Source organism: Blennius ocellaris, assembly GCF_963422515.1.
Source record: "Blennius ocellaris genome assembly, chromosome: 6".
In the NCBI taxonomy this organism is placed as follows: domain Eukaryota; kingdom Metazoa; phylum Chordata; class Actinopteri; order Blenniiformes; family Blenniidae; genus Blennius; species Blennius ocellaris.
In genome coordinates, this window is record NC_137655.1 from 10,295,977 (window position 1) to 10,368,065 (window position 72,089).

The window sequence follows — 72,089 nt, forward strand, 5'->3', positions numbered from 1 at the left end:
ACCTAGTACATTATATTTTATGTAGTCAATTGTGCTTATTTGCTTTCTTTCTATCTGTGAATGCGTGCCTTGTTCATAGGAGCTGACAGTTGTTAATGGGTTGGAAAAGCCATGTGTGTCTCTGGAAGGTGGCACCACCTTATACTTCCAGCCAACTGCTGTGGGCTCACAAAGCCAGTGCACCCATTTCATCAGGAACCTTGACCGCCTGCCCGTCAGGTTGGCTGGCTCTGATTTGTTATGTTGCTGTTGTTATTCTGGTCCCTGTTTCTGACATTTTTTCTTTGTATTCTTTGTTGTTTGGACCTATCTTAACATCAGGAATCTTGACTTTTCTGTAACTGTTTCTTTATGATAGATTCCAGTGGAGCATTCCAGAGCCAGACCAGAGAATTTTCATTGTTGAACCACATGCTGGTGAACTGCATGCCAATGAGAGCTCAGTAAGAAAACACAGGAAGCCCATGTATTCCAAAAACTGTTCAGACATCCACTTGGTAAATTAGAAAACAATATGTACTGTGTTGACTTATTTTTCTTCTTGTTTTGATACAGGTCCAGATGTGGTCTTTCAGCCCACCAGAAAAGAAATCATATACACTCAAACCTGTTCTCTATTGCTGGCCACTCCAGAGTGATGGCTCAAACAAGTCACAGCTTTCACTGACAGTGGTTGGGACGGGCTCCAAGGGATTCATAGAGGTGGTGCAGAAATATATCACTACTTTATTCAAACAAAGCTTTTCTGGGATTTTAGAACACTATCAACTGTAAATTGAATCAAATCAAAAAAATGTGTGTATGTTTCCAGGCAGAAAAAGCAGTCCTCGATGCGGGAGAGATTCTGGTTGGAAGCCATCGGTTAATCGATGTTCCTCTGGTGAACAATAGCCCCTGTTCCGTCTCCTTCTGTCTCTCCGTCGAGCAGATACTTCTCAGTGATGAACTAATTCACAATCCTGAAGCTGAACCAAGTGGTAATTTCTTCTGTACTTGTATCATATTCTCCATGACAACAGGCTGTATACTTTTTTTTATAATTTTGTTGTGAAATATAGACTGAATGTAATATTTTCTGCCTTGTGCTTTTAGCTTTCTATCTCGACCATGATAGGGGAACCATTGCCTCACAGTCCACAATGCAACTCCGATCCACTGTCAGACCACACAGACGAACCGAGTACCTCTGGAGAATCAGCTACCAAACAATCAGTGCCAATGGTGAGCAGAGCACACACACCAAACTAATTTCTATTCCACTGTTTATCTTCCAGTTCTCACCTATGCTTTTTTTTTTCTTGTTTTACTTTGCATCTGTCTCCAGGTTCTGTCTTGTCTCTCCCTCAGACGCTGTGTGAAGTGCAAGCAAAAGGAGTGTTTCCTACCTTACAGGTGACTGATGGTTGGAGCAGTGGCTCTTTGGGCACACTCAGCAAGCTGCGCCTGTGGAAACTCTTCTCATTGGACAGCTTCAATGGACACTTGCTGTCCAACCCCTCTTCTGCAGAACTCATTTTCAAAACCCCAACGAGGCACAGGTGAGAAGCCAATTCAATATTTAATTTACTTCAAATGTCCGTGTTGATTTGAAGGATTAATTCCATCTGAAATGTATCCTGTCATGTCATTTCATTTTTCAGTCTGAGCAACTGTCCTTCCATCTTCACCGAAACAACGTTGGATTTCAACTTTAGCTCTGCTCCAGTACATTCAGAACCTGCAAGTGTCGTGTTGATGCTTCACAACACTGGTTCTATCCCTGTGGACTGGTATGTGACTTGAGAAAACACATTGAACCACAACAATACATGATTCATGATTCAGATTCTACGCCCATGAATGAATGTTCAAAACTACTAATCATCTGATTTATACAACATTTGTCTTCTTCTTTTATGTTCAATAATAGGGCATTATTGTTTCCAAAGGACCAACAGATAGAGCTGGAGTATTGGGCAGTGACAGGGAAGTTCAGCAGCACAGAGCTGTACCAAATGAAGGTCAGAATCTTCCTAATATTTTCAAGATTTTGTGGATGGATTTTGTATTTCTGATTAATGTGTGGGCTGTTGTAATTGTTTTAGTAATGCATTCATTTTCAGAAGAGATGGAAACCAATAATCACATTTTTCTTTTGACAGGTGCAGGATAATCAGCTTTTCAGTGTTTATCCTCGTTCTGGTACTCTGCTCCCTGGCCAGAAGAGGGCAGTCCACTTCAGTTACAGGTCACACTACATTCAGCACAGGAGTGTATATTTGCCCCCCAAAAAAGTTTCCTGAAACAACATTTTCATGGAATTTGTTGACTATTTCCATGCATATATATTTTAAAAGCAACTCTGATATGTATCACAATACACTAAAAATGTAAATCTTGTCCTCCACAGTCATGACTTTGCTGGGACAGATCGGTTTCCTATTGTGTTCAAACTTTCCTATGGCAGAGAGATCTTGGTGAGGAATATATTAAACTTCTTTACACAAAATGACTGTTCTGTTTAGATAGAAATATATTAACCTTGTGTACATGCTATGTGTATTTGTGTATAGCTGAACTTCCAAGGGGTGACAGTTGAGAGAGATCAGCCTTATCTCCACTTTGCCTCCATTCAACATTCATTCACCTCTGTTCATATCGGGGACTGTAGTCCTCCGAGGCAGGTGAGTTCTTCATCATTAGTCATCAAGCAAATGCAATCTCTGACGAGAACATTATATTGCACTTGACATATTGAAAAATCACATCTGTTAACATTACAGCTGAGACTTCTGTAAAGTTCCAGTTTAACTTTATCTGCTTTAAATGGTTTTCAGGTTTATGAAATACACAATGGTGGTGCAGTGCCAGTCCATTATGAGGTGGACTCAGCTGCATTGTCTCAACTTCAGAATGACAACTTTAATCATCCGGTGCTTTGTTGCTTCAATCCAGAGGGAGTTGTCCCTCCCGGGAGGACAGCCATGCTGGAATTTATCTTTTCTCCGCTAGAAGCAAAATTTTACCAAGTATGTACTGAAACATGTTTAAAAACCTTGTATTGTTTAGAACTGTGCTCCTCTTTCATTTAGTTATCAATTACTTTTTAAGAATCACGAGGGATTAGATAGTTGAATAGTGAACTGATTGCATTATTTTAATACAATTTCACAGATTCATTCAATTAAAATATCTTTGTAGAAAATGGTAATTTGCACAATCTGTTCAATGTCAGTTTGTAATTTATTTCCTTCCCTTTTGCATTACCAGATGAATGTTCCTATACACATTCAAGGTGGAGATACCACACTTGTGAAGTTTGAAGGATGTGGGCTTGGTACTTCGACATCAGTGTCCTCAAAACAAGCATCCGTAAAACAAAGTGATAGCAAGTCCTTGATCTCCTCCCACAGGGTTCCTTTTCCAGGACAGGTCAGTGTATTTATGAATAGGGTCCCACATATTGAGTGTAAAATAAAGTCAGTTCCTGCTGCCGAACAGAACTCTTGTCTTCTGGCAGGTATCAGCAGAATTTGTTTATCAGCATTTCAGACAGTCGTATTTTTATAAAGCCATTTTTAAACCATGTGCATATTTGAACTTAGTATTTCATGTCATTCACCTTAGAATATGTGTGTACATGTGTGGGTAGGCATTATTCCTGTCTGAGGACAGCATCCAACTTGGTGACATCCCTGTGAAATCAAGAGCTTCGAGGATCATTTTCCTTACCAATGTGTCCTACACAGACTCTGTCCACTTTCAGTGGGACCTGCGGCAGCAGACTGACCAACAGGTACAGTAACTAAAGGAGGAAAGTAGTCTTCCTCTCTGTCAGCGGTGGGCATTTCTGATTGGCTGGTTGTTATGCTTCCCGCAGAGCTTCACAACGATGCATTTACTGTGTTTTCTATCTATTTATTGTCTTTTTTCTGTTGTGTTTGTCAGATCAGACACGTTAAAACGTGGTAAAAGATGTATTAAAAGTGATACATTTTTGTCTTTGTGCTCCCTCAGGTGGTGCAAATCCATCCTGACCGAGGTCGTCTCTGTCCAAAGGAGTGTGCCCTGTGTATCCTGACCTTTACTTCCTCCGACTACCCCACTGTTTACCAGCTTGACCTCATCTGTCAGGTACCATCTCTCTCGCTCTCTCTCTCTCTCTCTCTCTCTATATATATATATATATATATATATATATATATATATATAAACTTTCATAACTCAAAATTACAGCTGAAGTTTTGTAGGCTACTTAACCAACACTTGTGTCCCTTTCATTCGCAGGTTTATCTAGAAGACGCTCTCATACAGTATCATGATTATTTACAGTGCTGGGAGGAAGAACGAGAGAGACAGCAGAATGAATTATTGATCACAGACAAAAACACCACAGAAAGCCAAAAAATCTTACTTGATGAGGTTTGACTTCAGCGATGAGTTGTTGAGTTTTTGCTTGAAGTAATTCAAATGATTAGTTTTCACTTTATTCTCTCTTTGCTTGGAAACAGGAACTTCTGGCAGCTCCTTCAAGAAAAGGGCCGCCCCTCAAAAAATACAAGGTTTTCTGTACACCTGTATGGTTAACATTATAAACAAAAAGTCATTGACATTGATAATTGACTGCATTATATGTGTATTTTCCCCTTTAGACTCTCCCTCCTATCTGTGCCAGCAGCAGCTGTGAAACACTGGGCAATCTTTATCCCAAGCTGACGGAAGCCGATCGACGGCTTCGGCGGGAAAAAGCAAAAGTACGGAGGCGCCCTGAACCTCCCCGAGCCATGCTGCTGCATCTGGAGGTGTCAGCACACTCCCACGGGAGTCAGCAATACAGAACACGCTTCCCTGACCAGTTGGATAAACATTACAGGTGATCCTTAACTCATTGAGTCAATGCAAAATCTGACAGTTTCCTTAAAAAAAAATCTGATTTCACAAGGGACTTGTTTTATGTCTTTTTCTTTTTTGTTTGCTGCCTTTCCTACTGTAGGTGCTGCCAGTTTAAGACCCCTGCTGGGCCACTTACACCACCATGTGTCCCTGAGAAAGACCTTGTTGCACAGTTACTCACCTCTCTGCTAAGGTAACACCCAGATATGTTTACAGCTGTGGCTTCCACAGCAGGATTCAGTCACATTCAGTCTAGTTGTTTGGTATTGTGTTATTGTAGTTACAGTTGTATTTACAGAGCTGGAACAAAATTAGAATTTTTCCTTTTGTGTTGTGCGTCTTGCCTCCCACTTCCTCATTTTTAGGGACATACTTGATGATTCAGCCTTCGTCGAACACATCTTTACTTTGCCCTCCATACCAGACATCCACCAGGTGTCCTCTCACCGTTCCCCATTTCCGTCCTCCCCTTATCCTGCTGCGTGTCCCACCTCTTCTTCTCCACCTCCATCCCAGCCACAGCTTCCATTCGATGGGAAAGCCGACAGGGAAGGCACAACGAGACGCGCAGGACACAGTGGTCCAACAAAAAAGATCCAATGTGCTCCTGCTGACATTTGTGAAGATATTTTGATGAACACCATCCAGAACCTGATGATGGAAGCTGTCAGAGGAGAGCTTGTCTTCACAACAGACCGGCGCAACATTAACTAGCCACCTATTTCTATCAGGTGAAGACAGACGCATCCCACACACACACCGACATGTTACTGCTTTTATATGATTTGTGGTATCTTTCGACCAATAAATAACAAATTCTGTGCCCCATTACAAGCAGAAAGGAGTTGTTGGGAGGAGATGATGTTTCAAAGGACATAAAAGAAGCATCAGACACTTGACTCCTCATCCTACCAACAATCGTGATATGAGGTCCATCGGCTGTTTTCATAAAAACTAATTTCATGCAACTTGACAGGTCTTGTATTTTCCACAAGCGTAATCCATTTTCACTGCTCCAATTCACTATTTGCAGCCTTTTTCCTGAGAAACATTTCTTTTAATTCCCATTAGAGTTGACTTCATGCTATAAGATCTTAATTGTGTTTTTTTGTTGTTGTTGAACGAATTGATGACTGTTAATGATGACTTTGTGTCTACTTAACATTTTTATGTTGCAATTTTTCACAGTACTTTGAGTCAGTAGCATAGGAAAGACTCAACCTCAAGTCAGGTTTTGTGAGGCGCCTTTTGGCTTTTTGTTTTTCAATGAATAAAAACATTCTGCATGACATTTACATCTCATGTACGTCTTGCCTCTCTTAAGATTTGACATTTAGTTCAGTCAGTGATGTAATATTGACCTTTCTGCCCAAAATAAAGTCCAAGTCTGAACAGCAGTACAAACAGCACAGAAGTTCAAAGTTGACATAATTTTTGAATATATGTACATATAGAAACTTTCATCTCCTTTGAACAACATTTTATGGCAGGATGCAAAATGTACAAAATAGTAAAATCTTAGAAGGCACCTGAATAGTTTGGAATGGGTGATGTATGGATACTGTGACATCAGATTTGATAATAACATACACTGGGTAAAAATGTTGATTTCATTCAGATCATAGCATCTCTAAATTGAAGATTGATTTTTCAAGTAGAGGTACTGTTGGTCATTTAGTAAACCAGACTGAATCATTTGAAAACACAAACAATTGAGCAGGTTCTTCTTATTCACATACAGTAGTTCCAATTTGAAATGTGATTTCTGCTCCATCAATTAAATACACCGATATGTTGATTGATTTGACTTTTTTTTTTTTATATAACATTGTAGACCATATCAATCAGCCCTAAATCAAACTATCCTCATGTTATCAAAATAGTTTTGCTATAAAACAGTTTTCAACATGATTTCCTTGGTACCTTGCTTTTTTGCAACATTTTCATCCAGCTTGCTTCATATAATTGTGATCACTTCAGCAACAAAAGCACAAAAAGGCAAAATCAACATTTAAAAAGGCAAGATCTCAATCTCAGAACAGATATACAACAATGTGATCATCACAACTTGTGTCCCTTCCATGGAACACTTCATTTGTGCCACTGAGGATCTTTCTCCTCCACTTTTGTTTATGAACCTCGTTTTCACTTTCGTGAAATGACCGAGATCAGCAGCTGAACTTGGAGATGGTTGGAAAGAGTTTGTTGAGAAGATATTGGACTTTTTCCTTGCGAGTTGTTAGCCCCTCGAATTCAAAATAAGGAATCTGAAGGAGAGATGGAGAAGATATTTTAGCGAAAGACAAATATTTTTGTAATTAGAATGCGTTGAAGATCATGAACCAGGGAAAAGACTAAATTATTGATGAAAGTAGCTGAGCTTATTGGAATTTAACCCCAGGGCATGTGAACATGAAATAAATAAATGGAAAAAAAATTAATCATTGTGTAGCATGGGGCCTTTAGAATCTACTGCATCGAATATTAGAGCAAGGTTGGCTCCTTTGCGCTAACCTTGCTTTAGGAAGCTTTTAATTATCACAATATAGAATAAGTAAACATCATTGTTCCTCAGTACAAATAAAAAACATCTAACATAGCTGAGAAAAGATAATGAGCATTACGGAATGTTTAATATAAAAGGTCAAAGAAGAATATAACAACAAGGCATTGTCACATCATGAAGACGGGCTACACAGTGAGGTTTGTGCTCCACTTTTAACCCGTCCCTTCAGGAATGGAACGCCATTATTTCAAACCAGCGACGTTCCAGTTACATGAGTGTTTACCAACAGGAAGCAGCAGCAACTTTACAAGCAAGAATCAATGCTTGAGTCTTTGTCATGCATACCTGCACCACTTCATAGCCCATCTTGTGCAGGTGTCTCCTCTTTGTGGCTTCCTTCCCCAGCAAATGCCGAGTGTTGCTGCAGAAGCGACTGTGACCATCCAAACATAGTGCAATCCTACAAGGGTACGAAGCAAAAAGACTGGTGTTACGATCGATTAAGAGGAGGTACACATATGAATCCATGCCTACACTTGCTCACCCTTTGATACCGCATGAAAGCAGTTCTTACCTTTTGTGAGTGTGATCCCACTGAGGTAGAGGCAGAACTAATCCATTCTCATCCAGGCAGATTTCCACATCTGGACAGGAGGAGCAGAAAAGTGCAGCAAAGCTACTGTGACTGGTACTTTTGTACCAACATGCCAACAAATTAATCATGTGTAAATTATCGGGGGCACATGTTGTGGCTTACCTATGGTGTACCCTCTATGAGTGAACACCCTGGTGGAGTAAAACCTCCCCCCCAGCAGCTGTTCAAGTGGCCCTTTGACCTGTTTGTACATCAGCGTTTCCATTGGTGTCTCAAAGGCCTGGTCCACAGAGGAAAACCTCTTCACATGGAGGAAGTAAGGCAGCTTGGGTCCCTAATGAAGCAAGCATTAACAGCGATCCATAAATAAAGCACAAACCTAGTTTTTAGGTCAAGTTTTCTCAAAGCATGCGTGTTCAATTTATTCTGAAATTTTCTCACACTGGGGAAGGAGTCCTTTAATGAAATAAAGCTTGGACACATCATTTTACATGATGCTCACCCAGTAGTACGAGCACTCCAATGAGGATGATAGATGAAGCTGTGTCAGTTGTCCCAATGTGTTCTTGCTGATGGGCTCTCCTTGTCCTGCAGGACAGAAAATATTACGGTACATAAACTATAGTATAGCAGCGTATGATTTTCTTTGACAAACACAAATGAAGAATAGTGATTCATTGCCAGATGGTTTCAATAAGCATTTTGCATACTTTGCAGTCTCTGCAGAAAATATGCGCTGAAGATTTTGGACATATAGTTGAGTGGGAAGCGTTCCAGGTGGATGCAGGAGTGTAACATGTCTATCAGCAAGCAAGGTGGGAACTGGCTAAACCTTGTTGACAAGATGCTCTCCAACTTTTCAAACATTTTACTGGAACACTGAGGAGACACAGAGAAATCACAGAAAATCGCAGATTATAGTATTTTGTCAATCAAAGATAATGAATACATGCATGTACAAGTGAACTCAAGTACAACTATGTATTTTTTTTTTTCTGTAGCGCAATAATCTGTTTTAACAGAGATACATGCATCCCCTTACTTTATGTGCTCATCCTATATGGCATTATAAAATATATTTAACACTCACCTGTGGCAGGTAGTTGACTCTCCCCATGGCGACAACCTGTTTGGCTATCTGAGGAGTGGTGTGGCTCTCAGCACTGCACACAAAGTTCTCAGCCACAGCCTCAAAGAGTGGCTCAGAGCGGCACTTCATTTGCATGCAGTACTCCATGACAGTGCTGGTCAACTCTGGATCACATTTTCCGAGCCTCTCTGATGCAAACGTACACCCAAAAAAAAAAAAAAAAAAAGATATAATTGTATTTATGAAGCAGGCCAACACACATAAAATAAACAGAGCCAGGTAAATGACAACTCAGTTAAAGAACACTTGATACCTGGCAGGTGTTTCTCCATAGCAGCCAGGAGCTCATCATGGTGCTGTCCAAGGATCATCAGTGCAGACAGCACCTTAATTATTTCATCATCTCTGAACACTTTAAAGACCCGTGATGCCCTGTGACTCAGTCTCAGGACAAGAGAAATAGCCTGTGAAATAGAATATTGGCATCAGTGTCATATCGCCTCATGATGCCTGACAAAAGTGAATCAATTCAACACTTCTATCCAGACAAACTGTAATGAAGAACAGAATGACAAGGTCTGAGGTTATATTTGGTTTGGATGCTTTATGTAGCAGTGCGTAACTGAAAGCTGACGGCTCCAACTGCCCCTACCTGTCTCTGTTGTAACTTCTGCAGGAACTGCAGAATATCACCGACTTGACTTGCTTTCAGCCGGTGAACCAGCCTCTGTGTGTGTCTGTGCAGAGCGGACAGAATCAGCGCCTGCTTCTGGCTACCAGGTTCATGAAGCAGAGTCAGCAGGGAGTAGATGGCAGAGGCCTCGCTGGGAGAGACGATGTCCTCTTCTAAAGCAGTGTCAATAGAGTCTAGGACCCCTGACACCATGGCTGACTGGTGGCCTTCCAGGGCACATGCCACCTCGCCCAGGTGACAAAGCTGCTGCATCCTGATGCTGCCCTTGGAGAGGAGCTCCAGACACTCATTCATCAGTCTGACAACCGGAGGGCTGTGGGCCTCCAACCCAAATTCAACACAAGCTCCCAGTAACGTGGTCAGTCCTTCTGCACGCTCGCTGCTGGGTAAGTCTGACAGTCTGGAGCACAGCTCGTGTATAACATCCTCTTCAAACAGAGACTGGAGGTGGACCAGCGCAGCAGCATCTCCCCGTGGGGTGGTGTAGGGAGCGTATGGAGAGAGGTGAGGGAGGGGCATTGCTGTCACTTTAGGGGCAACTCGTCTGACAGCCTGGTACACTACGAGTTCAGCATCTCTTCTTCCCGGTACCGGCACCGGGGGGCTGAGAGGAGCGGGGATCGCAGACTGCATGGATGCTCTGCGCGTTTTTTGGAAACAGCGCACGTCGGTGACGCGCGGCTGTTGCGCAATGGCAGAATTACAAGCGAAATTCACGTTGGTGCCCACTGAACTACAGACGACCAGGCCCCGGCTGAGGGGGAAACAGGAGGATGCATGCTGACAAGCAGCCCTGACAGATGTTGAGATGCACACGATGGACTTCATTGCTGATTGTCGCCTCACAGGCAGTTCTGTCTATGAAAATGGAAAGAACAGTCTATAAGTGGATTTTCTGTAGTTTAATATACATTCAAACACATTTTGAACTGAAAGACAAGCCATACCCGCACTGTTTCTTTATGACCTTTTGTAAAAGGAAATCACACCACAAAAGAAAACGGTGCAAACTGACAGGACGCCAACTCAACAATGACAAGAAAGGGAATGTTACGCGCACGCGGACACATCTAATCCCACATAAACAATACAACACTTCAATAGATTTCATGCACGTGAACACATTAGGCGCAAAGTTTAGACGACTAACCTTCAGTGAGACAGCAGGGCAATGTTAAAGCTGTGAGGCATGTTACAGAACTCGTCTTCAGCGTTTGGTAATCATGTTGTGTAATGTTACATGTGCGTACACGTGCTGCCACCATGTGTCCATGACGAATATTGCAAGCTGGCTGCAGATTATGTACCAACGGGCCGGGGACGCACGCATAAGCAACCACTGTTGGTTGGAGTTCGTGCAGGGGGCGTGTTGTGTGGTAATTGTTATGAACTCAGTGTTGTATGAAGGGGGTTCTCTGGATGTGCTGCTGCACAAATACCACAAAAAGCTCAAGATGTTATCAAAGCATTGTGTGTCAGTCAAGTTTAAAATGGATTTTTACTTTACATTTCTTTACTTTCAAAAGTACAAATTTATATAAGCGAAGTTCAAGCAGTACTTTTACTAAAGTATTTTGTACTCAAGTATCTTCTTAATTAAAGAGTAATTTTGTGAGCTTTTATTATTTTTAAAGAAAAAATAAGACATCCACAATGACAATTGCTAACACACCATGCATGTACAAGCATTTTAAACTTGGATGGATGGATAGATGGATGGACAAAAAAATAAAATCTGAAATTGTTGCCTCATTTCAATGGGGACGTTTATCAGGATTGTCTCTTCTTTTTAAAGAAATGAGGGCCATAACTCTCGAATTGCAATGCGAATGGAACTTTCAGTGTGATTTGTGTGTGTGTGTGTAGGATTGACAATAGTGTACAGAAAGTAGGTGAGAAAATCATTTGTATCATATATTGTGTTAAAAAAAATAAAAAAAATAACAAAATAACAAAAACAAAATATAACCAGCTTGAAGCGCTTTACGTCAACTATTCAATGCAGAACTGGAGCAAAGAAATATTATGGCAGTGAAGAGATAGATGAATATGTTTAAGACAGGCAAAAATAAAAAATTTAATTAAATAATCATGTGTCCACCAGATGGTGCCATGTGCAAGGAAAATAACTTGTCTCACAGGTCATAGTGTCTCAAGTTTGAGGTACAAAAAACAAAAAGAACATATAGTGATTTGGAGCGCTCGTTTCAAGATGCTGCAGTAGTTATGATGTGTATGTTTCTGTATGACAATGCATCTTATTGGCACAGCTGGAAAGACAGTTTCTCCCCATTTCTTTCTTTCTTTTTTTATAAGTTTAAGTCGAGTTACCATTCATACATGCTGTTTCTTTAATTTTCAAACTTTCAGAATGCATGTTTGGTCTTTAGAATCACGAAATATGTTTGTATTAAAGAGAACTCACTTGTTTTAATACTTTTTGTGAAATTCCTTTTTTGTTTCACATATAAGAATATGATTCTTCCTGTGTGTGAGTGACTGACAGGGTATAAAAGGGCACAATTGACTATCCTAAAATCATCTGCATGCATGCGTGTGTGTTGGTTCAGCATCCTGCTTTTCACCACATCCCTGTGAACTCAAGATTTTCTTGAATCATTTTTCTTATCAACATATTCTACAGAGATGCACATGTGTTTGTGTGTGTGCGCACTCGCTTGCATGTGTTACACATCTGGCCAGTCCCCTCTACAACACCACAGACCCTGTGGATGTAAGCTGGAAAAAGAAAAGAGAACTTAAAAGGACCCAGAGTTTGTCAATGGTGAGCAGGGCATGTGAGATAAGATCTGTTATAGTTCGTCTTATGCCAGTAATGCTGATGAATCACACTGAATTTTCACTCTGGCCGTGCATCTCTCTCTCTCTCTCTCTCTCTCTCTCTCTCTCTCTCTCTCTCTCTCTCTCTCTCTCTCTCTCTCTCTCTCTCTCTCTCTCTCTCTCTCTCTCTCTCTCTCTCTCCGTGTGTGGGTTGTGGTTTTATGAGAGAAGTGGAAGAATGAAAAGCTTCAAGTTTTTATTTCTCAAGAGAGAAAAAAAAAAAAAAACATCTCAAAATCAGGAGCTGCTCATGTCCAATAAGAACTTTCAAGTTGAATCAACTCATTTCATCCCTAGAAATCAGAATCACACTGATTGTGTGTTATGGTATTTGAAACAAACAAACAAAAAAGCACATTTCTGAGATAGCATAAACCTCCCTATGTGAGAAATTGTAGTTATTGTGCACCCACAAACACACACAGCATATGGGAATAGCATCACACCATGTGCTGGCCAGATCGAATCTAATAATCGAAATCTCAGTGGTGATGTTTTCATTACACACAAATGGACGTGACGCAGTTGGAGAACATGTCGACTGTGTCCCGGTCTTTCCCTGCATTATTACTGCGATTGAATTAAAAATAACACAGGCCAAATGGTTAACCTCAAAGGGAAATTAGGAAAGTCTGGTGGTTCATTTCACAAACAGTCAGCTGTTTTCAAACTTGACAAAAGATCTTAAAAAGCACCCTGTGGAACAACAATTATGGGAATTAAAGGAAAATATTTTGATGGAAATTAGAAAAAGATCAAAAACATCACATTGATTTATGCACAAGTAATTAAGTTTTAATATACAGTAGTCAGTCTCGTTATGTTACAGGGAGCTTTGCTTCTGTTTTAAAAGGCTGCAGTGAGAATATTCCTGGTTGTATTTCGAACTCTGGACTTTCTATGTGGAGTTTGCATGTTCTGTCTGTATATGCAAGAGTTTTATGTATTGCAGAGTCCTCCTACCGTCCAGAAATCATGCAATCTACACTCCATGTGTGATTATATTTGTGAATGTGTGCATGGCTGTCTCTTTGTGTGTTTCCCCCATGATGGACTGGCCACCTGTTCGGAGTGAGACATTCCAGCGTGAACTGCAGTCAGATCCAAACAGCCTCACAACTTTAAGATGAGTATTGAAACTGCATTGTTTTTACTCATGACAAGTTGTAATTTACCAGTTTCAGCTGATTCCACTGATGCATTATTTTGCTCCCATCAACCTCCCCCAGGTCAATGCAAAAAGTTTAAACCCATTAGGTTATGGTTCACAAGTTTAACATGCAATCTAATTGTTTGCCAACATTGTGATTGTTAATTAAATGTAGAGGAGTTGAGGGCACGACATTGACTGAAACAAGACAATAATGGATGCACACAAGTATTGTCATCACACTGTCAGCATATTGTGTTCACAAAGCTGAAAAAACCCAAAATGAGTTTGGAATTAAAGATGATAGAATATTTTTTTATGTTCTTTTGTTTTGGTCTGACATTGGCTTTAAGGTATTCGTATAAAGTAGTAATTCCTAACCTGATTTTTCATCGATTGTCTTTAAGAATGTTTGCAGACCCCCACTGGATCTACGATTTGCTATAATGTAACAATGAAACCAAACACTATGGGCACAACCACTGTTACAGCAAAGGCAGGAGCTTTTATGACAAATTCAATGGTGTATCATTGTTAACGGTCCTCTCCAGATTTTTGAAAATCAATTTGTTTATTTTTTCTTGAATATGCAAATATAATCTGAACAATATTAGAGCAGGAAAAGCCAGACCTCAGGTCAGGAGCCACTCATTTTTTTTTTTTTTTTTGGGGGGGGACCCCCCAAGAACTAAAGAAGTCAGGTAGAAAGAATTATACACACAAATTGCAACATGCAAGGAGAACTGTGAAACTACATGAGAAGATATACTTGCTGAAATCATAGAAGTAAAATAATTGTATTGTCCTCTCTGCTGCTGCAAAAATGGTTCCACAGGAGTAGATCCTGAAGTGGTCAAGAAATAATATTTACTGTTCAATAGATGAGTTACAATTCAGAGAAAAATGATTGTTTCTTATCATCACTTCCCAACAGAATTTCCCCCCACATAATGTGGCAGTTGGTCAATTTCAAGTCTGCAACTGTATGGGAGAGGCAGAGAAGGATATTTCTCTATAACATTGAATTGACAGATTGTAGCTGGGATTCACTTTCATTGCTTGCTGTAACAAGACCATTATTTTGCATAACTTAAGTTCCTTCTTCCTCTTTGAAAACACACTTTCGACTTGTGGACATGTAAAATCATGTGGCAACAGCAGGTATTAATATTTTATACAAGAACCTCTCACACTTTCAGTTTGGGTGTGTGTGTGTGTGTGTGTGTGTGTGTGTGTGTGTGTGTGTGTGTGTGTGTGTGTGTGTGTGTGTGTGTGTGTGTGTGTGCGTGTGTGTGTGTGTGTGTGCGTACGTGCGTGCGTGTGTGCGTGCGCATGTGCGTGCATTCATGCATTCGTGTGCTGGTTATGAAGGAATTTCATGAACATGCCTTCCTCTTGGGGATTCCATGGATGACTGTGGTTTGTTTTAAAAAGGTTAGGGCCATCATGTGTTTCTGATTTAGATCTAATTCAAGTTGTCAAATAAAATATTAGCCCCAATGGGATTTCTAATCATTTTTGATGATAATCGCCTGGGAATGTGTTTTGTAGACTTGGAGTGTGGATACGGCTTTTTTTTTTTCTTCTTTCTATTGGAACCAAAATGGCACACATGTGTGGCAAGAGAGAAGAGAGAGAGAAAGAGGACAAAAAGAGGGTGAAAGAGAATCACAACCAGAGATAGGTGGTGCATTCTGGCAGACAGTAGGAATCCATTTCACGCCCAGATGAAAGCAGTGTCAGAGGGGGAATGTGTGTGTGTGTGTGTGTGTGTGCGTGTGTGTGTGTGTGTCTGTGTGTAGCGTGTGTGTGATAGGTGTGGCGGGACAGGGGTTAGGCCTGTTAGCTTTTCCTAGGTGGAGGAGGAGGGTGGGAGGGAACACTTCATAATCCAGACCAATGCTCTTTCAGTGCAATTAATGACAGGCCAAAGGGGAAACCACAAGTCATTGCAGCCCGTGGCTCATTTTTTCTTTTGTCTGCACAGAAAAGCTTTCTCATACATGATTCTCGAGTGACGTATGTCACAGCAAATACCCTGCGGTGGCACCACACTTTGCTCAGTTAAGTAGATGTAGAGAAGCTATATGGCAAGGTAAAAGTGAGGTATTAACGGGTGAAAAATAGAAAGCAGAAGACATTTGATAGAAGATGATTACAGGCTCTGTCCTGTATACAAAGTTTATCAGGAAAATGTAGAAACATGAAGGACATGATAACGTGGCATGTCTATTTTTGTTTATACTCCAGGATTGATAACACCTTTAGAAATGATTTCAATTGAAACAGTTTTGTACAAGGAAATTGAATAGAATATTCAAAGTTTCTAGATTATTAGTAAAAAAAAGAACAACAATGAAAAGATGAAGTGAAAGAATGTGAAAACCATTCAACTGAGCATGATTCTCCCTGTTTAAAAGTGGGATCCACTGTTCTCTATACCCAGTTTATTCACCTTATAAGTACACGACTGGCTGGGGCAAATCCAGCGTTGGTACACCCTGGCAAGGTTCAGTCTATGCCTAACATTAGCCTATCAGTGATGTGTTTGGACCGAATTACCTAGTGAATACTCACACAGACACAGGGAGAGAGTGCAAATGCCACAAAAAAGGGCCCCCAAGCTCCAAATTGATTCAAGGTCCTGTCATTGTGAGGCACGTGTTACATCCACGACACCGCCCTGCAGCCTAAATTAACCGAACATGGACATTTTAATGTATAAAAGGGGCAGATTGTTTCCAGCTTCTATGTTGTTGCTGTGCATACAAGAGAGATGTGTGTGACTTTCAAAAATGTATCCCTCCTGTATCTATTATAACAATAGTTGCTCACTTTTTATTTTTGGAGTCAATGTGAAGACAGTCGTTGGCGGACACACCCACTGTCATCAACATACAAAGGCAGGAACCTTTAAAATGAAGGGAAAGGGCAGTTTTCTCTGTCTACTCTTGATTGTAAGTCATTTTCACATCTCCGGATGAAGAACCACTGGAATTTACCCTCATATACTCTTGTTATTAAAACACACATTAGCAGAAGTGTTGATATTTCGATTATGGTTCAAAATGTTGAGCATGTGTTAGTACATGTACGAGTCCCACAATTTCAAAATGTTTCTAGTTTTATGTTGAATGTTGACTTTAAACAAACCCAGACACAGAGACAATATGTCTGTTTGATTTGCCCGGTGAAACTGGGTGAAATTCTATCGGTCTGCACCAGCATGAAATTAAAGTAATGTGTTTGACTGAACATGCCCATATACAAAGTGTTGGAGTTTAGTGATGCCAAAGGAAACATGAGGAGTGCTTAGGAGAAGGTCTGACACATGCTGCATGGGCGATACGGCGAGCCCCAACTTTCGTCACGTCATGAGTAAATCTTTTGTTTTACCCCTGCCATTCTGTCCTCCCTCAGCAACAAAACATCTCAAGAAACAATTGCATGTTATAAGTTTAATGTAATGACTAAAAAATGCGCTGCTGGCAGAGCTTAGTGAAGCTCCCGTATCTATCAGGGCGTTCTCCTCCGCAGCACTGACCTAAGTCCCCACAGATGTATTTTACATGCTGGAAAGACATGTCACATATCTCGTCTCTGAGCTATGCGATTAAGATGAAACAGCCGGAGAGTAAACAGCTGAAGAGAATACAGCCTGGGGAAAGAGAGAAAGCAGAATTGAATACACTTAAGCTGGAGAACTGTGATTATGGCTTCCGTGCTGGCCACTTTCCAGTCTGCTGAAGTGTCTTCGAGCAGGACATTGGGAAAGATTTTTTGCGGCAAAGCCCACAGCCAGAGAGAGGTGAGAGGAACACGGATGGCCCATTAACCTTAAACCCATCCCTGCAAAAAGCTTACCATATGTTCTTGGATTGAGCTAGTGCTGTGAAGACTTTCACCTGGTCTCCACTCAAAACCGCTTGGTCAAGCTGAGATTACTGCTATTTACTGCTGGAAATGGAATAAATATCTCAATCTTAATGTAAAATCTTCATGCCAATCGTTTGTCCAACTATTAAAAATCTGATGCTAAGTGTCACTCTGAGGACGTTGGTGCAGTTTAGAAAGTCTGGTACAAGAATGTGGTGGTGAAGAATGGAGCTGACAAGAATTCCAACAATACACATCATGTACAATATGAATCTACTGTATGTGGGCTGATGGCCATCTGGTTAGGGGCTGTGCAGTGTCTCCTCCCAGCAGGCAACTAAAGCTGAGCCAAGACCCCAGGCCCAACACCCTGCCGGACTTTGAAATCAGATCTTTATTGTCCATAAAACCTCAGCCAAGTATGAAGAATCAGCCCTCCCTAACAAAACACACTCATCCAGCAGAGAGAGGGACAAGATGAGAGAGAAGACTGGGGGAGAAAGAGTGGGTAAGGTGGCTGAGAGAGAGAGAGAGAGAGAGAGAGAGAGAGAGAGAGAGAGAGAGAGAGAGAGAGAGAGAGAGAGAGAGAGAGAGAGAGAGAGAGAGAGAGAGAGAGAGAGAGAACTTAAAGTGTGGTGTGATTGTCACGCTAATGTCGCAAACTATGCTGTCGTTATTTATGGGTCACTGAGAGATTACTCAATTTTCATAACTTTCTAATTTTGTTTCGCTTGGTCACAGGCCACATATCAGTACGGCGCTCACCGTGGACTTCCTTTCGTCTGATGAAACATCACAACATGTTCTGTTAGAGCCACTGAAATAAAAAAATTTTTCCCAAGGCGTTATGTCCAGTGAGATGTGCTATGGATAGAAATGTAGCACAATGCAAGGAAAGGAGAAGGAATTGCACAAGGGCTCAGCATAATGATGTAGATCTGAACGACAGCTCAAGCACTGATCTTTTATCCGTGCATAGATGAAAGACTTCTCAAGCAGATGGAAAATGCCTTCTCTCATTTTCTCTAATAAAAAAAAAGTGGTAAACAACCTTGAACATGCCTCCATCAATTTTTGAAGCAGTGGATTAATTAACAATGGTTTGATTTCAGAATGATCTAAAAATAAGACAAAACTATTTTTTGATAGTTTAACTAGTTACTAGTTTTGAAACTCATTTCGTACAAGCCCACTCAGACAAACTAAATTAAATGGACCCCTGTTGAGCATCATGAAGCAGATGTTAAACGTGCCTAAAATTTGTAGTAGTTGGCTGTGCTTGGTAGATGTGAATCCGTTTGCCATCACTGGGCAAATCCAGAAGGGGATTCAAATCACTGATTTCATTTTGCACAATGGTAAACATGGTATTCCTATATCTGTATCAATGGCAAACCTCTGTGACAACATCATATCTCACTGTATTAATAGGCGCAGTATACCCTTGTTCCAAGCACTTTCCAATCCAAGCTAACTCAATGCATGTGTTTGAAAGTTCTTATTGAACGCATGCAATCTTAAAATCAGTAAAAACCCACTATGGCACAGATTTCACAAATCAGTGTACTGCAATAGAAATTTCCCGGGATAGTGTTGGACGTATATGTACTGTTACAGATGTTTGATGCCAAGAGTTTGGCCTTTTCAACATGTTATGATGATATGTTTGGTGTGGTTTATTAATTCTGTTGTGTAATCCACATTTTTTCCTTGAAAGAGACATGGGTGTGGGGCTTTATGGTTTTACTCATCTCCTTCTGCATGCAATTATGCAGTACAGTAAGTTGGATAGCTGTTGGAAAGACTTGGAAAAAAAAAGTTAGATGGTAGAATCAAAGATTGGATTTGATACATTATATTGGGAAATAACTTATTACAGACACCAATACAGTAATCCACCACACTAAACCGATTACTATTATGATGATATTATTGTTACTTAATTCAAATTGTTAGTGTTTATCTGAGCTTGTTATTTTTATTATAGGTTATCTTAACATATAACACATAAATGTATCATGTTATATTGTTAGTTTATTTAGAGCAGTTGTGTTGCCACTTCTCCTTATGATCAGTTTAAAAAACACTAATGTCCCAGATAACTCCTCCAACTACCTACCTGTAATTTCAACAGATTAATTAGAGTTAATCAAACAATGCTGGCAGCTCATCTAATGTGGCACAACACACTGATAATAGTCTTATGAGCACATGTTTATTGAGAGACAATTAAATGCAAGAATTGTTTCCCTTTCTATCAGTAATCTTTTGTTTGCTATTCGCAGTTGTATATTCTTCCCAGTGTAAATAAATATGTATGGAGGTCAATCATATTTGATGACTGTGGGTTATCCTATGGACACAGTTTAGTAATAAGTAATAATAGCTTCTAATGAAGCACCATGCCACAAACAAAATACACAACCTCAAAATCATTTCACGACAATCATATAAGTGTCAGCATATAAGTGAAACAATGCAATTTCTCTGACTATCTAATCATTACAATTGTCATCGCAAGTTTAAAATGTATATTTCTTGGTCAAAAATAACATATCTCTGAACAAGCAAAAGTTGGAGCAGTTAGACTAAATAGTCTGGCATGCTATGCCATGTCGCTCAGGCCAGCTTTACACAGGTTGTATTGATCATTTACATGATTTATTTTTTACCTCAGCATGGCCAACTCTGCTTAGAAAATAGGAGCACAATAACCAACTTCATATCAACACTTGGCAGTCATCCGCAGAACATGTTCCCCATCACTAAATTGCACCTGACAAGCATATTCGAAGGTTACTCCACTACTGAACACAGTCACAGGAATAAGTGAACGTGAACCTGTAATGCATGTGAGTGGGACCATGTGCAAATGCACGTACAAGTTTTTTTTGATACACAAACTTCCTGAGGATGTCTGTGAACAGTACCCCATAGATTGTAATGGGCTGCCAGTTTCATGAAAATGTTAGTCAATTTCTGTATGCGTCATCACAGCAACATGTCCCTTCACAGCACATTGAAGACAGTCTTAAGTAGCACTAGCTTGAATTTCACCTCCTACCCTACTTATTCACTGGATTTGGCAGCCTGTGACTTCTTCCTCGTTCCCAAGTTGAAGTTCAAAGAGCGATTCCAGTGCGGAGGTGGAGACCCAGCGTGAGCTGAACATGGTGCTGACATGCTGACAGAACAAGATGAGGAGGAAACCAAATACAGCGGGACCACTGAGAGCTGCAGGTTACTTCAAAAGTGAATGGAGAGAAAAACCAAAACAAGTACCTTTTTTTCTTTTTATTAGTGAATATACCAAATGTGGTTAAAAAGTGGTGGCAGATGTGTTTACTCCATTTAGTTGCTAATAAACTCTATAATTTTGATTACAATAAAGAAAGAAACTTTGAGTAGCAAATAATACTACGTTACATGCCTTGTATTTCAGTTATACAAGATCTGCATCTTATAATATTTCAGTGCATCACTAAATAGACTTTCTATAAGATGGAAAACTGAGCCACTGCAACCACAGAATTTACTGACAAAGCTCTCACTTTGTTATTTTGTTAGGCTTCTTATTTGGTATTATTTGATCTGAATTTTGATCTTTCATTGCCAAACACATACGGGTTTAACATCATAAATGGCACCTGGTAACACAAGACACAGGTCATATCATATCTTGTACATTTAAACATGTGGTTATGGAAATCCAAATGAAACACATTGCAATTCACTGTTGTGTTATTAGCTAATCCAAAATTATCTCAGAGGGACTTGAACTTTTCCGATTGTTGACATTTTAACATCATTGCAAAGCAGGTGTAACTGATTTTAGAGCAGATAGTTGTGTTTTCATCTCAAATCTTACATCCATTCACATTTCAGCATTGTTCACATACAATTACGCAACACTCTGGTCAGAAAGGCATGGTTGCAAATGAACCAGTATGGAAAAGGTTCAAACTTCTTTTTTTTTTCATAAACAAGTGAAGACCATATCAGACTGAGAGCTGAGGAAAATGGATAATAAATTCTAAAAAGGTGCGGTTTGGTAGGCTGCACCTAAAAGTAAACGTGCTTTAAATGGACCAAATTAAGCAAACACCTAGAGTGTTTTCAGTGGATTGGTTTCAAGCTGATTCAACCTTTACACATGGCATTGACACTCAGAAATACTGAAATGGCTGAAAAGTCTGGATAAATAAATGAGCTTGGTCCCTTTGGGAACCCATATTTTGCAGACCATGGACATAAATGAAGACTGCAGATGTTCCACACTGAGTAAACTTTGTTCTCTACATCACCGTCATATGTTCTGTGTCAATGGTGTCACAGGATTTTGTGCTGAACCATGAGAAGGGGTTACAATCAGAAGGGTTCATGCCAATCAGAGTTGGCATGAATAAAGACAATGGAAAGCATTGAAGCCACGGGCACGGTGTAAGCATTGTCTAATAGAACAGAGACCTTCATGAAAGAAAGTTTTCTGGCAGAGTTTGGATGCCTTGCTCTTGTGATCAAATGCATCACTGCCGTGGAAGAAGTCAAGTGTCAGGACTTTTATAGGCGGCTACAGTACAATGGTGTCAAATTTCAATGCACATGCCCTTGGCTAGATAGGTGATAATACTACCCAGTCTGTCTCTATCATAGCACTCACACACACACACACACACACACACACACACACACACACACACACACACACACACACACACACACACACACACACACACACACACACACACACACACACACACACACACACACACACACACACAAGGAGGCATGTATGTTTACACACACACACATAACTACTATTACTGTAACTACTACTTGCCAAATCCTAACGAAAGCCAACTGCTTCTCAAAGTGGAGGGCAGCCCCAGAGACTTTGTGCACAAAAAGTTTGCTTTGTCTTTATGATGTTTTCAATCGTGAAGTGGAAAGTAAAGTTTATAGTGTCGGAATGACATAGGATGACTCCCTCCCAGATGGCTCACAATGTGTTGGCACATATCGGAGAGGTGCCATCACACCTGTAGACCCGCTGACGTCACTCCATATGGTAAACATGCGCTGTATGGCAGCTTTTCTCTCTCCGTGCGTGCGTCATGCGCGCACGTGGTGTGTGTGTGTGTGTGTGTGTGTGTGTGTGTGTGTGTGTGTGTGTGTGTGTGTGTGTGTGTATGTGTGTGTGTGTGCGTTTGCGTGCGTGTGTGTGTTTACCCCGTCTCTACTCTCAGCCGGGTGCTCCTAAAACTAATTGCAGTTTCTTTCTCTCTCCCTCCCTGAGTGACAGCGAGGATTTCGCTTCGCCCGGAGCGACGTCACACTAAGGTGGAAAAAGACGGGCGCATTTTTTCTCCCTTTATCATCCAAAGAAAACACATTGACAGACCGTGTGTAGTAGAGAGAGAGACGCCTCTACCTGCAGCCGGTGGGCACCGACAATTACTTCGCCCTCCTCACCCGCGCGTCACCACGGAGCGCGCGTCAAAACAACAAACCGCACCAAACGGGTTATTTTTATCTGCTGCTAATGCACAAACGTTGGTCTTTTTTGTTTTGTTTAGTTTTTATTGCAAGCATTTTTCCCCTGATTTAACTATACAAATGGGTGCTGAGACTCCACGTATCCTCTCAACCGGACCTTTTCCGTGCGTTATTTAGCAGACCGTCAGCTTGTGGTTGCGTTCACTTGGCGCACTCTCATTCCTCCTCAGACTGCTTTGAAAGCATGTAATGTGCCGCGACAGATAGAGCCGGACGACAATGAAGAGGTTAACCACACCTTTGAAAGCGGACATCACTTCAGTAGCCTCTTGACCAACTTTGTTGCGCATTAAGATGCGCCCGACTGAAGAGGAGTTGGATTTTTGCGCTCTCGTTGACAGACAGTTTCCACTGAACTTTTGGTGATTTGGTGCCGTCAGAAAACAAGGACCTCCTATGTATTTAAGAAGTAATCAAACCCAGTGTTGGCTGATCTCGTCACTTTAAACTTTGCTGGGGAATCTCCTTGAGGATTTGCAGCTTTCAACATGACTGTTCGTCTGTCGCGGATCCAGCTGGCCCTGTTCTTCATCTTGCTCTGTCCGGTCAATATCATCGGACTCTGGTGGTACGTATTTACCACGTGTTTTTATGCTACATTATGATTATTATTATTTGCAAATATCTATTTCTGTGCGCAATTTGGCGTGATCCTGCAGTGTAACAGCAACGTTTGTGTATCGGCTTTTCACCTAAATATCCTCACTGAGAGTGAGAGTGGAGTTCACTTATAAGTCATCATCTTAATCAATCGTGCTCCACAATGAAACCAAAGCAGATTGCAAGAAAATAATGGAGACAATTGAATCATACACTTCATAATATTTGAGCATTAAAAAAATAATCAACATCAAACAAAACTTTAAAAGTTTTAAAAATGTATCTTAGTTTTGTATATAAATATCGAGGAATCAAAATATGACATTTAGAGCCTGCTTGAAATAAGTGCACGTTCTGCAAAGTAATTATACTGAAGTATCTTTCAAAATAAACTAAATACGCTTGCCTCAAGTGATTATACTGGAGTAACTTTCAAAATAAACTCATAAGTTTGCCTCAAGTAAAGTAATGCGTTTTTTCTTCCCCTTTCCCCCAAGTTGAAATGGGTGGATGAAGCCTACATCTTTCTTAATGGTGCGCTTTGCAGACATTCACAGGCGCAAGAGAGAAACAGGAGAAACTGAGAGGTGAAAGGTGTGTGTTGGTCATTGCCTGCAGAAATATACTGAGGGGAGAGGACAGGGAGAGTGATAGAGGTGGTGTTGATTGTGTGTGTGTGTGTGTGTGTGTGTGTGTGTGTGTGTGTGTGTGTGTGTGTGTGTGTGTGTGTGTGTGTGTGTGTGTGTGTGTGTGTGTGTGTGTGTGTGTGTGTGTGTGTGTGTGTGTGTGTGGAGAGAGAATTTGGAGTGAGGAATGTCAGGTGGCCCTCTAGGCGCAGTGGATATGTCATCATAAAACAATCCATATAGGCTCAGCTCCACAAGGTGTGTGACAGTCAAACAGATAGACACACAGGCAGGTCCTGCAGATCTGCTGATAACATATTTTCTGCCCATGTGGGTCTCTGTTTGGCCGCCTTTGTAATGCTCTTGTTGTCTTCTGTTGAGTGTTTCATCAGAAAACATGCAACACCTCTTTCTCCATCTGGCTCTGTCCATCACACGCACGCACACACACACACGCGCACACACACACACACACACACACACACACACACACACACACACACACACACACCTTTGAAGGATTTGAATGTGAAGCTTTGTGATATTGTCCCCCCCCCTGTTGAATCCTCCCACTGTTCATTCACAGCCTTGTCAAGGTCATTGTGGGATGCAGTGTCATAGAGGCTAAAACTATGTCCTTGCCTGACTGGTGAATGAATCTTCTCAACATTAAACATTTTTGACCAGTTAATGTACATTTGTGATCAATACAGGTGACCTTGAAGGGAAATTATAATCTGGAAATGACCATTGTTAGTTCCTGTTTGTCCTTATCAATTAAGTTTATTGCATATGGACTGGATTTAGTTGGAAGGACCTCTCCTGGTATAACTACAGTTTGGCCTGGTTGGTCAGAATAATGTCTGTTGCTACATGAAGGGGACATCATGGACATTGGTACATGTACTGATATGTTACTGGAGAACAAGCCAGAGTGGACAGAGTCCATTCTAAAATAACTATGTTAAAGAATGTATATAACAAAACTGGCATGACTATTATATCAGCCTATAAGAGACAGCATAAATTCTGTTTATTAATGCGAAATAACTGGGTTTAAATATTGGTGCTGTTCAACACAGCACTCTAACAGGAGTCTTCATAAAGTCAAATTTAATTACATTTATTTTAATATACTTATTTTAGGGTTTTTTTCTATTCAGGCACTCAGTTTAAGTATTAAGCAGTTACATGATCCCATCTTAACAATGTTTCCAATAAATGTGAAAAACAATAGTTCCATTGCTGCAGAGTTGATGAATTGTTAAATCACGTATTAAAGCATTGTTATGCACTCCAAGTCGGTGTGCTTCATGACAGGCTTCTAATGTTCACAATGCAAAATCAAAAATGTGTCAAGAGGGGCAAGACACGGTGTGGGCATAACTTGATAATGTTGTACAAAGTTTCCCAAACCCAACTTAACAGGAGCAAAGTTGTATGTGGCTGTTTTCTGAAGAAGAAGGTCTTGTGGTGATACAAAGAGAAAACCTTTTCCTTTTTTGATTGAGGCAGCTAAGTCACTGTTAACTGAAATATATATACGAGAAGAAAGAGGGAAAATAACTCTTCCCATGTCAGAGTCAATTATTTTTTCAGGTCTAAATCTGTAAAAAAAAAAAAAAAAATCTATCTTGTACTACACTATAGTGCTGGGAATTTCAAAAGAGACATAAAACTGGCAATACTACCACCACTTGTCAATTTCCACTGCCCATTGAACCAGACATAGGCTATTTATTTTGAATACATCTGTAGTTGATTTCGGAAATCAACACTCAGAAATCATCAACTTCCTTTTTATCCCCACTGACATACATTGTCATCTGCTTTCACTCATTCACTTGTTTGCCAGCTCACTTACACACTCACTCTCACAAGCATATCTAGCATACTCAGACACACACACGCACGTACGCACGCACGCACACACACACACACACACACCACACACACACACACACACACACACACACACACACACACACACACTCACGTGCAGAGTGAGATTGTGTGGTGTGGCCACAAGGAAGCCACACCTGTGGGTCGCTCTCCATTCGGCCAGGACAATGATTCTCTCTGTTGACAGATGCTGGACATACCATCATACGTCTCTCTTTCTCTGTCTCATGGTCGCTCCTTTTGATTGTCTCTATCTCTGTGAGTCTTTTGAAGGAAAATGCCTATCGCATAGATAGCTTGTCGCTGAAGGAAAAAAGAGAGTTGCAATGGGAGACTCAGGGTGAGAGAGATGAAATGCTGGGAGATAGTTGTCCTTTCAGAGCCTCTGCTGATTAAAGCTCTCTAATCATTTGGCCCGAGAGCAGAGAGCACAGCTCGTGGACTCAGAGGAGTGAGGAATGTCTTTGCTCTCTTATACTAGTTTTGGCTGCATTGCTTAGCAGATCCAACGTTGCTGCTGCTGCTGCTGCTGCTGCTGCTGCTGCTGCTGCTGCTGCTGCTGCTGCTGCTGCTGCTGCTGCTGCTGCTGTGTGTGTGTGTGTGTGTGTGTGTGTGTGTGTGTGTGTGTGTGTGTGTGTCACAGTTCTGGTTTGGCGGACAACCCGCCCGGAGTGTGCCACTGGGCCACAGGTGCACACACTGCATGTGTGCATGTGTGTTTAAACCCCTCTCTCTCTCACTCTGTCTCTCTCTCTCTCACTCTCTCTCTCTCTGTTTGTCTTTCGTCTTGCTCCTTCTTGCATGTGTTTATGCATGTGCCAATCCCGATATGTCTCCAACCAGTAGATCCTGGTTAATCTGTTTAACATGCACTCAACGAGGTACAAAAGCTCTCATTCAGTCACACAGTTATGGGAAGACACGGGCACACACATTCACACGCATTGCACAGTCAGAACTTCCATCATCACCAGAGGAGAGTTTCATTGTAAGAGATCTTATCTGGTCCACTCCGGTCCGCGTCTGCAAAGCTAAATGTCTAATCAGGACCAGGGAGATGGGCACAGATAAAGATTAAATGACGATGTGGGTTTGGCATCATGTACTGTAAAAAAAAAAAAAAAAAAAGAAAACTTACATTAAATTGTTTATGTGCGTGTGTGTGTACTAAGTGGTTTGAGTATGTTTGCACTTTTCAGTCTGCACGCAAGACACGTCAATGCTTACAATGCATACCAGCATCAATAATACATGGCAGACCAAACTGGTAAAATATGTCCAATTGTCAAGATAAAAGGGAGGCACAACAGATTTCAAAAGTTCTCAGTGGAGGAGGCGAGTTTGTAGCCATAACATTTAGAATTGGTGAAATCTCAGAGGATTAAAAACACAATAAAGGAAACAAATCTCAAAATTTAAAAAGACACCATGATGCAACATAATAATTGTACATAATCGTTGCTTGAGTCATATACTGCGCCCCAAATTATGCATCCACACACTTTTACTCACAGTAAGGATGTGAATGATGGCTTTGCAATGATCAACTGAGTCTAAAATGTTCACAACTTCATCTATATAGGATCAACGAATGCTGTGGAAGTAGATGCAATTTTTACATTTTCTGACAAATGTTATGAACATTTTTGCTTCATTGAGAACATTAAGTTGCCAGATAAGTGACTGGATTCAAGGCTTTCCCAGTAAGTGCCTAATAACAGTGTCCTTTGAAAGGCAACACTCAGTAATACACAACACAAGTAGGGGCAATATGGTGTGAATTATATATCCGAGTTAATTATACATAATATGTTATGGTTAACTCCTGTTGTGATTCATTGGCAAGAAAAAAGCATAACCGTTCCCATGTTAATTAGAAATATCTGGATAGTCTTTATATGGAGTTTGCAACTGTTCAATGTTCAGTTATGGTTTAAGCCTATTTTCTCCAATGAGTCATACCTTCAGATGTACACATTTACATTCATGAGACATTTATGTTTTAGCCCAACTCCAAGAGGATTGTACGCCATCAGTAGCAATGACTGATGCTGTCAACTAAATTTAATACACATTTATTGATAGCTGACATTTCAGAAACGTCGGGAGTCGATTTGAGTTGCTTGACAAGAGTTGTAGAAGCTCTGTGTTTCAACATCTAAATAATTGTTTGTGAACGGACCCGAAAAACCTGGGTATGTCCTTCAGTAGCTGGCTTCACTGTAATGTGATGGTTCAGCAAATGACAGACTGGAGAGAGTGTGGGAACCATCCATCTTCTAGACCACTTCATCACCTTGGGGCCTAATTTACTGAGATCCAGGATGAAGTGTGTTGAATTGCACGCTCACAATAACAGGCTTTTGGCTTGTGTGCATTTTTGCAGACAGTTAACTAATAATACCATGAGTGACATCAGGGGCAAGCAGCAGTGATCAGAGGAGGGTTTTGTGGACATTATTGCTGGAGTTCACACTACCATGGAGTGATTGCATAGAGCACTGAGCTTGCTTAAGGAAAGAATGAAATGTAATCCCATAAACTGAAGTGAAGTTAAAAAAAAGTTAAGCAAAGAAAGCAAGTAAAGAAAAGCACAATAAAATACAAAATTCAAGATTATCTGTCCCAAAATAAAAGCTCTGGGAACAAGACTAACAACAGAAGCAATAGAAATTTGGAATATATTACAAAACCTAATATTGTATACAATTTATAAAATATGTTGTATTCGAGTTCACAAGTAAAAGTCATGGGGAGCAAGCTGAAGAAATGTGTTTCGTCACAATTGGAGCAGGAGTTTTTCTTAAACTATTTCTGTTGGCAGTCCTCAAATACAAGTAAAAGCAACATGTTGCAAGGGAAAGGTAGTGTTTTCACCCAGATAGGCGGCGTTTTTAAGATGTCCAATAAGCCTACTACCGCCACTCTCTTCCAGTCAGCGAATATATTGTATCATTTGTGTGTGAGATGAAGTGTTGCTCGTTAAAACACGCAAGCAATTTAAGGAGTTTGTGCAACATAGCTCATTGTGTTGTTTCTCTATCAGGACAAGTCATCTGGAAATAGGCAGAACCAACCTACAACGTACATCAGTCACTCTTGTGGGACAACTGCACGCAGCTTTTATACAAGCTCTGTTTTCCATCTTTTGTGATCCCTGCTGAGCTCATCCATGTACCTTTTTAACCCCTCCTTTGTATCTGAATATGTCCACGCTCTGACTCTGATTTGCATCATTTGGCCGTCACTGCTTCTGGGTGCGCCACTGTTGTGAAAACAGAACAAATGTTTTTTCTCATGTGAAATTGGTTTGGTGGTGTTGGTTTCCTGCTGGTCACACTTAATTTGCTACTGCCTAAACTGAGTGCATTGCAACTAATGAGCGCTGAAGCCTTTTGTTGTGACAAATAGCGACACAGAACTTGTTCATTCTCAACATTGTTAAGTTGAGAATGGGACAGCTGACAACTTTCACATGTGTTATGATTTTTTATCACATTTTCATTATGTCTTTCTCACACTGCTTATCTCTTTGTATCTTATCCTGTCTACGTCTTATCTTACCCTGAATGAATCCTGGCCGTCTTTTCCATCTAGTCTCTCTAAATGACTTTTCTTGACCCTTTTTACTTTTTCCCCTTTCACTCTGGCACCCCCGACTAGTGCTTGTCGTGACTGTCTTCATCTCCAGCATACTTGAGGGATTAAGGAGGGATGAAATTCACTCATTCGTGGGTGGAGTGAAAAAAAAGAAGGGCTCTGTACAGTACAGCTCAATGTCTACCGTGCTGTGAGATCTTTAATGAAACCTGAGGTCTTTCTGAGCAACACTGTTTAATCTCTTCCTGACCCAACTCCCGGCCTGGAAAACACTGAATATGGCATCTTTACTGTATTATCTAAATTCGAAACCCGCTCCTTAAAAAATAAAATAAAATAAAGATCCAATAATAACGCTGCTGTTTATGGCTAAAATGTTATATTTTAATGTAATTTAAGTAAAAAATTGTTGCCTGTATTTGCTTAATATGTATCTGTGCCAAGGGAAAATTGCTGCAGAATGAATAGGCTGAGACTTTGATTGGCCAGATGGTAATTTCCCTCATATTTTGATTCTTTATCTCGTTTAATCTTCAACTGCTTTAATCCTCTTGTGCCTTATCGTAGTGAAGAGCTGCTCATGAGAGACAGCATTTGATCAACTCTCCCGATGCTATCAGTGACTAAACATCCTACTTGGTGTTTTGCAAGGATTATCTCTTAAGCATTTGAATCATATACGATAAGATGAAGAACAGTGGCACTTTGTATGATGGAAATCTGATGACTACCTCATTTGAAGTTTCTTTTTTCAAATGCACAGTGGCCTTTTTTTTGTTTGGACATCCATATTATTAAAAAAAAAAAAAAAAAAAAAAGTGTACCTGCTTGGAGTTGGAATGTGTTAAGAATGAGCTTGTCTGTTTGCAAATTGTTTGAGTAAGCTGCATTTGTGTGCAGGCATGGTAAGCATTTACACTTCAAGCAAACAAGACTGATGTTTTCCAAAATTCTTAAATATTCAGTATGGTACCAGCACGTTCCATTGGTGTCAGTTCAAGTGTTCGGCTGTTAAAAAAGTAAAAGAATCCTCTGTTGTCCATATACCTAGCAGAAGAGCAACCATTCATATAAATGCTCTGAATTAGCAATTATCGACAGTTTTATGAAATTGTTTGATGAACTCGTTCAAGGATTATGTTCCTTGACATGTTAAATAAAAACTAAGGAGTTAGTTGAAAAAGCAACTTCTTTTAAGCATCTCATCCAGTTCTCTCTAAAACGTACACACTACATTTATGGATATAACATACGTGCTATTACAGTGTCAGTACTTTGTTGGTCAGTCCAATTGCTGATTAAGTTATTGAGCTTTATTTCATAACTTTTATTAGGCTCCATTACAGTGAAACCCTGTTTGGAAAATGTGTGTTTTAGTGAACTTGATCATAGTTCCACTTTCAATCGCTGTATTCTTTTTTTTTTAATGAGTCAACTTGTTGGGAAAATCCAATCCTTCTGTTCCTGAACTTTTCCCTGCTGCTCTCCTACAGTTTATTATCATCAATATTTACCTTTAAGTGACTCATATAATTTCTCAAAAATATACCGTGATTTATTTGACATTACCAAGTACATTTATCATTGGTTTGCCTTCCTTTGAACTGATACTCTGTTTGGAGCCTCACAGTGATGCACATATTTAGTGTTTAGTTCTCCAAACAAGGGCAAGAATGCTGGGCACTTACTTGACGGTGATCCTACCATCCAATTAATGCACCCCATTTTTGGGTATATGTCCAGCAATGTGCTTTTCCACCTGAGTTCACACCACTTCCAGCATTCCCACTCTTCTCATCATGCCCAATTGCCAAACATCTGAGGCAGTCCAACATGCACAACAGTCTGTACTTGAAATTTGGAGATGGATTCATCCTTTTTTTGCCACAGGGTATTGTTTTCACTAACTTGCACAATTTAGCAGCTTAGACACCTGCCTTAACTGTTTAAACTTGCAGAATCCATGTGTCTTCAGTCAAACAGATGTCAGCTATGAAATTAGACATGTTTTCATCCTGTCGCTTTCGGTATTGCTCTCACTTGTTTCAGGTTTCCCACTGCTACTATTGTGCAGCTGGTCAGGCTGAAGATGCTGCAGATAAAGTTAATTAAATTGTATGACTATAAGAACAAAGTAGATAACAGCATGGGAATGTTGTAACAAAAGAGAGGATGCTGCACAGATTTAAAAAAATCCCAAATATACACAAATGATTCATTTGTCCAGACTTACCAAACAGAAAGCAAACGAGTTGCTATATTTGTCTTTCATGTGAGATAATTGCTACAAATTACCACACATCCATTCAAACATTATAATGGAAAAGATTACTGTTTACAATTGTTTTATTGTTTTTTTACATCATTAACTCAATTGCTACCACACACGACAATGGACAGCAGAGCATAATGTAAGCAACATACACACGTTTAACTTCAAGATTTCAGGTTTCTGTGCTTTTCTGTGCAGAGTTTGCATATTCTCCCTGTGTAGGGTGTGTTGGTGTGTAAGTTTTCTCCAGGTACTCCTTCAAAAAAGGCTAATTGGTGCCTGAATTTCCCAGACAGTGGCATATTCTGTGCAAATAGCCAGTTCATTCCAATCACATCCTTAATACTCCCATGGAATACAATGAAAGCTGTAATTCGTATTCTTATGGATTTATATTAATAAATAAAAACAATACCTGGACAGTACCTTAAAAGAAGACATGTCACAGCAAAAGAAAGAAGGTTTCGGTCAGTCAAGGAAGCTGCTCAGGCCTCAAGTGACCCTCCAAATGGCATTGTTGTCCCCTGTGAAACTCTGCCCCTGGTTTATGTTGTAAAGACATCAAAGAAGTATGTTATTCTGGACCAGATGTACAAAATAAACTGCATACATTGTAATATTATTGAACTGTGATAGTCTAAAAAAAAAAAAAATCTTCTATGAAGTTTAAGCAGTAATGGACGACAGGTCTGTTACCAACTTCAGCTCTTAAGCTAAAATTCTTCTGTCAGATACAATGTTTCTTTAGCTCTTTCATTTGAAGTGTTTTCTTGTGTGCTAAAGGAGATCATAAGGAATGTTTCCATGCTGTGACAAAGCTTTCTCACTTTTTCTGTCTCTGTTATGACACCAGACTCTCCTTTCTCCGAGAGTGACACAAGTGACACCATCCAGAATAGTCACTATGTTACCACATTATACAAAAGAAAAACCCAGGTTGGTCTTTGTATTCTGCTGACACACACGCACGCGCCTACCATTTTTTTTCATCCTCGCACTGGCATCCATAAAAACTGAAATGCAGACAGCATAGAAGTCCTTTTTTTTGCAAGGACATTCATATTACTGCTTCTCTCTCTCCATATATTGCTGTCTCATTCTTTCTTACGCACGCTCACTGATGTCAGTGGGTAGGTAATAAGTGGTTTTTGAGAGGGAGTGCATGTTGCTAAGTAATGTACCTACTAATCAACACCTACAGGCAGTCTGTATGATCTAATTATCTATGTGGCCACCACGCACGCACGCACGCACGCACACACACACACGCACACACACACACACACACACACACACACACACACACACACACGCACACACACACGCACACACGCACACACTGTATACACAGAACACCTGTATTAAAACTGCTGTGTTGTTTCCATAGCAGTGCTGTCAATACACTCACAATAATCATAGAAGGAATGCAACAGTGGGTGCAACACTGTGCTTAGAGTCGTGTGTGTGTGTGTCCTGATTCATATATGCGGGAAGATTTGTAATTTTTTTTTACTGCAGTATAGTCAGGTTCTCACACAGCTCACTAGGTCTCATTGCTGCTCATACAGGATTATAGACATTTACTTTTCCTCTTACAAGAGTTAATAACTGTAATCCACATCAACTACCACTGTCATACATTTCAGTTCTTGTAGGACAGTATTTAGGTATTTTGCCTCTAGACCTGTTTTTCCATGGTGTGACTGGCGGAGGTTAAGACAAGGTGTCCAATACCGGTGCTTTTATCTGTCAACATGTAAGCTTGTCATATAAATGGTTTTATTAGTAAAGGGAAGAAAAAAAAATGTAGAGACTGCACATGCTTGTCTTTGAAGGTGTGAGGTCCTGTGATTGTCTCGTCGTGTATCAGACAGCCAGGAGAAGGGATCAGCGAGAGTGTTTGTTTTGCTTCTCCAAACAAACTCTTGAGGCGAATGAATGATATCAGGAGGTGCAGTTAGCAGGGACAAGGCTGACTGAGAACCAGTGAGATAGACCGTTTCTCACCCTTGGTCCCTTGTCTTGCACTTTCTGTTTTATGAGAAAAGTTATAGATCACATCTTTTGAAATTCGCAGACAACAAAACCCAAACAACATGCAAGTGGGGAGTTTTATTCACACCAAAGTAGCCAGCTGTGCAGCGGGAATGAGTGGGTGAGAGGAAAGGAAATGCATGGAAATAAAGTCATTTCATAAGGTTTGTTAGGCCACTGCAGATGCTGGCTACACTTCCAAGTACTACAACCAAGCCCCATTTTCCCATTAAGAGTTAGAATAAACAATTTATCTTTATTATATACACTCATCTGTCAAAGCTATCAAGGAGGTCCCTGGTTGTATTCCTCAAATGCTAGATTTATGTATTTATGTTTTAAATATTTGGACTACATGAATCAAGCTTGATTTACTTTGCCACACATTTGAACTGTGATTTATCTCCACTTCTGTAAGATAATACATATACTTTCATTTTAGTGGATTTAATGTGGGTGGTTGATTTGAGAGCAATCTGTGGTTTAAGTTCATATAACTGCTACAACTTCTCCAGAAAAGCTGTATCAACTGGAAATCTAGAAAGTCTGCCTTCTGGTTAACCAAAGTCAACTCAAATAGCATTAAAATCAACTGCAAATGGCATTTCTGCTCAGCGACCTCCAACTATATGACACAACTTTGTCAAGACCACACAGTTCTTCCAAACACGGTCCAACAGCAAAACACAGGCTTGTAAATCTGATGTCAGAGCTGAGAAGTTGCTGGGAAAGTGTTCCCTGTCGTCTCCCTTGTGCCCATCCAACAGGCACATTGTCACGGCGGCTGCGATGTGGTGGGTAGAACTGGCAGGCAGTGGAGCAAAAAAACTAAAACATTTTATGCATTGGTGTGGAGCCGCTGATTATTGCAACACTGTGTTATTAAGTAAACAGGTGTTCCTCTAAGAAAATACCAACGTGAGCCTTCTGATGTTGTGCCGTGCTGCTTGGAGTTTGTTCTCTAACACTCTTTAAACTTTTGCAGGGCAGTGGGGAGTCCACTGGTCATGGACCCCAACAGTATTTGCAGAAAAGCAAAGCGTCTGGCGGGAAAGCAAGCGGAGCTGTGTCAGACGCAGCCAGAGATCGTAAGCGAGGTGGCCAAAGGAGCCAGGCTGGGTGTCAGGGAGTGTCAGTACCAGTTCAGGTACCGTCGCTGGAACTGTACCAGCCACAACAAATACTTTGGTAAAGTTCTTCAGCAAGGTAAGTGAAGAGGACCTGGATATGTTCACTTTAGTGTACAGCAATCTTTTTGTGTAATTCATTTGTTTTCTGTCTGCAACACTTTTTAATGATTTGAATTGCATTTGTTTATTACTGTGACCTAAGTGAGAAAGGTCGGTAAAACACAAAGCTGCACGTCGCAGCCTATGTAAAAAAAAATAAACATGTAGCATTAGGGTTGTGCAAGTTACTGGAAACTATTTGATTAAAGTTACTTTTTTTCACTTGACTTTCATTGTTGCTGAACATAACAAAGTCAATAGTTACTCAGGAGAGTAATTTTATTTAAATGATGTACATGTATTATTGCATTGTTGCTTTTAACAGCCTGAACTGAACTTTAATAGCCTGAAATGAGCTGTCAGCACTGTATATGTCAGGGGCTTAATGAATGAGTGAATTTACAGTGAGTTTACATGAGTTAGTTGCAGGATGACTCTGTAATCAGCATGCTTGTGCTTCTAGAAATAAACATATTCAAGATGTATTGACAAAAAGATAAAACGGCATCAAAACAATTGAGAGAAAGAGCAAAATTACATAAAGCAGCACGTAAACTCATGTAACGCTAATACATCACAGATATGGTGACACACACAGCAGTTTGACAACCATGTAACGTCATTCATTTAATATTAGTAATTTGTTACAAGCTTATTTTTGCAAAAAAGTTGTGATGTTACAATAAGTCTTTGGTTTAGAATGATTATTCACAACACTGGTTAGCATAAAGATGTAGCACAGAAGTGGCAAATCAGATTCTGGACTCGTAAAAGTTTTGGTCGACTGCCTCTGTAACTGACAATAGCTTTTCCAAAGAAACCAAAGTGTGCATATCACTGGTTTCTGCAACATTCGGCAAAATGTCAGCTCTTTCCTTGAGTTGAAAAGTAACTTCATAGTCATACTAGTTGGTCAGGTTTGGCTACAGAGTATAAAGACATTCAATATTAAAAAAATTAGCCTTGAATGAAACATATATTATTGTAATTGTCAAGTGATTTGCTTTATTTCAGCAGATTTGATTTTAAAAAATTACATAAAAGACAACAAATAATTTTTGAATATGAACAACGTTGGGATTGTAGGCAGGGTCCTTATGTCAACCTGAAGTCAGAACCCCGCTCTGATGGCACTGCAGTGGACAAGGGCAGCTGTTGTATTTCAGGGTAGACATATTCACACTTGACTGATTCTCCTCTTCATCAGATTGGGCACGCTTGAATTGATCAGCTAAGATTGCCTTTTGCTCTTAACATCTCTCGTAAGATCTCTTAACATCTTCCTCTGGCCCTTTGAAGTCTGTAATATCACTGACGTGGGGGTCACCGCTGGGTCCTCTGCAATTACTGTGTTGGTTCTTTTCTCGTGTGATTATATTCATAGAGAGCGGCTTGTCTTTGCTTTGGCTGGTAACACAGAGCACTTTTATGTGTGTTTAGTTAACAAACAAGGAGCATTTACTATCAATCTGCTAAATGTGTTATTAACTTTGTGTCCCTTTCAAGCAAGACTATAATTCTAAAGTTGTATTCCTACTCATCATTAAGATTGTGTAACTTTTCATTCATATTCAATTGTTAAACTACACAACACAAATCAGTAATATCACTGGCAAAAATCAATTTTTCCTTGCACATATACAAAAGTGTTTGATAATAATTATTTTAAGAAGGCAATATCATTTCTATCACTTCAGATAAGGACAAATAAATTGAGTTTATATGCATGAGTACATGTACAAGAGTAATTTATTGTAATGTATCTAATAAGGTCTTTGGATATTTACAAAGTATGTAACTTCAATTGTCACTTAACTTCTGTTCATTTCTGAACACCGTAAGATTGTGGGTGTCAGGTTTGTTTCCCAGAAGGCTTTTATTCAATATATTTTCTATATTTGGAGAGAAATAATAATTTAAAAAAATGCATTCTTTTGTCTTTTTCTATTATATATTTTAAGCTACATTTATTTAACAGCTTCACATCAAAATAAACTGTATGTAGTGAGACAAACTATGGTTGTTAAAATGATGGAACGCGATATTTACAGACAGTAAAATATTAAAGTGAAGCTTTCTGAAGACCACTAAACAATAAATATATTTTACTATGGATCACAAAGAAAGTCAGCAATGGCAATATCTTTTAATTCCCAAATCATTAGGATACATTGTTCTTATGGTATATATTAAATCAGGATTACACCTTGATTGTGACAGTGCTTCATCGACGATGCTGATCAGGTGTCCCAACTTTAATGTTACAGGGTCAGAAAACCCCAAACCCTCATGACTTGGCATCTAAGCCTATCTGAATCATCAAACAATTTCAAGTTCTATCAAAATGTGTAAAGATAAAGGACATGAGAGGAAGACAAACTGTCGACGAGTGTTATGCAAAAATCTTACAAACTCTTGCTGCTCAACAGAAAAGCTGAACTTTTCATTATATCAGTCATATCAGAATTAGAATCCTGTAGATTCAACAGAAAGTCATAATGGATTCATGACAGTACCATATTTAGTTTTATGACGGAGAAAGAAAAGCAGGCAGATTAAGAAAGAGAGTAGGAGAGAAAGGAAAGAAGGGCAAGAATCCACCAGTAGAAGACAGACGAGCTATTAATCATAAATTCCTGCCTGTCTATAAATGAGGCCAAAGTGCTCCTATATCTGAAGCCTTTGTCCTCAATTATCTTAATAGCTGTTTTTTATAGGCTTGTTCCATTAAATGTCAAAATAAAAGTGCCTTCTGTATTTATTGTCTCTAAGTGATTTACTTAACCTCGTTGACCTTTCTTCACTGATCTTGTTCATCTACCCTAAAAGCAATTGTGATGACAGCACATGTTTCTATCTGCAGAAAAATTCCATAATGATGTTGATAATGAAAAAGGATTTGCACTCTCTGTAACTTTTATATGTGTGTTTCTGTGCAACACGTTGACTACAGTAACCAGTTACAGCTGTTCCACATAAGACAATACAAGTGATTAGATTAAACTGCTGATACAATGGGGAGCTGTCACTTTCATAAAGCACAAACATTCGCATAAATTTCAGTGAAGTATAACCATTAGATTCCATATACCTTCTATACCTGTTTGTTTACAAATTAGTTTCAGATTTACTGAGCTCCTGCATAAAGCTTGCTCAATTGCACACCTGTGCAAATAGATGTAACATAGAGGTCGTGTGTGTTTTGGGATCAAGTAAGAAATACAACATGAGTTAAATCACACAGAAGCAGAAGTATTCAAATCATGGTTTTTACAATATGTCACTGTGTGATAACAGAACGCTGCCACAGTGCTACAGAACAACCTCCATTTTACTGTCAGCGCAAGCACAATGTTCTCGGACGGAAAAAGCAGAATTTGAACTCGATAATAATATATATGTAGCAGAAAATAGAAACAGAGCAACAGAAATAGAGTTTGGAGTTTCTGAAAAACTTTTGAGGGCATGGTGAAAAGCAGAGAAACTGTTACTATGATGAAAAAAAATATTCTTGGTCTGAAGGCTCCTGAAGGAATTTGTTCTAATAAAGTGTCTGTTTTGGGGTTTTTAGGAGGAAACTGTAGCACTAGTACTTGTATAAAACCCATGTAGACACAGGGAGAACATACAAACTCCATGTGGATCGACAAGCAATGTTTTTTCTCGAACTTGATATATTGCCACTGTGAGGCAAGTGTGGTAACTACCACACTGCTCGATTTCATGTAAACATGCATGAAATACATTCATTATCAATTGGACAGTAAAGGTAATGAAGGCATCAACAAAGGTGTCAAACATCCTGAAAACAAAGGACACTCGCTTAGTCTTTAGGCCCGGGCCGGTTTGTTCGAGTGTCCTCTATAAGGGAAAGCTCAGCTCAGAGCTGCTGCAGTGTGCATGTCCTTTAAAAACAAACAGCTTCAATAATGTGATCACTTCTGTTGAATGGTAGAGCCTCTGGGTGCCAACATAAAACTTTAGTTGCAGATCCTGCATTGCTGCAGCCAGCATCCATGTGTCATTCCTTGTAATGTTTATTTTTCCCTTTCTATGATGAACACACAATCAGATACCTCAAGTATTCAGCCGCACAGAAATTAACAGTCCAACATGCCCCACTGCAAATGTTTACTTTTTGACTTTCATCAAGCCCTTAGAAAAGAGAGACTGAGGTTGTCAGGTGTTGAGATGTGTGAGGTGAAGAAAAGCGTGCATCCTTGTATAAAAAGAGTTTTGGTTGATTTCACAACATTACTGAGCCTCCGTCTATTTTTTTTTTAATCACAAGAAGTATGCACGAGTGAACAAACATGTTAACACATGGACATATTTTGCGTCTTGAATTGAAATGTTCTCTCCTCTGGACACGGACCTTTGACGTGCTCTCCGATATGGAACAAGGTCAAATTTCTCCTTGATCTCCGCCGTCTTTAAATATCACACCAACCCCGAAGCAGTGTGAGCCAGACAACACACAGTGATGGTGGTAATCACACCAGGGATTTTCTTTGGAAACCAGGATCGTGTGTGTGTGTGCGCTTGTGTGTGTCCTGTCGAGTCAGCAAGGACTCTTGCTCTGGGCTGTGCAGTGGTTGCAATCAGTCATCAATCATAAACTTTTCTCATTTATGATCAAAACAAGTAGATACAGATACACAGACAAAAGTTGCCATGTTTACATGATTGTTTTTAATTTGATTTGACTGGAAAACTTTAGTCATGGTGAGTAAAGTAATTGAGTCACTTGCTTTTGCAACACAGGGATTCCTTCTAATTTGATTATGTGGTGTTGCATCATTTCAAGAAATAGACAAGCAACTGCAGCAATACTACAATCAATAAATTACCTTATTTCAATGGCTTTCAAAACACAATTGGGCCGGGACTTTGTCAACCAACCTTGCTCAAGCAAAATTAGCTTAGACCTTTTATATGTATAGTTTTCGTGTTCTTCATGAGCCTGTATGACTTTTCTCCAGACTTAATTCCACAAATCCAAAACATTCAGTTCAGTTAATTTTGTAAAATAAATTGTTCATTTTGTATGTGGTGGGTTGTGTGTTAGCTATGTGTTAGACTTGTGATGTGCATCCTGTTTGCACACTGCTGACCTGGACTACCGCTGTATTAAAGAGTTCGGGAAATATAACATCTCTGAACTGGGTCTAGATTACATGAGCTTTACATTTTGTTTGCTGCATTCACAACGAGACAATTGGACCAGGATTACTTTTAGTAGTATGAACAACTAGTTTGCTGTGTTCTCCTGATAGCCTGGCAGTCTGTATTGTACCTTTGTAGCATTTAAACATAACACCTGCAGTTCAGAAAAATTAGAACTGATACCTTTATATGTTGCGAACCCAAAAAAAGATGATCGGTTGAACATCCTTGCACCTCTGTTTGTGCACATATAAAACTTTGGCACACAATATCTTATTATCTGTGCAATTTGATGGTAGTAACACAGGCTGTTTCCAGACCGGCTGTCCAGTTGTCTTCGAATTACCCAGAGTGAATGAAAAATTTGCATGCATTTATAAGTCAGTTTTTTGGTGCTGTCTGTTTTTGTTTATTTTATTTTCTTAATCAAAAACTAACGTTTCAATATCCTTGATGCAAAGTAAAATTCCCTCTTTGACCGTGTAGAGAAAATTTGAGAGTGAGACAGACAAACAGAACACCGTGAGGGGTAAAGAAACAAGGAGGGGGTTAAAAAGGGAGGTATAAAAAAAAGTATCAAAAATCTGATGATTTGAGGCACCCAGTTTCACATTTTCCTTGCAGACATGAATTCCAAACAAATTCCCTGCCACGGTGAGTGTCTGGGCCTGTCGACGTCTGCTTCTAATTCCAAAAGGTCCTTCTGCAGGATTTAACACATATTCTTTTAATCACTTTTCGACCTTTACACAATAACATGTGCAGGATTAGATGTGTTGGAGTTGTGATCAAGCCAGACAAGCAATGGTTGAACAAAAAGTCAATTCTGTTTAGTTGCATTTGGTGTCATATATACAGCAAATAAGTGTTTTTACAATCAGAATGATATCTGAGCTCTGGAGGGCCGTATAGTACTTAAATCAATCAAAAAATATGGATACAATGTGATGTTTGTGAATGTGAGAGACAAATACTAGACAAACATAAAGCAATAATCAAAAGAGACACCTTTCAGACATAGAAATGACAATATTTGTCGTAAAGATGAGATCATATTGTATTTAATAGTAATGAAGACATCTAAGCACAAAAGTATCAAATGTTTTGCTTAATCCATCTGATCACGTGTGTCTTATTGAGGGCCATACTTGGGGAAAAAATGTACACCAAGGGTTTTCATAGTTGAGAAAGATGAGACTTCCCCAGTGAAGCCTGAACCATTGCCCCTAGACACCACACAACTGCACATAATCTAGCTGACCTTACCAATCTTTTTCACTTTTTAAGCATTAAAAGGTATTGAAAGACAGCTGCAATTAAAAGCAATTATCTTGTCAGTTAAATGCACTTAATAGTTTTGCTCTAAATATTATTACATACATTTATTTAATTATATTTATTTAATTTATTCCTCGTTTGGTACACTTGCAATAAATTAATGTCTAAAAAGGCATGTTTGTAAAAGATTTTAGGTTTTCCTCGTCTTATTTCTTTTTAGCATATTTAAGCACTCTCTGCTGCCCCCCAGGAAAAATCCCACCCCAAAGTGTAAAGTCATGTGTCACAGACACAGTAGAAAAGCAACATCTACCACCGAACAGTGGTTTTCAAAGTTAAAGTTAGAAATCTAGTTTGACACAAACATGAACTCTGAGATCAAATACAACAGAATGTCACAGGACTGCTCCATATAAACAGTTGAGAGGCTGCTTCTATGCAAAAGGTCTATGCATTAAATGCTTGTGAAAGAAAGAAAGAAAAATCCCACACGCACGCGTACGTGTCCACCGTTCGCCTGCAGGGAAAACATCTCTGGGTGTTGGGGTCTACAGCTGGTATTGATATCAAGGCCTACTGGGGTGTGCAGGTTTTGTCGCACGCCACCAATTCTGTGTGATGTATGTGTGTGTGTGTGTGTGTGTGTGTGTGTGTGTGTGTGTGTGTGTGTGTGTGTGTGTGTGTGTGTGTGTGTGTGTGTGTGTGTGTGTGTGTGTGTGTGTGTGTGTGTGTGTGTGTGTGTGTGTGTGTTGCCATTCCTAATGAATCCCATTCACTGAATCATGCGATACGGAGTTGGCAGTGTTGACGGTGGTGACTGCACGCTCACTGCCTTCCAGCTCTTAGGAATAAAAGTCCTTTGCTTAGTCTCCTCACACCATACGAGACTGAATATTGTTTTTCCCAAAATGCCATGTTTTGTTCGCTTCAGGATATTTTACATTGGCTTATAAGATTTTCTTATTGACCCCTTCCTATACTGCTTGCTTAGTCCTAAACCCATCATCTATCCCCAACCTAAAGCTGTCTGATTTGTGTTTTTGTGAGCAGACTTAAATGTTTTGATTGGAACTATTAAACTTCTGAACAAAAAAAAAATGTTCCTGTATGATAACGATTGCTCGCATTCTCATCACATAACAGTGAATTAGAACAACACATTTCAGCATAACAGTTTTACAAGTTGTTTTATATTAGAAACAAATTCCAGTAAAAAATCGGTACTGAGCGAGGTTATTTATTGTTGACAACTCTGTGGTAAGATCTGAAAAAGAAGAGTTTAAAAACAGCTGATGCCTGTGGGTTTATAATAAAATGTGTTTTGGTCAGAATAAATGTGGTTTTATGAAAAATAAATATCCAAGCATGACTAAATTGTGCAGTTTATTGCTTTTCTCTGACATGAATACAAATATACATGGGACACTTGTGCTAAATAGCCCAATGAGACAAGAGATGTACAAAATGATCCTTGTATAATGTATTGTACAGAAAGAACAGATATTTCTGACAGTGGAAGCCTTAGCATTGGCTAATGACTGCTGTCTTGGAGCATTGGTTTTCATTTTTTATGTTTTGAATTGGATTACCTGCTGTTGCTCTTGAAAAGTTTCAAGGAAAACTAATCAATTGAAAACAGTGCTTTTGACAAATATATGAAACATGATTTTTCCTCGATCAACTGTGTTCGAGCTTTTCAAATAACTGAGGACAGTTTTCTCCAAATTCAGACTACTCTTTCATACGTCCCAGATTCATGTTGAATGAACAACAATAGCTAATATAACTTGGGATAAAGATGCGTTGAGCTGAGCGGCAAGAATGATGCCGATGTCAATTTGCAGTTGTGGCTGGACATGCCTTTAGCCAGGAGTGTTAAGCTCTGCACCCAAAATAAACCAGCAGCTGTGCTGTGTATGATTGTGTGAGTGTGTGAAAGAGAGGGCTTGAGAGAGAAATAGCAATCCCTTCAGCACCACAAATCCAGTGGCGCTGGAGCTTGTAGTAATGGAACAGGACTGGAACATGTGCTTTTATCCTGTTCCATGTAGCTAAGTTATTGACAGACTGGATGCAAAGTCAGACGTCTGGATGGGCAGGTGGATGGGCGCCAGTTTGTTTTGCTGGCTCGCCAGTTGGACTCCATGTTTTTTTTTCTTTTTGATTGACCTGGTTTTTACTGTGGATGAGTTGAGGATGAATATGTGAATATGCTGTTTTATCAATCCATGCTTCCCATTTATTGGATTTGTTTCCAGGTTTGAGCGTTAAAAATTTTGAAAAAGAAAAAAAGAAAAAAGAAACACGATAGCGAATCAAAATTCTGTCTGCTTTTGTCCAATTTGGGGCCGGAGCTAGTTCAAACTAGCTATGGGCAACAGACAGGGTACACCCTGAACGGGTTGAGAGTGTATTTAGCGAGAGACGGTCAGTCATACACACTGACATTTACACATATGGGCAATTTACTTGGACACTTACTAACCTGTAACCTGACTCTAACTAATCTGTTTTGAATGTGGGGAAAAACAGACGAATATCTTCAGGAAGATCTCACAAACTCCACATAGAAACTGCTCATTTCCAAACCACCCACATTTATAATAATGAGACAGTTACTTATATTAAGTTACTTCAACAAAGTGAAGCCTGTCCTTTAATATCTCCACAGATATCCGGGAGACAGCGTTCGTTTATGCCATCACGGCAGCTGGTGTGACGCACGCTGTGACCCAGGCTTGCAGCATGGGAGACCTCCTGCAGTGCGGCTGTGAGGCAACAAGGAACAGGGCACCCCCGAGGCCTCCGTCATCCACCTCCTCCGGAGACGGGGTCAAGTGGGAGTGGGGGGGCTGTGGAGACGACGTGGAGTTCGGTTATGAAAAATCAAAACAGTTTATGGATGCCAAGAGGAGAAGAGGCAAGAGCGACATCAGGACACTCATTGACCTGCACAATAACGAGGCCGGGAGGCTGGTAAGGGAGATTCCATATATTTAACTTTTGAACCAGTAGAGTTGACAACCACATTAGTGCACTTCTTAGAGAAATGGTTTTCCAACGGCTGCTGTGCTTCACTCAGATCTGATGTTTCTCTACATTCAAACAAGCTGCAGAAGGTGTTGCTTGTCCTTTGGAATGTTCCTTCATTCCACTGACAAGTGAAAAGAGAAAGACATCGCCTCCAGTCATATTTGTGTAGTGCCGTAAGCCGATATTCTTACAAGAATCAGGTTTCTGAAACAAAAAAACAAGAGCGTGCCACACATTTTGTTTCTAAGCCTCGGAGGCAGTTAGCGTCTTACATTTGCAACAGCGCCTTGTAGAAGTTTAAAGTTCCTCTTGTACGAACACAGTGAATTTTGGCCGTGCCAATTCAATGTGCAACCGAAAGGCTGGAGATGAACTTACAACGTTTTCGCTGGCTATGTTAATTCATAGTGCAGCTTGGTCAATCTTTCGGTCGCATTTAGTTTTAGTTGTCTCAGTTTTGCACAAATGTTGCACAATCACCACTCAGAGTTACAAAGTTCACTTTCGCTGGGGTCAAAGGCAGGTAGACAGGAAGAGAAGAGGGGAGGGTTTTTGGGACGTCGTCCAATTGTAGCATTAGTGAACAAACCATCTGAATGGAAAAAGAAACCTGCACACAGGTTCCCAGACCTTTTAGAAATAGTATGTGTGCCCAAATGTCTGCTTATGTGCATGCACACATGTTTACACGTTTTCTATATGTGTGTGTGTAGATGGGCAGGTGTGTGTGTGTGTGTGTGTGTGTGTGTGTGTGTGTGTGTGTGTGTGTGTGTGTGTGTGTGTGTGTGTGTGTGTGTGTGTGTGTGTGTGTGTGTGTGTGTGTGTGTGTGTGTGTGTGTGTGTGTGTGTGTGTGATGGGTTAATTATGTGCAGTATAAGTGAATGATCTGTTGTCAAGGCTTGTTAGACGTAGGAAGGCCAGAGGCAACATGGATGGAGGGGGGGTTAAATTCCTTCTGAATAGCGTCTGCTTTTATCTTACCTATCTATCTGTGTGTGTGTGTCTGTGTGTGTGTGTGTGTGTGTGTGTGTGTGTGTGTGTGTGTGTGTGTGTGTGTGTGTGTGTGTGTGTGTGTGTGTGTGTGTGTGTGTGTGTGTGTGTGTGTGTCTGTGCGCGCCTGCTTTGTCTGTGATATATCATGAAAACAAAATAATAAATTCTTCTTTAGTGAACTTGTCATTTGTCAGAAGAGTTCAGCTTCACTTCAGGGCACAAGTTAAAAGTTCTTTGTCCTTCTTTCTGTGTTTGATCAGGATTCTTTTTTTTTTTCCTACTTTTTTTTCACCTATTTGCCCTCTTTCACCTCTCTTTCCCCTCCACCACCCGAAAACCCTGCACCCTTCCACACTTCCCCCTCTGATAGGCAGTGAAGCTCTACATGAGGACTGAGTGCAAGTGCCACGGGCTGTCGGGCTCCTGCACATTGCGCACGTGCTGGAAAAAGATGCCACATTTCCGCGAAGTGGGCGACCGCCTGCTTGAGCGATTTAACGGAGCCTCCAAGGTGATGGGCGGTAATGACGGAAAGACGCTGATCCCCGTGGGCCAGAATATAAAACCGCCTGATAAGCAGGACCTCATCTACTCAGACGAGTCTCCCGATTTCTGCCTTGCAAATCGGAAAACAGGTTCACTGGGAACCAGGGGCCGCATGTGCAACAGCACGGCCATGGACATCAGCGGCTGTGACTTGCTGTGCTGCGAGCGAGGCTACCGGGAGGAAACAGTGGTGTTTGAAGAGAACTGCTTATGTCGTTTCCACTGGTGTTGTGTTGTCCAGTGCAAGAAATGCATGGTCCGAAAAGAGTTGAGTCTCTGTCACTGATGAACTGAGATGAGAGTAGTCACATTACTTGTTTTTTTTGTTTGTTTGTTTTTTAACCACTTCTAGTACTTGCTCAGGTTCGTCCTTCATTCGGCTTACTATTATTTTTTGATCTCATGAGGTCACAAAAATTATTTGTATGAATAAAGGGTGTTAACCAAAAGTTCAAAAGACATCCCACTGAGAGAAACTAAAGAAGGAAAGAAACTTTAAAGAAAAAAAAAACATCAGAAAGCTGAAAGGGCTTGTTCACTGAACTACCTATATCTTTTTCCTGGTTTTTGAAAGAGGACCAAAGATTGTTGTTTCATTATGACTAAAAAGAGAATCCACACATGCACTGTAAACCCGAACAAACTCACAGAACTCAAAACATTTTGTGTAACAGATTACACAAGAATATTTAAGTGATGCTGTTAAGTGTTTTACGTTAATATAAAATAGATTATTTGAATATTATCTTTAAAGATTTAACAACATCACTTTAATATTCTTGTGTAATCTGTTACTTTTGTGGTTTTGAGTTCTGTGAGCTTATTCGGATTTACAGTGTGGTGGATCTTCACTAGTTGTTACTTGTTTGTGAGTGTTTCTTGATTTCACAAACAACTGAACCTGGTTGAGTATCTAAACCCAAAGAGGTTGAGTCATCAAAATATGGTAATGCTTCACATTTATTCAATTTTCTGTACTGGACACTTGTATGATTGAAACACTCTGTTTTGTACTCTGTTTTTTTTTAACTCATCTGAATCCAGCATATCCTCATACCAAAAAAACAACAGTTGCTGATAGTTCAAGGATGTTAAAACAGCTTCCAGATGGGTGACGAATAACGGAAAAACGTGAATGTTTGACCCATGCAGTGACAGAATCCAGTGGCGCTGTCATGCACTGGGCGGCATTTTGCTTCAAATCTGTACAAGCTTGTTTGTGTGTGAGCAATCATATTTCTCATATGATTAAATATCTCTTTCCTGATGGGAGTGATTCACAATAGGCTGCCAAGTAGTTTGATGCTGAATAAAATAATGTGGTTAGTTGCTTGATCGAAACCTAAATTGAACGATTTCCATCTGTAGCACCGTCACCAAAGCACTAAATGAGTTTCCACCTTTACAGGTGTTTTTCTGAGAGATTTGCAAAGAGACAATGAGGGGGCTATTCTTGTATGCAGTGATTTATTTTTCAATGAGTATGTGGTCACACTTGTCATGTTTGCTCCTGAGTACAGGAAGTCATTGCCTTGAGACATAAGTGGTGGGTTTGTGACCAGAGGGTATGAAAGGCTCTCCTGCTGCTCCTCGTACGTTAAATCAGCGGTTCTCAATTATTTTATATTGGCCCTGCAATTTGGAAATAATATTTCCAGAGTCCCCGTCTGGACAAACACACATAAATTTTTACATTCAAACCCTTGTTTTTTATGAAAGTTTTCTGATACAGAGTGGAAATTTTATATTAAATTGATCAAATAAAGTTTCAAAAAAATCACACCAATAGTGAAATTATTAAAGATGCATCTTGTCAAGTAAACCTGAACATTACCTTTGCAAAATCAAACAGGACTCACTGTGAAACATAACAGTTATGTGGGTTTTTACTACAATTTACTGTTGCACTCACTTTGGTCAAAACATTGTTGAGCTGCTCTACGATCTACTGAATTAAATATGTACAATTGTAGTTTTACTACTGTACATGTGAGACATGAAAATTACACAGATCAAACCACTGTAAGCAGACCAAACAGGATATGCATTTTTAGGCATTTGTGTTGAAGTTATGTTGTCACAACATGTTTTGTTTCCATATGTTGGTTGGATGTGAAAACTGTCACTGAGAGAGAGAAGAAAAATTAACCAGAGTTGTGAGTTTTTCAATATTTTTTAAATTTCTGTTGAGCTCGGCCTCAGACATAAATGTATTGTAATGTGTCACCCATCTCAATATTTACTATTGCGACCATAAGTGATTGCGGTTTGTGATTTTACATAGTGTGAAGTTATGTCACACAAATGCATGCTCTTGGACAAAAGTCATATCAAGCCTTCATAAAAATGACTGAACCAAATATATAATAATTTATTGTCTTGTGATTACCGGTAGATATGGATGAAGCCACAACATTAGACTAGGATATGATATTGTAGGACAAAAACAACAATCTGTTGAACTGAGCCATTTTTCAAGAGGTGGCATAAATAATCAAAGCTGATTCACTTCCAATTTTGATCAAAAAATGATTGAGGCCTTTAGTTTTGGAAGATGTTGATATATAATGTAGAAAATGTGACTCACATAACAGAAGTAGTTTCTTTTTAATTATAAATTAGACTCAAACTATCCATTCACTATTACCAGTGTATCACAGTGCAAATGGAAGACTTGTGAACATGCTGTTGTTACTTATCAAAGGTCAAATTATCTTTTTCTCTTGTGAAGGTTTGATGATATGTTAATACTCTATTTCACACACAAAAAACTGTTCAAACATACTTTTTCCACACAAGAATTCAACCTGTTATATTATTTCTGTCATTGAGTCATTGTTCATATAATAGCAGGATCTTCAGATACCACAAACTGATTATTTCGCTTTACTTCAATATGAATGCTCTGTTACATAATAATGTTCTTCTTTATATCAGAACCAAAAATGCCAAGGAATATTGGCATTCTTGCCTTCCTGTTTTGGCTGCTGCATCAAAGTCAAAAGGAAAGGGAAGTGGTGTCACATTGTTAATTTTGAAGATTCTTTCAACACCATCCTTTACAGGTGCTGACCTGACCCGCCCTCACATACTTATTTATATAGAAATATACAGACAAGACTACTCACTCCCATCTTTCTCAGAAGCACTTTGGACGCAATGGCGGCTGTGGACTTCCTCAACAGCTTGGCAATGGAATCCTTGAGGGGTTGGTTGTTTCTTCTAATCCCAGAGGGAAACCTTTATTTCCAAGTTTGCTCTCGAGAAAAAAATGTATATATTGTACTTTTGTTTATCTGTTCTGATATACAGGGCTAATATAATAATGCACTTTGGATGTTAGCTTTAAGTCCATGTGGGAATGTGTGTGTATGTGTGTGACAGACAAAGTATGAGTGACTATGAGTTTGTGCAGGTTGGCCAGTTATAACCATAACATTCATTGGAAAGTAATGTATGTATCAATGAGATGCTGTCTGATGTTGAACTGCATAATGCTGGTTATTGAAAGCACACTGCTCTGTGACTCTCTGTCTCTAAGCGGGACAGACAAGATCTTGTGTTTGTTGTTCATGTTTTAGAAAGGGAGAGTGTTTCCCTTGAACCTATCGTGTCATCTCATTTACACTTTTTGAGTACAGCAAGTATAACATGATGTTGCTTCAACTTGTTCTACATTTTTGGGTTTATTTTTTAATTTTCTGTGTGTGTCTGAGTGATTCAGTGGGATCTTTTCTGTTTAGATCTTCCAGTTGAGGGTGTGTCATGACTCAGAAATGGAGGAACATTTATATTGAATATCGGCACCGTTTTGCATGGCCTTGTAAATTATATGACAGAAGTTCACAATGTCTTAAATGACACTAAAGTAGGTTATGAATTTAAAGGGTAAAACAACATTACTAATAAATATACCATTGGTTGGCCAGTGGAATCTGTTTCTTAAAATATGAGTTGTTCTTACCAGAACTGGCAGAATTGAACAATTATGAGAAGGACTTCATTTCCAGATATTTTATTGACATCTTTCTAATTCAACTGATCTATAACAAGAAAATCCTACAAGATCCACTCATTTGAAATTTATTTAAAAACAATCCCTTGTTACTTTTGGTTTCTTTCTGCTATTTATCATTGTATTCTGCAAAAATCATTTCATATTTGGATGTTAGATTCAAATTTCATTAAACATGTGTAAAGTGACACCAGTGTCCAGTGTTTTGCAAGTTGCTGAAGACTAGTGACGGGTGACAGTTACTAGTTATGTTTAGAGTGACAGAGTTACTTTATTCGATTAATGCAAAATAATATGAAAATGTCTCTTGAAAGTCTTAGTAATGTGCACGTAGCTGTATTATTGTAGTACTGCTGTGAGATATTAGCTGAGCTGTCAGCACTGTGGGTTAGTGTGATGACTGATTCACTCATTAAATTCAGCTGAGGTTACATCAGTGGGTTGGATCGAGAGGCTTTATGATATAGATGTTAGCAGTTCTTGAAAAATGATTTTTAACAAAAGGGAGCAGCAACAAACCAGTTGAAATAAAAAATCACCATAAAAAATGTATTCATGGATACAGCTTATTGAAAATCACAACTGGTTATCTTTAGTAATTTCTTTGTTGGGACAGACGCTCAAAGAAAGAAATGAGACTAAAGCATTCTTTATTCATACAATTGTAGAAATGGCTTTGTCTGCATTGAATACATCCTATCCTACTCAATCCTTGCTATATATGACAGCAGCAGTGGGCAGCCAAGCTGCAGTACCTTGAGTAAAACCAGCAACTCATATATTTTTACAGTAAGTCTTGATGTTAAGTGTTGCTTTCAAAACTTTCTTGGCAAAATATTTCACATTCAAGTTCAATATCCTGCAAGGAGGAGTGGCACAAAAAGAACAACATTTTACACTTTAAACTCTGACTAATTAACTTTCTGATATCACTTTTTCCCCTTCTGGATTATTCCCACCCTCAGTTTTACAAGCCCTGTTTGGCTTTAGTTCATGTTAGGTTGTGACTTTAGTGATGATTTCCCATCAAACTTGGTCTTTCTGCACTCTCAGCCTCCATTGGATTCTCCGTGCCCGTCAGTAAGAACAGGTATTGTTTTGTGGTATTTATGCTGGAGAAAAGACAAGGGGATGAAAAAAATGGGCATGTATTTGTTAGAGCTGTGCAAGTTGACACAAGTTGATTTTTTTCCAGGAATTTGTTGCACAGTGGCGTGCAGCACTCGACCAGAAGTTGTGTTTAAGGCATGAGGAGGTTAGGTCAGAGAGGAGGAAAATGCCATTGGGCAATCAGCTCCCCTTGACCCCAAACTCCTCTCCTCTCCTCTCCTCTCCTCTCCTCTCCTCTCCTCTCCTGACCTGTCAGGCAGTCAGTGCTGTGTGGGCAAAGCCAGAAAAAATAGACAAGTGAGCCGATGGATTTATTGGAGCATTGATATAAATACAGTTGCCTTTCAACATCTGTGTGCATGTGCGTGTGTGTGTGTGTGTGTGTGTGTGTGTGTGTGTGTGTGTGTGTGTGTGTGTGTGTGTGTGTGTGTGTGTGTACATATGGGTCCATGGGTCCAGGTTGGAATGGCCATTTTTTCCATGTTCCGCCCCCCCCCCCCCTCCTTTGAGAGAGAAATAGTGCCTGGGAAATATAAAACATCATCCCCAAAAGCAATGACTTTTAGCCTCCACCTCTGTCAACTGTTAAGTGGTTGCCACACATAGAAGAGGAAGCCTCACACGAGCATTAATGAGGGGTTGTCGCTGTTAATGGATCTACAATGTTAGTCTGCAGACAGTCATTCCCGTAGATCAGGCAGATAAATAGAGTCCTGTCATCGCCTTTTACCTGCGGTGGAATCTTGGTGGTCTACTGGTTTTATTTACTTTGCATTTACCACTCACAATCTATTTTTGCTTAAGGCAACAACAAGAAGGCATCTTGAGGAAGAATAAGAACATTGCAAGATTAAATAAGAAATGATCCCTGCCTGAAAACAAGCAACAGGGGAGAAGAAAGTGAGGACCAAAGGGGAGTAAAACGAGGTAACCTGACACTATAATGTTCATCCATTTGTGTGAACTCTCCTCCAATCCTCTATCAATCTAGCTGTGAGATGTTGCTTACAGAAAGGGCACATCTCGAGATCAACTCCATGTGGGGTTTCATCTGATACCAATGATTGTAATTACAAGAGTGGAAGAGACACACATCGCCTGTTTTATACAAAGTCTCAGATAAAGCTTTTTTTAATCAAAGGAATAACCTCTAAAAGTAAAAATCCTCACACTTTCACAATGCAGAGGTGCACATTCTCAGGTTTGCACACATACGCATGAATACACACAAAGCACGTGACCTCTGGATTGGCTCTGAGTGTTTAGGAGAGACAGTGATCTTTATGAGTTAATGCAGGCCCTGGAGGTGATGGCTCAGCTGCTGCCTAAGTCCCACAGCCCACCCAACTAGGCTGCTGGTGCTACGAGATTTAATAGTCCATTTTGTGCATCACATCTCTCCCTTGTTGGTAAAGCTTGCCTCGAGGACCCCCGGATGACATTTACTGTACAACAAAACACTTTAGCAGTGTTAGACTAGACTTATCTTGCATGGGTGTTGTTCCTGAACCTGAGAGGAGAGTTGAGTGCTGAGCCAAATAAAACGCTTTAAGGAGGACAAAAACATCCCTGCTGAAGTAGTTTCACTTAAAAATGTATTTTGGCAAAACAAAACTCTCCCCTTCAGAAACACGCTATGTGAGAAAATCTGAGCGGCTCTTCTTGTGGAACCTGTCATCATTGCAACATCCTGAAACAACACTTGCTCACTTGAGAAAGACTCACTGACCCACATCATTGTCGTGGGTGGACAAACACAGAGATGACCTCGCAATTACTCATCCCTCCATCCGCCGTGCATGGTCCCGCTTGCAGTCGTTTCATTTATCAAACTCTGTGTCTCCCTGCCCCACGTCCTCTCCTTCTTCCCTGTTATCTTGGGTTGTGAAAACATGGCTGCCCGGAGGTTGGTGGGGGAGACAAGGGGGGGGTCTAATTTCTGTTGTGGCTGCTTTGGCTCAGGGTCCGTTCCTGTGTGAAGTCAGGGCAGGCCTCGTTCTCTTTAGGAGAGAGATAATAAACACGATTGTTTGTGCAACAACAGTCGTCTTGATGGGAAACAGACGACAAGGTTGCCGACTATGCACATGTATACATGTAATTTGTAATCAGACTACTCTCCATCTGATTCATTTACATAGTCAAATGGGATGAGATGTTGAGAAAGCCAAGATCCTTACTTTGAGCTAAAAGCCCTCTTACGGTACAAATACTATATGTACAGTTCTCAATAGTTCCAGTAGCATACTACGACAATATACCAGGTTTGGGCAGTGTTTATAAAAATGTAATCTGTTATGTCTTTATAACGCATGTGCCGAACAGATTGAGACCGTTCACTTTTCTGTTTGACCACCAGATGGCGTCCTTGGAGAAGGAAGTTGATTTTGGGGACGCTTTACTTTTGGAAGGCTTCACAAAGATCATGACTCAAAAATAATACCAAATATCGTGTAACGTTTCATATACTCAAACAAAACAGAATGAAAGCTCAACTAGGGTAAAGCACAAACGGAATATATTGATTGGAGTTTGAACTGTGCAGGTGTGTGTGCTTGTATGTGTTAATCATATGTAGGTTTTTTAAATTTTTATTTTGGAAAATCAGAAAGGGATTTTTACAATTACATTTTAATAAAAAAGTATCTACAGCTTTTCTTTTTGAAAGAGTGAGAAGATGGTTGCGTTTGCTGCCTTACAAATCTTCTGAATTTAATTACAAATGGACATAAACACATTTTAACCATGCACACACCCGCAGACTTTTTGACAGAATAACACGCAAACATGGTGTAATCATCCCCAATTAGGAATACCCAGGGGTAAGTGAGGCCGTAGCAAAACAAGCACATCTGAATTTTGTGCGTGTGTGTGTGCGTGCGTGTGTGTGTGTGTGTGTGTGTGTGTGTGTGTGTGTGTGTGTGTGTGTGTGTGTGTGTGTGTGTGTGTGTGTGTGTGTGTGTGTGTGTGTGTGTGTGTGTGTGTTCTCTCTGTGAAGCCCGAAAACTAGACGACACTACATTTTTCATACCAACCTGTTCTATGAGAGTCTAATTGCTAAAGATGTGTTAAAGGAAACGTCAGAATTCAGTTGTAAGTGGGTTGGGTTGAGGGGCTAGAACATGTATTACACTCATGGAAATGCATCATCAAGAAAGCCCCACACATCTGCATGAGTGTGTGCATCCCTACATTTTTGGGGGTACAAAATGCTGGACTCCACACTATCAGGAATCTTTCTAAAGGTTGCATGGTGGTTTTAGTGGCAAAATTACAGGTTATAGGTAGACAAGGTTAGGATTACGGTTTGGTTTTGGGCAGGTTTAGAATATAAATTGCGGCTATAGTGTTATGCAGTGGATCATCATCCCATGGATCTTCAGAGCCTCTGGCTGTTGATGTAGCCCATTTGTGCATGCTTGCCTCGGAAACCAAAAAGAGGATGAGTGGACAGTTGGAAAGAGACGGCCTAATGCACTGGGTAATAAGCGTGTGCATTTCATTGCTGTATGCCTTTGTGTAGACAGGTCACCTCAACTGCCCCCTCCCAGACTGCCTGGGTCCAACAACACAAGCCTCAGTCCAAGACATTAGGAACCCACTCCCACACTGCCATGATGTTCAGGGTTAACAGGTGGTTTCAGTGTCAAGGTTACAGGTTATATGCAGGATTAGGATTAGGCATGTGATGTTATATGATTACAGTTAAGGTTACAGTCAAGGGCTTGGGAATGCACAAGGCCGGTGAGTGAATCCCACATATGATAAGTGTTTTGCATGTTTTTTGTGTTTGCTTTGAGCCCTGTGAAGACACTGTTTTTCTGAAGCATGTGTTTCAAGTGCAGTTCAATATGATAATTCTGATTTCATGTGCTATAATAATTTGTATATGCCTTGAGAATTGTACAGCATGATGTGGATCAAAGAGATTATTTGAAAAATGTTTCTACCTCAAGTGAAATTGGATTTCAAGTGTTTTAAACTTTGTCTTCTTGTCATCATTACAAAGCCTTCGACAAAGCTTGTGGTCTATTTTAGACACATTCAGCTGCAAGATAAATATATCAAGCCACTAAAATAGTTAATTTCTGTTTTGTATCTTGTATTGTATCTGAGAGATGCAAATTAAATATTTTTGAAAAAAATTGGACTGTTACTAGAAATAAAACAGCGTCTGCAATCATAGTGAAAAGCGTGCATGTCCACAAATGCAAATTTGTCCTCCAAGGAGATTAAGGTGGGACTATAGCCCTTAATTGAGTAGTTATTTCTGTTTAATGATGTTCATTACAGATATAATTACTGGATAAAGTCTCTATAGAGGTGATGTTCTGAATAAAAAAACCAAGGCAAGTCAATACCAGCAGTAATGAATGAATGGATTTTCACAACCTGAAGCTCACGAGATGGAAAACTAAAGTGGAAAACAGATTAAAAAAGAAAAAGAAAAGAAACACTACAGTGCCTTTTTTCTTCACATCAAGAGTTCTTCACTCTTTTCCCAAAAATACATACAACTGAGATAATATTTTCTTTTCCATTCAGCAGTGAGATTTTTAGTATCTCACTTTGGTGCCTGTTTTTTTAAAGTTTAATCTTCTCAGTGCGTACGTTCTGTGAATCATTGGGATCATCCAAAATAATGTCTGTTCTCACAAGTAGAGGATAATTTCATTCCCCACAGATACAAGATAATTGATTGGAACCACATTGTGGTCCTGACATGGGATTGCAACAAAGATGAAAAAAAACTTACAAAAACCCTATATTTCATATCTAATAACATACAAGTGTTGCTGGCACCAGGCAGGTAAAATGTGTGCAGATCTCAAGCATAACATAAGGGTGTATGTTTAGAAAATTACAACACACTGAGATGAAGTTGAGATAAGAGATATGGTGAAGTCACAGTCAGTCATGGTGAAGGAATCAGATCCCTGCTGATATAAATTCAATACTTTTGTTAGGATAAAGATATGATTCTCAGATAAAACCTTACAACATCACGCTGGTGTTTTCAGAGCCAAAGGTTGGACAAAAAAAAAAAAGCATGTGAGAAAAAAGGAAAGCAAAAAAGCTTGTGCAAACAGATCAGCCATAATGTTATGCAATATATGGTGTAGGAAGGTTATGCTTTTCAGAGCCACCATGGACCTTTGCACCAGTTTGAGCTCGAGTCCCCAATCTGTCCAGACCACATGAGAAATAAATTTTTTTTTTGTTCTTCAAAGTAATATATTACGTTTCATAATTTTATTTAGGAAGTGAAAAATTAGATCGATCATAAGGCCATATAATCAATACCACCTCTGTGGATTCTGCAGATCAGTTGCGAGTTGTGCAATTGGGCCGATAGTTCACAATATTTTGGTGGAAAAAAAACATTTATTCAGGCAAAATTACACGGTAAACAAACCAAACAAATAGTGATGGCCATCATACACATATTTTAGACGTCCGCTATTTTTACCGCCGTCTTTTCTGAGAATTGACCGTCCAAAGGATGGCTGGACAGCTTGCTGCCTAAAACCATGATTGGGAGACAGAAAAATACAAGAAATGCAATTCATAGATTGCATAGAGCAGGTACTGCAAATAAACAAATAGATAAATAGTGCAACAACAGACAACAACTACATCTCCGGGTAAATAAACACCAGTAATAAGTTCCATGTTAGCACAACTCAACATGTTTTCCTTTAGCTAGAGTAAAAACTAAAATGGTATAGGGCAATGGGTTTGCACGCAATTTGCAGGTAAAGTCAACTAATTCGGGATAAGGGTTTGTCTTGTGGTTTTGAAACAATTGAGACATTTCGAGCATATAAATACAGGAATCCTCCCCATTTAAGAAATCCTTTTGTCAAGCAAAATGGAGTTCATCAACAGAGTACAGAAGCTTATAAAAGAGAAAGACAGAAACTGACAAGGTTTTGAGATGAGGCCCTGTGACTCATTCAAGCCAACTGTAAACCCCTGCAGAAAAAAAACAAAAACGTTTTGAAACATTTTGGAAACAACTTGGAAAATTCTGTTTGCAATTTGTTGCAGGCCTTTCAGTTTGTTCTGCTTTTAGCAGGAAAACAAAATGTTCAATGGCCAGCTGATATTTGTCATCCACAAACAAGATGACATAATCAATGTTTTCTCTCAACGGTCCGTTTGTGTTTTTTTCTTCTGTGATAATTCTACAAACACTTTTTCCTTTTAGCTTACTCATTTTCAGAAACATTATTGATGTCTGGAGGAAGATTTTTTTTTTAACTGGACACATTTGTCCCAGCATGACATGACTCCACAGCTGTTCCCTTGGTTGTACTGTTTGTCCTTTTCTCTCTGCACTCGACAATTCACACAAATCACTCACAAAACATGCAGCCTTGCATATGAACAAAAAAAAGCCCTCAAAATGTAACCACTTTTGTTTACCGACAGCACTGTGCACCCACAGTGTGTTTTTTTTTTCTCCTCTCCGCCTGTCCTCTGTGCTCTCATGAGTATGCACCCAGCCAAGAATTTGCTTGTTAGAAGTTTGTTACTAGAGCTGAGCCTTGTAATTGACTAACCTCTGCTCGGCCGCGCTCCTCTGCTTTGCTCGTTTTCATCGGCTACATCCAAAAACTATCCAAGAAACGTGAACTGCGCCTGAACTCCCCACTCGGAGAGACGCCGCATGCAAGGGTGTGACAATCACAACTTATACTTGTTCCTATACTGCAAACTGCATTCTGTCGCAGTGTTATTGTTCTATATGCGGTCGTAAAGAAAGGTCAAGACAAAGAAAGAAAGGATTAGGTATTTACAAAATAGGCACAAGCTATTTTTAAATGACAACTGTAAGTATACCTGACCCTCTTTCATAACTGCAGAACTACCTTCTGCTTGATTTGCACATTGTATGAGAGTTTGGGGTCATGGTGGCCCTGTCGATATATTAAGTGGTGAAAGTATCCAAGAAACCAACTCTGAAATTTCTGCAAGAACTTCAATGCAAGATTTTCTTTGAAGTAAAAACAAAAATAGAAAAGGGGGAGGTAGAGAGCGGGTTTGTGTCCTGTAGAAAAGTCAGGACACAATGGGACTCACCTCCAATGTAAAAACCACTAATATACAGCTTCTCCATTTATATGCAGCACCTTTAACTTTACAAGTGTCAGTGCAGTAATCATGTCAAAGTTGCTATGGTTTTCAGTGAAGCATAAAAGCAGCAATGTTGTTGACCTTTGCGGTTCACAGAAAATGATCTCGGCTCCACATACCGATATATAAATGGTAAATAGATTTCAGCGTTATAGTGCTTTTCTCACTGTTTCAGCACTTTACATTGTTAGTCACATTCAGCCACACACTCACACAACAATAGAGACAGCTGCCAATGCTCAAGGAGAGTTCAACGTATGGACAGGGACTATATTGGAGGGTGGCATTGGGGTACGCGGGGGTTAACATTGGAATTGAATGACGGCCTGCTTTAAAACAATACACTTCAGAATATAGTTATGTTACATTTTACAGAGTCTATTTTGCTTTTCCACATTTAATGTCACATTAGAGAAATCTAGATTACTTACGTTTACAATAGCCAGAATTCTAAACAATGAGCATGACCCCAGGTTAAAGTAAACCAGAATATAGTGCCCAAGCTTGAACATTTTATGTTAGTTCAGTTTGGAGTTGATCTGCACATCAGCTTGCTATGGATTTCTCCGTGTGATTAATGTACAGCACACTCCGCACACAGCTGCAGCTGAAAAAAATTACGAGGCAAGTGTCAAATTACAAGAAGTCAATGCCAGATGTCTGTGAGTTCAGCGTAAGTAAAAGAGTCCTGCTGGTAGCTGTCTAATGAAAACAAAGAGTGAAACAAACAGAAGCCAAAAAAAAGTGTGTTGACAGATGATGAGTAAACGAAGGACCTATAATCAGATGTCAAGCTTGACGTGGTAAACATGATCATATAGCATGGTTAGCTTAGCATATTGCACAGAAACAAAGGGATGACACAAACGTACTTTGTTTGAATTAATCTGTGTGACACTTGTGTTCCCTGCATTTTCCTTTATGTTAAGCAATGTGGTAATATTTTCATATTTAAGCAGTCATAACATGTCAGTGTTGGTCTAGCTATTTGTAAAAGTAAAAAAAAAAAAAAGAAAATTGCCTTTGTATACACCCAGAATCTTCTGACAGTGCTGCAAAGTTGACAACATTTACTGCGCTGTTTGCTTTGTAGAAAAATGCTACTTCGGGATAGTGAAAATGTTTGTCATCAAAAGATTTTTTTAAACAGGATATTTTATGACAAAAGAGAAAATCCTCATGATTACATAGAAAAATGTTCCTCTATTTTTTTCAGAGGGAGATTGGCAAAAAACATCATAATGATGTAACAAGCTTTCATTTTTTTAATGTAAGACCATATGACAAATACAGTTTTAATGTTCTCTGCTTTTGGGCTTCAGCAGCGCATGAATCTCCCATCGAGAATGTAAGCAGAAGAAACTCAGGAACCTGTAGTTCCATATGTAATGCACACTATAGTGGTAAATCACTGCTGTTCCATGATACCACCACACTAAAAGTTAACAATCTGATTGCACAAGACCATACACCATATATTCATGAATGCTGTATGACCTAATGTGTTTACATGGCACTTGCCACCAGACTGTGAAAACTTAGCTCAGTCATGTCTGTCCCTGCTGGACAATAAAGATTCAAATGAACCCGACACTGCAACTCGACAAAAATACGGGCGCTGTTGGGAAAACTCTGTGTTTGGGTTTATTATTGAATTAAAGGTTCAGCGATCTCGTGTTTCATGTAGCAGAGCAAGTGAGAGTGAGCAGTGCAAGATAAAAATAATAAAGCTTTTCAAGACCTACAGGAAAATCACGTTACAACGAAAACCTTCACGGACAAAAACTGGGAACTGTGAAACGGAGCTGGCATGAACATTTGACCAAAATAAAGTCTTCACGTCTCTGGACACAGGAGTCAAGTTGAACCGAGAATAACATAATAATGCTTCCCACATCACTTTTAATGAATGCAACTGCTTACTGTGAGGCGAGGGAAACAGCAAGATTCCGAGTGTGTGTGAGTGTTTGAGAGTGTGTGAGGGAGTGAGACAGCAGACAACGAGTTTCTTGGCAAAAAAAAGTCTGGTCCAGATGTGAAGGTTTTCTGAAATATGTCCGTGTGTGAAGGTTCCAGCTCACAATATCATTTCCCCTATGAATATGTAATGTGTGAGAAAAAAAAGTGCTGTTGCCTGGTGGGACCTACACTTGTCATTCAAAAAACAGGAAAAAGAAGAAGAAGAAGAAAAAAAAACAGGCCACTACATCATAACCTTTGACACATTTTGCAAGCATTTATGCCGAAATGAAATCGGGTGAGCACGACAGTTGCTAATGATGTTCGCATAAACCACAATGATTCAATAGTGAGTTGAAGGGTTAAAGGTTCAACACAAACTTCAAACATGTTAGTCATTATAATAATAGAAGTAGTCATGATAAGTCACACTGACTTTATGAAATCAACAGTTTCACTTGCTGTCTTATCACTTATCTAACCTGGTAAGTTAAGATTTTGTGGGGGTTTTTTCTTCTGAGTTCAGCCTCAATAAATACTTTGTCTTAAGCCCTATATATTGACTATGTATTCGATGACTCATACTGTGAGAGGAAAACAATCTGACAACAATATACTATCATTGTTTGAGAATGTTGTTGGCAAACTCAAATAAGCAGTTGAGTGATACATTATCACTAACAACAACAACGACAACAACAACAACAACAACCACAATAATAATAACAATAATAATAATAATTATTATTATTATTATGATCTGTACCTAATTCCAGAAGGAAGCAGGGAGAAGACATGATATCCTAGGTGGGTGGGTCTTTTATACTACAGCTGACCATGTCTTGTTAAGGATGTGTGCTATAATAATGGCATTATCCTCATCTTCATCTGTGACAGCTACTATCTGTACACAGAGCAGCAGCATGTCAGGAGGCTGAACATTCTGACTTCATCAACACATTTTCTGTCCTCTTCTCAGATTTATTTTATTCATTTATATGTTTTATTTCATTGTAACGAGCTTCACTTTGACACCTTTTCATAGTTTGTTTTGTTAGACCGCCTCCCTGTGTCACCATCAATGTCCTCCCTTCAGCTGTTTTTAATGCTCTAAGTGAACAGATATGTGGCAGTGAGGGTGTATCAGCAATGCTTATAAAAAAAACCACAAAAAAAACTGAGTAATGTTATTATCAGTCATGATGAGAGCGAGAAGGATCCAGATGACAGTATGCAACACATCCTGTTGTCGAGCTGCAGTCAAACTCACAAAACCACTATAAGCAGCCTTCTTTACATGCCTCGAAACAATTAAGCACGCACAATGTTACCCCCCCCCCCCTTCCAAATTGATGAATCCCTCTGGGAGAAAAAATTTTGATTGCGATTGTTTCCCTGATCTTTTAAATTTGCGTACAGCGGCTTAATTGCATCTGATCGCTGAACTGGTGTGGCATTTTACAACCTTGGTGACTCTACACTGGCAGAATGCTCACGTCCCGGCACTTGCGGGGGGGTCTTTATTTGTGGTTTCTCAAGCTTTATTCTGAGCTGCTCATAAAGTACTGAGATGAGTGATATCATGTGGTCTTCATCAACAAGGGAGCTTTTTGTTATATTTTATAGCCATTTAAATGGAAAGATTAAAGACCATGACACACAGTCATGGTTCGCCAGCAATGGGAACCAACAAGTTTAACAACTCATTTTTCTTCAAATGTTTGTTCTACTTACAAAGTCTGAGGCTCCTCACATTTTCTCTTTTCAGACTTTCCTATCATGTGCTAGTATCTCGTATTGTTTCCGAATTGATGCTACCCATTTTTTAGACATGATGTTCACTTCATTTTGCTTGAGTTAGCCTATGGAAAAAAGATGCTTGATTTGCTCCGGAGAACATTTATGGAGTCTGACTAAACAAGCTTACTTTCGTGAACCCAACAGTTCACCAGAAATTTGGACTGTCCATTGTGCCTATGAGTAAATGGGAGATGGGAAAGGTCCAGTCTTCTGAATGAAAAATCGGGAGCTTTGCACTGGGAATGCTAAATGTTTTATGGAAGATGTTACAGAATATTACAGTTTTTTCTCCAAGAAACATGTTTCTACCACTGGTAATAATGATTAGATAGAGCTGTTCTAAATATAAAACAAATTACGTCTGTTTAAGGTGCTTCCTGAACTTGTTGCTGGAGCTTTGAGGATGTAAAGTATAAGACAGAATATCATTACCATTTTGCCTTGATATGAATATTGTTGTGTTGATGTTTCCTTCACTTCATGGGGGAAAAAAAGACAAATGTCTTTCTGTAGAAACTTTATCCTGGCCACACAGTGGTGAGAAGTTAATCCATTGTTTTGAGCCCGTCCGTGCACAGTTTGCATGTTCTCCCTATGTGTGCAAAAGACATGGGTTTGAGAATAAATGAGAGCTCAACAAGGTGCAGATACACGTGGTGTAACTGTCTGGATTTGCTCTGTGACATTTTGGACATATTCAAGTGGAATTGACCCTTGGGATGGGATGAAACGGTGTAGAAGATGGATGGATGGATGGATGGATGGATGGATGGGTGGATGGATGGATGGACAATTTATAGAGCCACAATGCTTGCATAAAAGCTCCTCAATACAATTCTTGAACAACCCCAAGCCTTCTCAGATTTTTAGTGCAAAAGGGATACAAACTTTTTTTTTAAAAGCTTGCAAAAGTTAATAATTTTAAAGAAAATGGAAGCAATGTCAATATAAAGCTAGTTTTAAGCTCGCTGGTGCAAGATACAGTAAAATGCCCCAATCCATGTATTTCAATTGCAACATTTTGGAACCTTCAGGTGACATTTCACAAACAAAAAATATATATAAATATATATATATCTTGTCCTCTTTGCAAAGTTATTATGTGACCAGTGGGTCATTTTCTGTCCAAAAACCATTTTTACCACGGATTGAAACTAATTCATAAAGTTTAAATGTGAGTCAAGGGTGAACTGTTCCTTCATAAAATTATGAAATCCCATAGTTCTTACTTCATCGTACAAACTATCATACTTCATATACCTCAATGGATGTTGGGAAGCACAGCTATCATCGCATTTTGGTAACATGTTAACTTTACATTCAAATAAAAATATTAGAAAATATGTCTTTTGTCATTTAATTAATTGTATTTGTTGGTATTCTATATACAATTATTTGCTGGTTTATTGTGATATTCAGGGAGATGTGTTTCGGTAAGTGTTAATTATTAACAGTAAATTACAATTACTGCAGCGACCTGTGTGCAAGGGAAAAAAACAAAAACCAACATTTATAACTGTATAATTTCTCCCAATAACTTAATTCTATCTAATGTATTGTCTATTTACTTTATCGTTCATCTTTCAGCACTTTGATCGGTAATGTGTTGAGATATAAGTATCGCTTGATTTGATTGAACAATGATCTGATTGATTCAAGTCTTTCATTAATTGTGATCCTGCCTCAACACCATCAACTTTCCTCACTTTTTTTTCTCCGATCCATTAATCATTATAACTTAAAATCCTTAAAGTAAAAAAAAAAAAAAAAAAAAAGTTTACTCTCCCTTCGCACCACTTGGTCTCTTCATCCTCATCCTCAGCATCTTCTCCTGCAAGTATAGATCTGATTTTCCTCTCGGAGGGCCAGGGCTAAGTGTTTTCTGGTTTCCTTATCTAGAGGGATCTCTATCCTGCTTTAACGAGGCACTTGACCTCCCTCAGCGCACTCCGGCTCCCCGAGTGACGCAAAAAAAAGTGGGCTGGCGAAGCGCTAAGTGCAGCAGTTTAGAAGACTATCGGTGCGCACTGAAACATCACTGCTCAAGTAGACTTCATTTAGTGCGCCTATAAGCGTCTCCTCTTTGGATGTTACACCGACGCAAAGAACTCTTTGGCCGAGCGGAGTGACCGGCGTGCGTCCGGATGTTTTGGAGGAGAAAAGCATTGACTGTCCCTCCAACTAGTAGCGCCCTCCTTCATTCAGTAAGTTTGGAGGCTGATGAAACTTTTCTTGAATGAGAACTGCGCCGCTGGCTGGCACATCTGGACCCACAGACGCAGGAGCTGTCAAGACCTGATCTGATCTCCTGTCCTCTGATTTTTCATCAAGTTTGAGACGGACTATTGGAATGTGTTTGATTTAAACGCTGCACGCCAAATATTTGCAAGTTGTTGTTGTTGTTTTTTTTTTTTTTTTTTTTTTTAAACGTTATTATTATATAGGCGCAATAATGGATCACTTGCTGCTCAGATTGACATGCATCCTGGTGGTTATCTGCTTCTTGGATAAAAGGTGAGTTGAATTATTATTTGAATAAAGTTAAGCTTTGATTTCAGACAGTTTTAAAGTACCCTTCTCAAGCCTGTTTGAAAAAGTTTATGAATTGAGTTTGATCACATCCTGAATTACAGAATTGTTGTTACAAAAAAATCTAAGTAAATACCTAAAAACTCAATCCATCTTATTTAATAACCCACAGTATACAGGCTGATCTGTTTATAAAACGAAAACAGTTCAGAAAAAACCCCCAAAAAACTTTGCATATAATTTTGTCAAATTTAGTTTTCAATCTAACAACTTTAGTATCTGTCACACATAATGTGCACCATATTCTTGTTGAACAAAGTTGCCAATCAGTCAAATACAGCTCCATAAAAACCGATTGCTGTTGATCTGGATCAACAGTCCAAACAGGAAACAACAGATAGAAACTGAAGGGAAACTGGAATCGCCTGCAGACAAACAGTTATCATGACAGGCATGGCACATGTAAAATAACTACCCCTGGTAGTGTACCAAGTTGTGTTTTAATATTTCAATTATTATCCTAAACTGCTGGGTGCTTTGTCAGAAATAGAAGGGAGTCTTAAATATTGCAAGTCCTTAATTAAAAAAAAAAAAATTACAGACACAAGATCCACAACAAAATTGTAGAAAGAAGTCGTTTGCAAAGTATAGCGACTTCCCTACACATGGGAATGTGTGTGTGCATGTCAGGGTGTGCTCAAAAGTGTGTGAGTGCAGATTGATGTGTGTGTGTCTGCCTGGAAGTATGCTTGCTCACAACTGCATGTGCAGTTGTGTGTTTCGATCCTATGAACACTGAGACAGACAACCTGTGATTTTTGCTTGTAGGGATAATGATAATGAAAAGAAAAAGCTGGACCCCTTCTCTGCTCTCAGACCATTATCAGCACAGGCTGTGTTTTTCTTGTTACTGCTGTTACTGTTTCTCTGTGAAGTTGAAAAGAGCTCAGTCTGCTGTCAGCTGAATTACTATTGTTCACATGATTGATCTGCAGCGGGAACATCAGACTGTTGAGTGAGAGACACACCTTACAGCGAGAAATTATGTGATGGCGATAGTGTTTTTCTTTTATTCATACTATGGATTCAGAAACAAGTGTTTTAATTTTATTTGTACTTTTCTTCAGATGTGTAGTTTAAGTAGTCACGCTTTCAGATGAATAGGTCAAGAGAGGCTGAACTTGGTCAAAATTATAGAGAAAAAAAGAAAAAAGATGCAGGTTTTAGTACAGACACTATTATTGTAAACTCATACGACCCTGAGGACACACATTCCTACTTTTTGTCCCTTCAAAGTCTCAAAATTAACATTCTTTGCTTGAATTTGGCTGTAACTTTGCATAATCAGAGATTGGATCGATCTGAGAAGCAAAGACATAACAATAGATTCAAGGGTGCACTTTCTCATCAAATTGCCAGCATCTGGAGATGGTTTCACAAGTGAACACAGTGTGTATTTTCTAGGTTTTATGGGAATCAACTATGCTGGGGACTATCAAGTCCGGGCGTTTTTGTTTTTTTTGGTACTGTGGGAACTGAGCATTTGCGTGACACCCAAGGAACATTAAAGTAAACCTTACGAGTCCTAACTAGACTTTTGTGACTAACGGAAATGAAACTAACAGATAGGAGAGACTTAAAGTGTGCTTTCTGCCTTGTCAATTACTGGAAATTGTATGCTCCTTGCAGGGTAGACTCCAATGAAATCTTGGGCCTGAAGCTTCCCAACATCGAGCCGATCCTGAATGCCAACACGGTGTGTCTGACACTGCCAGGTTTGACACGGCGCCAGCTGGAGGTGTGCATGCGCAACCCAGACGTGACAGCTTCAGCGATCCAGGGAATCCAGATTGCCATCCACGAGTGCCAGCACCAATTCAGAGGGCACCGCTGGAACTGCTCGAGTCTGGAGACCAGAAACAAAATACCCTACGACAGCATAGTCTTTAAAAGAGGTCAGTTTGATGGCAAATGTCTAAAAATGGATCCTGGCGTATGACTAGTTGAAGTGCAAAGCGCTCAAAGGATTTTTGAGCGCTTTGCATTTTGAAAGATTTGATCAAGAGGATTTTGAACCAGTAAAAGTTTAGTCTTCAAACAGACTGTGATTTCCTCCTCGAACACACTTCCATAAGTATATTTTAAAAGGGATCAGCTCAGAAAGAGTAATAAAAAGTAATAAGATTCAATACAAACATCAATATAATATAATATAATATAATATATTTCTTCAAACAACACTTTGATGAAGAGATTCTTCTTCCCCATGTTTACAACTCGATCCTACAAGAGGTCCTCCCAATACTCAGGTTTACTCTAATCACTCAGGAGCATAGGTTTCCACTTTCTAAACAGCAAACCCTTGCGTTTGTCAGCCATACAAAAGAGTGAGTTGCTTCAGGAGCGGTTAGTCACCTTCAGATTACTAGAGCTTGTGCAGATCATTTTTCATGGATGCTTTTGTAGTGCTTCAAGCTTTGCAAGTTGGCCACAAAGGATGAAAGAGGATCTTCCGAGTTGAGAAGCCCTCAGATGGTTTCATCCCAGGTTATTGACTGGAAAAGACATCAGTTTCTCAGCACCTGGATGGACCGCACAACAATGTCATTGGTAGTTTGAGCTTCAAGTCGAGTTGGCTTTTAATTTTTTCGCGAGCAAGGAGGGAAGGAAGTCTCAGAAGATGAGGTTTCTGCACAAACAGCATGTGCAACATCTTAGAGGGAGTTCTGGAAAATTACCCATGAGACCTGACTGTGATACATGTGTTTATAATAATAACAATAATAATAATAATAATAATAATAATAATAATAATAATAACAAGAAGAAGAAGAATGTTGAAATACATTTTATGAGCCTGAGAGATTTAAAAAAAAATAGCACATGATTTTCTCCACCTTTATGAAACTTCAGTTTTATAACTTTTAATCACAGAAGATTATAGCCTAGCTCTATTGTGAAAACAACAACAACAACAACAACAACAACAACAAAACAATCCAGTGAATGACAACTTGTGGTTATTCATCTCTGGTGTTACTTTCACTGCTCACTGACTCATTGAGGTTCTGTTTGTCATTACTAATAGAGGCAGTTGCTGGATGTCTGGCATCCCTCGTTTGCCTCGGGTGCAGAAACTCCAAACCACTGACATAAACAACCTCTTTAAATCAGATGATTCATCTGTTACATGTTGATACGACAGTCTACAGTAGCTAAAAAATGGATACAACTTAATGTGCTACAGCCATTTGTTGCATGCAGCTCTGCAAAAGGGGGAGGGTGTTCTTTCAATGAGACACACTTACTGACATGGATTATATTACATTGTGGAGATTAGCACAAGATGTCAGTGCAACAAGCCATGGAAAATTAACCGACCGTTGCACGGAAGGCTTATGTATACCAAACCGGTATTTTTGTTTTACACTGTAACAAGTTTATCTCTGGCTTTAAGGAACTTTTGCAGAGGAAAATTTTAATAAAACAGATGTAGTTGAAAACCCTCTCTCGTGCCATCTGTCAATGGAAAAGATTTCTCCATTCCTTCGTAAGATCTTTTAAAAAGTTCCATCCATCCCTTTTCTATTTCGCTTTATCCTACTTAGTTTTATGGGAGACGCTACTTGTTTTAGCATCTGATCCTACTGTGTCAGATGTTGGATCTTCTTCGGCTCAGTCACGGATTTCTCTGCTGATGGTCTGATAACTTTTATGGGCCAATGTTCATTCGTGTTTAGCTTGCATTAAAAACTAGGCTAAAGAGGATGCCATGCAAGACATGGATGGACAGAAATGGGAGAATCGGTCCCTCGCTCTCTGTGTCTTTCTCTCTCCGTCACTGTTTCTGTGTCCTCCCTCGCCGGTAGCTCCTAATGCTTTTACTTTCCTTGCCAGTGCAAGTGCTTGTGAATTTTCTCTCAGCACTTTCCCAACTCTCGGCGGCAAAAGCATAAACCTGTTTAGTCGGTTTCTGTAACACAAAGTGACAGTTTCCTTTGAATCTTTAATTCATTTTGCCACTTCCTCTGCCATCAGTTCAGCCGGGCGTACCACAGCCAGTGAATTATTTGTTAGATTGATTTGTTCCCAGTCTTCCGGGGAGACACGTCGCGGAGCCTAACTCAGAGCTAAAACAGGCTTTCTGCGTGTGAGGATGTGCCTAAGTGACATCCCTCTGCCACCTTGTGTGGGTCAAGGTGGTATGATGCAGGCAAAAGGGGCAGGTTGTGATTTAGTGAGTCAAATCCCAAAGTAAGCTCTTATGTAATCTGTTTTAATAGTTCTGACTTCGTTTTTTCAAGATTCAATTAAATTTTCTTTTCAGGTTTCTTTTTCCTTAACAAATGTGTATCCACAAAACGCAATAGGGAGATCTTATTGGGCTTGAAGGCATTGGTCAGCTGCAGTGGTCGTTTATTGATAGCTAACCAGGGACCTGCAACACCAGTGGGTCTAACACACTGCACAACAACACAACAGAGCAGGGGCGTCCATGTCCTGGATTGCCACTGTCCTGCATGGCTTATGTTTTTCGCAACTACTGGTCACAACTGGACTTTTTTACAAGCTCGATGATGACACCATCATTAGATTCAAATGTGCTCAAGCAGGGAATATTCTAAAATATGCACGGCGGTTGCCCACCAAGACCCAGATTAGACACTCATGCAATAGAATAGAGGCACCCAACCAGGCATTTGGGTTATTACACTTGATTTTATGTATTTCTTCCCTGTGAAGGAAAAATAGGTCAGATACAATGATGGAATTCATCATATTAATGGATGTGATAGCTTTTTTTTTCCATCAGAAGTTTATGGAGACAGAACATAAACATGACTTTGTGACATGACAAAAGTGAAAAATCCATCAAAGGCGTTACATGTTGCATCATACGTTAAGTCTACAAAACAAAATAGCATTAAGGTCATTTGAATGTATAAATAAAGAAATAACATCAAACGTTACTAAAAGGGACTGTTCCAGTTTGGAACATTTTATTTGACTCCAACAAGCAGCCTGAATCATTTCCCTCTTCCAAGTACTGTGCTATAAACTCCTAAGTGGTTTCTTTTCATGTTTTCTTTACAAGTTTCCATTATAATCCTCACTGTTTTCTAAACCAGCGAGTGGCTGCGAGTGGTGCAGTTTTTATAGAACCTGTGGGCACCTTCAGTAAGCTGAAATCTGTGACAACAAACAGCGTGGAGGCTACAAGTGCAAGCTGTTCTTGTTGCATGTCACCTTTCCTGTCCACAGATTCCACGATTGGACATGGAATCTTTTTTCTTTTTGTCAAAATAACCTATAAACAGGGACACGGTGAATGCATGCATGTTTGGATTTCCAGCAAGTGCGAAAGAACTACTGTTACTCAAATTAATTACAGATCAGTCATGGCGGAGTTGCACCCATTACATGTGTTGCCTGCAATCAAGGAGAAGAGGGAATGTGTTTAGCTGTAGCAGCCACACATTTTGTGTACAGATTATACGGACACAGACATTTAACTTCTTCTACCACCAGACGTCAGCTTGGGCCAATTAAAAGTGACTCCAAGGCAAAAGCTGTGGTATGGCTAATCAAGCCCTCCAAGTTAAATACATGTACAGTACAATTGATGGTAGGATTTTATACCAAGCTGTGAAATACAAAAACAAAACAATAAGGGATAAAAGTACAGGCCACCTTAAGAAAAGAACTTCCCATAAGGCTACAAACAAACTTTTTTACATCAACATATACCAATCACATAATCACATGCAAGTTCTGCTTTTCTGGCCAAAACAGCCCTGACCCAACCAGGTATAGATTATAGTATACCTCAAAATGGGTTCTGTGGTATTTGGCACCAAGATCCTTGCAGCAGCTCTTGCGAGTGACAAAATCCGACCTCCACAAGATCAAATGCACAATGCTTCCCTCTTTTCTTTTCATGTAACGCTTTAGATACAGGCCACTGTAGACATGAAAGGTCCCACAGGAGTTACAGTTTTGGAGATGCGCCTACTGGTCTAGTCATCACATTTTGCTTCTTGCTCTCTAATATATCCTACCCACTAGTAACAGGTGCCAGGATAAGCAGGGTAATTCACAGGGATGATCACTTTGAAATTTATGTTGACATACATTCAGAATTGCAATCTTTACAGAGTCATTGCCACAGCTATCTGTTTCAAATGTGAATGAAGTGATATACTGTTCCCTTTCAACTGTCAAAAATCAATGGATTTTCGTAAAATGACTCACACACGCACTGAATTGAAATGGAAGCCGCATTCAGCTGACGGGCAACTCAATTACCCAGGCAGAAAAAGACAGAGAGGCACACCTAGTAATAAATATCCAATGAGCTACTATCTGACAACCATTCTACTTAGTTATAGACAGTAGACTTTCTCCAAGCAGGCTGCAGTGAGTCTATCTTGTACAACTGCAGCAGGACAGACTAAATTATACCTTAGTTCCCTCACAAGCTCTGTGGTGGGAATAGTGAGGGTCTATTCTGCTGCTCCAGAGAGATGACCTATGCAAGTGTTTGGAAGTGTTTGGAACACTTCATTTATGATTGTCCCAGATGTTTCCTCTTGTTTTATGAGTCCCTGCATGTCAGTTTTGACAATGCATATAAAATGTTCAGCTATAAGTTACCTGGTAGAAAACAAAGCGCTGTAACTTCACAATCAGGAACAAACACAATAGGTTTCATGGTACGTGCTACTTATCTGACAAGTTAACAATTTGTATTGAATTTAGCTTTGAGGTGATGAAGTCCTCATGTCTTTAAGTGGTTGCCAAATGTTTTACAGGTTTTGTGAGAAGGGTGAAATAACTTTGTTGCTCTTGGTGATGGTCTATAGATTAAATATAGGAAACAAGAACAAAACCAAGCTTGCAATAATTGAGTCAGATTATACTGGATACTTAAATTTGCTACTTCCTATGCCTAATATTTCACCTGGCATGTCCATGACAGTTGTACACTGGTATGTTCTGCCTGCAGGTTATTGAAAATCCTTCAGTATATCACTTGCAATGCCTCTACAACACCTTTTCAAAGCCTCTGACAAATG

General features: G+C 39.6%; 4 protein-coding genes across 4 annotated transcripts in view; 3 read left to right on the forward strand and 1 right to left on the reverse strand.

Moving 5' to 3' along the window:
- cfap65 (cilia and flagella associated protein 65) overlaps positions 1–6,245 on the forward strand; it is a gene marked incomplete at its 5' end in the record, with an annotated part of 11,105 nt that extends 4,860 nt beyond the window's left edge. Inside the window, 21 exons of the mRNA XM_080498148.1 lie at positions 80–219; positions 359–443; positions 556–702; positions 812–977; positions 1,093–1,221; positions 1,325–1,538; positions 1,641–1,769; positions 1,910–2,000; positions 2,142–2,227; positions 2,390–2,456; positions 2,553–2,663; positions 2,817–3,008; positions 3,250–3,411; positions 3,632–3,775; positions 3,997–4,113; positions 4,267–4,401; positions 4,491–4,541; positions 4,632–4,852; positions 4,973–5,065; positions 5,238–5,603; positions 5,711–6,245. Of these exons, the coding sequence (XP_080354274.1) occupies positions 80–219; positions 359–443; positions 556–702; positions 812–977; positions 1,093–1,221; positions 1,325–1,538; positions 1,641–1,769; positions 1,910–2,000; positions 2,142–2,227; positions 2,390–2,456; positions 2,553–2,663; positions 2,817–3,008; positions 3,250–3,411; positions 3,632–3,775; positions 3,997–4,113; positions 4,267–4,401; positions 4,491–4,541; positions 4,632–4,852; positions 4,973–5,065; positions 5,238–5,586 (2,829 nt within the window). The 3' untranslated portion in view covers positions 5,587–5,603; positions 5,711–6,245. The remainder of the gene's footprint in view (positions 1–79; positions 220–358; positions 444–555; positions 703–811; positions 978–1,092; positions 1,222–1,324; positions 1,539–1,640; positions 1,770–1,909; positions 2,001–2,141; positions 2,228–2,389; positions 2,457–2,552; positions 2,664–2,816; positions 3,009–3,249; positions 3,412–3,631; positions 3,776–3,996; positions 4,114–4,266; positions 4,402–4,490; positions 4,542–4,631; positions 4,853–4,972; positions 5,066–5,237; positions 5,604–5,710) is intronic.
- Positions 6,246–6,912: 667 nt separating this feature from the next.
- Positions 6,913–10,585, reverse strand: LOC308131422 (FAST kinase domain-containing protein 3, mitochondrial-like; the record flags this gene model as incomplete). Its single annotated transcript, XM_080498150.1, has 9 exons — positions 6,913–7,139; positions 7,724–7,838; positions 7,953–8,022; positions 8,136–8,307; positions 8,476–8,561; positions 8,684–8,852; positions 9,064–9,251; positions 9,377–9,527; positions 9,716–10,585. The coding sequence occupies 9 exons, from the start codon at positions 10,583–10,585 to the stop codon at positions 7,041–7,043; spliced, it is 1,920 nt and encodes a 639-aa protein (XP_080354276.1). The 3' UTR covers positions 6,913–7,040.
- Positions 10,586–23,668: 13,083 nt separating this feature from the next.
- wnt6b (wingless-type MMTV integration site family, member 6b) lies at positions 23,669–46,746 on the forward strand (the record flags this gene model as incomplete). The annotated part of the gene is made up of 4 exons (XM_080497544.1): positions 23,669–23,748; positions 35,200–35,420; positions 44,559–44,863; positions 46,285–46,746. The coding sequence occupies 4 exons, from the start codon at positions 23,669–23,671 to the stop codon at positions 46,744–46,746; spliced, it is 1,068 nt and encodes a 355-aa protein (XP_080353670.1).
- An 18,158-nt stretch (positions 46,747–64,904) lies between these two features.
- The window catches only part of wnt10a (wingless-type MMTV integration site family, member 10a), a 24,538-nt gene continuing 17,353 nt past the window's right edge, over positions 64,905–72,089 (forward strand). The window contains exons 1-2 of the mRNA XM_080497542.1: positions 64,905–64,998; positions 66,703–66,968. Coding sequence (XP_080353668.1) covers positions 64,937–64,998; positions 66,703–66,968 — 328 coding nt within the window. The 5' untranslated portion in view covers positions 64,905–64,936. The remainder of the gene's footprint in view (positions 64,999–66,702; positions 66,969–72,089) is intronic.